The sequence below is a fragment of the Lolium perenne genome, chromosome 7, assembly GCF_019359855.2.
Source record: "Lolium perenne isolate Kyuss_39 chromosome 7, Kyuss_2.0, whole genome shotgun sequence".
NCBI lineage: Eukaryota > Viridiplantae > Streptophyta > Magnoliopsida > Poales > Poaceae > Lolium > Lolium perenne.
Window position 1 is genome coordinate 76,378,132 of NC_067250.2, and position 72,089 is coordinate 76,450,220.

Below are 72,089 nucleotides of genomic sequence, written 5' to 3' on the forward strand. Positions count from 1 at the left end.
GACAAAGTACATAGACCGCCATCCAACTGCATCTATGCCTAAAAAGTCCACTTTCAGGTTATCATCCGAACCCCCTCCAGTATTAAGTTGCAAAGCAACAGACAATTGCATTAAGTATGGTGCGTAATGTAATCAACAACTACATCCTTAGACATAGCATCAATGTTTTATCCCTAGTGGCAACAGCACAACACAACCTTAGAACTTTCTCACATGTCCCGGTGTCAATGCGAGCATGAACCCACTATCGAGCATAAGTACTCCCTCTTGGAGTTACAAGCATCTACTTGGCCAGAGCATCTACTAGTAACGGAAAGCATGCAAGATCATAAACAACACGTAGATATAACTTTGATAATCAACATAACAAGTATTCTCTATTCATTGGATCCCAACAAACGCAACATATAGAATTACAGATAGATGATCTTGATCATGTTAGGCAGCTCACAAGATCCGACAATGATAGCACAATGGGGAGAAGACAACCATCTAGCTACTGCTATGGACCCATAGTCCAGGGGTAGACTACTCACACATCACACCGGAGGCGACCATGGCGGCGTAGAGTCCTCCGGGAGATGATTCCCCTCTCCGGCAGGTGGTGCGGAGGCGATCTCCTGGATCCCCCGAGATGGGATCGGCGTTGGCGGCATCTCTGGAAGGTTTTCCGTATCGTGGCTCTCGGTACTGGGGGTTTCGTCACGGAGGCTTTAAGTAGGCGGAAGGGCAAGTCAAGAGGCGGCACGGGGGCCCCACACCACAGGCCGGCGCGGCCAAGGGGGGGGCCGCGCCGCCCTAGGGTTTGGGCACCCTGTGGCCCCACTTCGTTTCGTCTTCGGACTTCTGGAAGCTTCGTGGAAAAATAGGCCCCTGGGCTTTGATTTCGTCCAATTCCGAGAATATTTCCTTACTAGGATTTACGAAACCAAAAACAATGACAAGAATCGGCACTTCGGCATCTTGTTAATAGGTTAGTTCAGAAAATGCACGAATATGACATAAAGTGTGCATAAAACATGTAGATAACATCAATAATGTGGCATGGAACATAAGAAATTATCGATACGTTGGAGACGTATCAGCATCCCCAAGCTTAGTTCTGCTCGTCCCGAAGCGGGTAAAACGATAACACGAGATAATTTCTGGAGTGACATGCCATCATAATCTTGATCATACTATTTGTAAAGCATATGTAGTGAATGCAGCGATCAAAACAATGTATATGACATGAGTAAACAAGTGAATCATAAAGCAAAGACTTTTCATGAATAGCACTTCAAGACAAGCATCAATAAGTCTTGCATAAGAGTTAACTCATAAAGCAATAATTCATAGTAAAAGCATTGAAGCAACACAAAAGAAGATTAAGTTTCAGCGGTTGCTTTCAACTTGTAACATGTATATCTCATGGATATTGTCAACATAGAGTAATATAGTAAGTGCAATAAGCAAGTATGTAGGAATCAATGCACAGTTCACACAAGTGTTTGCTTCTTGAGGTGGAGAGAAATAGGTGAACTGACTCAACATTGAAAGTAAAAGAATGGTCCTCCATAGAGGAAAAGCATCGATTGCTATATTTGTGCTAGAGCTTTGATTTTGAAAACATGAAACAATTTTGTCAACGGTAGTAATAAAGCATATGCATCATGTAAATTATATCTTATAAGTTGCAAGCCTCATGCATAGTGTACTAATAGTGCCCGCACCTTGTCCTAATTAGCTTGGACTACCTGGATTATCACCGCAATACATATGCTTTAACCAAGTATCACAAAGGGGTACCTCTATGTCGCCTGTACAAAGGTCTAAGGAGAAAGCTCGCATTTGGATTTCTCGCTTTTGATTATTCTCAACTTAGACATCCATACCGGGACAACATAGACAACAGATAATGGACTCCTCTTTTAATGCTTTAAGCATTCAACAACAATTAATTCTTTTCTCATTAGAGATTTGAGGATGTTTGTCCAAAACTGAAACTTCCACCATGGATCATGGCTTTAGTTAGCGGCCCAATGTTCTTCTCTAACAATATGCATGCTCAAACCATTCAACTCAGTGTAGATCGCCCTTACTTCAGACAAGACGAACATGCATAGCAACTCACATGAAATTCAACAATGAAAGTTGATGGCGTCCCCAGTAAACATGGTTATCGCACAACAAGCAACTTAATAAGAAATAAAGTGCATAATTACATATTCAATACCACAATAGTTTTTAAGCTATTTGTCCCATGAGCTATATATTGCAAAGGTGAATGATGGAATTTTAAAGGTAGCACTCAAGCAATTTACTTTGGAATGGCGGAAAATACCATGTAGTAGGTAGGTATAGTGGACACAAATGGCATAGTGGTTGGCTCAAGTATTTTGGATGCATGAGAAGTATTCCCTCTCGATACAAGGTTTAGGCTAGCAAGGCTTATTTGAAACAAACACAAGGATGAACCGATGCAGCAAAACTCACATAAAAGACATATTGAAAACATTATAAGACTCTACACCGTCTTCCTTGTTGTTCAAACTCAATACTAGAAATTATCTAGACCTTAGAGAAACCAAATATGCAAACCAAATTTTAGCATGCTCTATGTATTTCTTCATTAATGGGTGCAAAGCATATGATGCAAGAGCTTAATCATGAGTACAACAATTGCCAAGTATCACATTACCTAAAACATTTATAGCAATTACTACATGTATCATTTTCCAATTCCAACCATATAACAATTTAACGAAGAAGAAACTTCGCCATGAATACTATGAGTAGAAACCAAGGACATACTTGTCCATATGCTACAGCGGAGCGTGTCTCTCTCCCATAAAGTGAATGCTAGGATCCATTTTATTCAAACAAAACAAAAACAAAAACAAACCGACGCTCCAAGAAAAAGCACATAAGATGTGATGGAATAAAAATATAGTTTCAGGGGAGGAACCTGATAATGTTGTCGATGAAGAAGGGGATGCCTTGGGCATCCCCAAGCTTAGACGCTTGAGTCTTCTTAATATATGCAGGGGTGAACCACCGGGGCATCCCCAAGCTTAGAGCTTTCACTCTCCTTGATCATGTTGCATCATACTCCTCTCTTGATCCTTGAAAACTTCCTCCACACCAAACTCGAAACAACTCATTAGAGGGTTAGTGCACAATATAAATTAACATATTCAGAGGTGACACAATCATTCTTAACACTTCTGGACATTGCATAATGCTACTGGACATTAGTGGATCAAAGAAATTCATCCAACATAGCAAAAGAGGCAATGCGAAATAAAAGGCAGAATCTGTCAAAACAGAACAGTTCGTATTGACGAATTTTAAAATTGCACCAGACTTGCTCAAATGAAAATGCTCAAATTGAATGAAAGTTGCGTACATATCTGAGGATCATGCACGTAAATTGGCTTAATTTTCTGAGCTACCTACAGAGAGGTGGACTCAGATTCGTGACAGCAAAGAAATCTGGAACTGCGCAGTAATCCAAATCTAGTACTTACTTTTCTATCAACGGCTTAACTTGGCACAATAAAACACAAAACTAAGATAAGGAGAGGTTGCTACAGTAGTAAACAACTTCCAAGACACAAAATAAAAATAAAGTACTGTAGCAAAATAACACATGGGTTATCTCCCAAGAAGTTCTTTTCTTTATAGCCATTAAGATGGGCTCAGCAGTTTTAATGATGCACTCGCAAGAAATAGTATTTGAAGCAAAAGAGAGCATCAAGAGGCAAATACAAAATACATTTAAGTCTAACATGCTTCCTATGCATAGGAATCTTGTAAATAAACAAGTTCATGAAGAGCAAAGTAACAAGCATAGGAAGATAAAACAAGTGTAGCTTCAAAAATTTCAGCACATAGAGAGGTGTTTTAGTAACATGAAAATTTCTACAACCATATTTTCCTCTCTCATAATAACTTTCAGTAGCAACATGAGCAAACTCAACAATATAAGTATCCCATAAGGCATTCTTATTCACATGCATAAAAGTATCATTACTCTCCACATAAGCATAATCAATTTTATTAGTTGTAGTGGGAGCAAATTCAACAAAGTAGCTATCATTATTATTCTCATTATCAAATATAGGAGGCATATTGTAATCATAATCAAATTTATCCTCCATAACAAAGTGTACTAAAATACCAATATCATTATCATAAATAGGAGGCAAAGTATCATCAAAGTAAATTTTCTCCTCAATGCTTGGGGGAATAAAAAGATCATGAAAACCAGCTTCCCCAAGCTTAGAACTTTCTATATTATTATCAACAATGGTGTTCAAAGCGTTCATACTAATATTACTACCAGCATGCAAATAAGATTCCATAGGTTTTTTAATTTTCGCATCAAACAATCCATGTTTTAAATCAGGAAATAGAATAAGAAGATCATTCTTGTCCATTATGCCAAACTAGTGTAATAAAAACATGCATGATATTATAAAGTAAAACAAGTAACTAATTTTTTTTGTGTTTTTGATATAGCAAACAAGATAACAAATAAAGTAAAACTAGCAACTAATTTTTTTGTATTTTGATTTAGTGCAGCAAACAAAGTAGTAAATAAAACTAAGCAAGACAAAAACAAAGTAAAGAGATTGAGAAGTGGAGACTCCCCTTGCAGCGTGTCTTGATCTCCCCGGCAACGGCGCCAGAAATTTAGCTTGATGACGCGTAAAGCACACGCTCGTTGGGAACCCCAAGTGGAAGGTGTGATGCGTACAGCAGCAAGTTTCCCTCAGTAAGAAACCAAGGTTTATCGAACCAGTAGGAGTCAAGAAGCACGTTGAAGGTTGATGGCGGCGAGATGTAGTGCGGCGCAACACCAGGGATTCCGGCGCCAACGTGGAACCTGCACAACACAACCAAAGTACTTTGCCCCAACGAAACAGTGAGGTTGTCAATCTCACCGGCTTGCTGTAACAAAGGATTAACCGTATTGTGTGGAAGATGATTGTTTGCAGAAACAAGAGAACAAGTATTGCAGTAGATTGTATTTCAAGAAAGAGAATTGGACCGGGGTCCACAGTTCACTAGAGGTGTCTCTCCCATAAGACAAACAGCATGTTGGGTGAACAAATTACAGTTGGGCAATTGACAAATAAAGAGAGCATGACCATGCACATACATATCATGATGAGTATAGTGAGATTTAATTGGGCATTACGACAAAGTACATAGACCGCCATCCAACTGCATCTATGCCTAAAAAGTCCACTTTCAGGTTATCATCCGAACCCCCTCCAGTATTAAGTTGCAAAGCAACAGACAATTGCATTAAGTATGGTGCGTAATGTAATCAACAACTACATCCTTAGACATAGCATCAATGTTTTATCCCTAGTGGCAACAGCACAACACAACCTTAGAACTTTCTCACATCGTCCTGTGTCAATGCGGCATGAACCCACTATCGAGCATAAGTACTCCCTCTTGGAGTTACAAGCATCTACTTGGCCAGAGCATCTACTAGTAACGGAAAGCATGCAAGATCATAAACAACACGTAGATATAACTTTGATAATCAACATAACAAGTATTCTCTATTCATTGGATCCCAACAAACGCAACATATAGAATTACAGATAGATGATCTTGATCATGTTAGGCAGCTCACAAGATCCGACAATGATAGCACAATGGGGAGAAGACAACCATCTAGCTACTGCTATGGACCCATAGTCCAGGGGTAGACTACTCACACATCACACCGGAGGCGACCATGGCGGCGTAGAGTCCTCCGGGAGATGATTCCCCTCTCCGGCAGGGTGCCGGAGGCGATCTCCTGGATCCCCCGAGATGGGATCAGCGTTGGCGGCGTCTCTGGAAGGTTTTCCGTATCGTGGCTCTCGGTACTGGGGGTTTCGTCATGGAGGCTTTAAGTAGGCGGAAGGGCAAGTCAAGAGGCGGCACGGGGGCCCCACACCACAGGCCGGCGCGGCCAAGGGGGGGGGGGGGGCGCGCCGCCCTAGGGTTTGGGCACCCTGTGGCCCCACTTCGTTTCGTCTTCGGACTTCTGGAAGCTTCGTGGAAAAATAGGCCCCTGGGCTTTGATTTCGTCCAATTCCGAGAATATTTCCTTACTAGGATTTCTGAAACCAAAAACAGCAGAAAACAGCAACTGGCACTTCGGCATCTTATTAATAGGTTAGTTCCAGAAAATGCACGAATATGACATAAAGTGTGCATAAAACATGTAGATAACATCAATAATGTGGCATGGAACATAAGAAATTATCGATACGTTGGAGACGTATCACCCTCCTGGAGGGAGCCGGCGACTCAGCCGGCGCCTTGTCGGCTTCTTCAGCCATCGCGTACTTGTCGGCGATGGCCATGAGGGAAGCCATGGTCTTGGGCTCGCTGCGACGCAGCTTGTGCCACAGCATGGTGTTGGGCCGCCAGCCGCCCATGAAGAAGCTGATGGCCTGGATCTCGTGCACGCCCTCGCAGGAGTTGCGCATTTCGCACCAGCGCGTCAGGTACGCGCGATCCGTCTCGTCCGGGCCCTGCTTGCACATCTCTAGCTGCTGGGGGCGACCCGGCCGGCGGTAGGTGCCGGTGAAGTTGCTGATGAAAGCTTCCTCAAAATCAAGCCAGTCGTTGATGCTGCCGGCTGGCAGGTTGTTGAGCCAGGTGCGGGCGGAGCCGACCAGCATGAGGGGGGAGTAGCGCACCGCCCAGCGCTTGTTGCCCCTGGCGATGCCGACTGCGGTGGAGTAGTCCAGCAACCAGTCTTCCGGCTTGGCGGTGCAGTCGTACTTGGGAGTGTCGCGCGGGAGCTGGAAGCCGTCTATCATGGGCTCGTTGGCGATGCGGGGCCCGAAGCACTTTGGGCCGGCTGGCCCCTCTTCCTCCGCAATGCGGGATTCGACCAGCCCGTCGAGGCGGTCTCTGGCGTCGGTGGGCTCGATGCGTGGGCCCAGCCGGGAACGTGCCGGCTGGCTCTGGAGCCGGACGGTGCTGGCGCCTTGGCGCCGCCTGCTCGGAGTCGTGCTCCTGGTTCCGACTTGGTGGTGGCCGGCTGCGGCCGCTGTGGCCGCTGTCCAGCCGGCTTGTCCGGCTTGAACCTGCGTGGGTGGCGCGGGAGTCTTTGCGCCGGCTTGGCGCTGGCGAGGAGGACTCGGCCGTGTCCCTGTGGGCGTCCTTGCTGTTGCCTGCAGCAGCGCGAACGTGAGGAGCTCGGGGCGCACTGTACCTGGGGTCCTTGGTCAAGGCGGCTGCAGCATGGCACAGATCAGCCACCCGCTTCTTTTGGCGGCGCAGCTCTTCTCCCTCGAGGAGGCCCAGCTCTTCCGCAGCGGCTTCGGCTGCGAGGATGTTCTTGTCGGGGGTGTTGTAGACGGGTAGCTCCATGGATGGAGCCGGCTCTTCCGTGTCGTCGCGGTCGATCTCGGCGCCTAGGCCGCCTCCTCGCTGGTGGATCATGCCGGCTCGGCTGGGGTTGTTGCCTCCTGGCGTGAAGCCGTGGGCACGGTCGAGCTCGCGCCGGGTGATTTCCAGCTAGCGTTTGGCAGTGGCCAGCTCGTCAGCCTGCTTGAGGAGGAGCTGGCGATGCGCCTCCAGGTCTGCCTCGACGACGGTGGCGTCGCCGCCTGCTGTGAGCGGAGAGCTCAGCTTCGCCCGGACTTCGTCCAGCCGGGACGGTGGCGGGGGCTCCTTTGGGCCCAAGCCGGATGCGTGGGGGTCGACGTTGCGCTCCAGGTTGGGGCCGCGAACGCGAGTGGACTTGGTGGGGAGCTCTTTGCCAGCCATCATGACTTGCACGACGGCGGGGCTGGCGGGAGCGCTGCTGGCGCCGGCTCCTGGAGGAGGGCTTGCGCAGTGCAGCACCTGCCGCGGGTAGCGCGGCGGTGCGACGGTGGCGACGTAGACGTCGTGGCCGCCGAAGGAGATGACATTGTCGCCGGCAGGGAAGGGCCGGTCGGCGAAGCAGCCAGCTTTGTCGCTGACACAGTCGAGGGAGCCAAATCTCCAGATCAAGCCTGAAGCGACTCGCTCGCCGGTGGTGGTGGTGAGGCCCGTCCGGATGAAGACACCGGCCGAGGACGCTGAAGGCCCCACGGTGGGCGCCAAATGTCGCAGTATCGTCACGGCATATGCCATAGGATGGCTAAAGAAGGTGGTTCCTAGTGGTCTCACGGCGGTATCCGGATGCGGGTATGAGGACGAAAGACACAGTCGACGTACCCAGGTTCGAGGCCCTCCTGTGGAGGTAACACCTCTACTCCTGCTATGAGTGTATATGGTGATCACACAGTACAATGGTGCTCCTAGAGCTGTATCCGGCTTGCCCTGGGAGGCTAAGGTAGACGAAGGTCTCTCTCTCAGGGCAGCGCTAAGACTAGAATGAAGTGAGAATGATTGATCCCCTACACGAGAGGGGGTAGTGCAGCTTATATAGGCGCTGACACTTTACATAGAAGTCCCTATGGTCTACTGGCCGGCTTGGCCGGCTCCGGCTTCCGCTCCTTCCCGAGGCGTTGACGTCAGTAGCCGTTGAGGCCTCATGGCCTGTCCCATCCGACTGCCTGAGTCAGCGGTATGGAGACGAAGTGTCTCAGTCGCCATCATGCCCTGTAGCCGGTACGGACCGACGTGCGCCATGATGGCATGTCCTCCGCGTGGCACTATTGCTCCACAGTGCCCCGTACTTTACGGGAGATGAGGTCAGCGTGGACCTCTGAACCCGGACCACCTACCCTGTTCCTTCTCATGCAAGACTCGCCAGCCTCGAGTCGGTCTAGAGGATAAAACCCCAGTCGGATATGGCTTGTAGAAGTCGGCCCAGCCACAGCGCAGCCGGCCGTAGCCAGGCCGACTAGGACTTAGAGCCAGCCGGCTTCCGAGGCAGCCGGCCACGGCTCCAGCCGGCTGCTTCTCAGCCGGCCTTTGCCGCGAGCCGGCCGACCTCAAGCCGGCTGCTCCGCATCCATTGCCCTACCCGGGGTCTTCCCCCCGACAATAAGTGCTGAGGCTTTCAGCTTTTGCCATGAACATTAAAAATAAAACGAAGAACACCAGTGTTCAAATGAAAAAGCGGAGCGTGTCTCTCTCCCACACAAGTATGTTAGGATCTGATTTATTCAGAGAATGAAAATAACAAAACGAAAATAAAAGCACACAAACGCTCCAAGTAAAGTACATAAGATGTGACCGAATAAAAATATAGTTTCACTAGAGGTGACCTGATAAGTTGTTGATGAAGAAGGGGATGCCTTGGGCATCCCCAAGCTTAGACGCTTGCGTCTTCTTGAAATATGCAGGGATGAACCACGGGGGCATCCCCAAGCTTAGACTTTGCACTCTTCTTGATCATATTATATCATCCTCCTCTCTTGAACCTTGAAAACTTCCTTGACACCAAACTCAAAGCAATCTCATTAGAGGGTTAGTGCATAATCAAAAATTCACATGTTCAGCAAGGACACAATCATTCCCAACACTTCTGTACATTACCCAAGGTTACTGAAATTTAATGGAGCAAACAAATCTACTCAAACACAGTAAAAGAGGCAATCGGAAATAAAAGGCAGAATCTGTCAAAACAGAACAGTCCATAAAGACGAATTTTTTAGAGGCACTTAACATGCTCAGATGGAAAAGCTCCAGTTGAATGAAAGTTGCGTACATATCTGAGGATTACTCATGAATGTTTTCAAGATTTTTAGATTTTTCTACAGAGATAAAAAACGCAAAACCGTGACAGCTAGAAATCTGTTTCTGCGCAGAAATCCAAATCAAGTATCAACTTTCTATCAAAGACTTTACTTGGCACAACAATGCAATAAAATAAAGATACAAAGGTATTGCTACAGTAGTAACAAGCACATTGACTCAAAACAAAAATAAAAGCAAAAATAACAGAAAATAAAAACGATGGGTTGTCTCCCATAAGAGCTTTTCTTTAACGCCTTTTAGCTAGGCATAGTGATTTTATGATGCTCACATAAAGATGAGAGTTGAAAAGAGAGCATCAAGAAGCATATATAAAACATGTTTAAATCTAACACTCTTCCTATGCATAGGAGCCTTGTAAGAAAACAAGTCAATGAAGAGCAAAGTGAGTAGCATAGGAAGACAAAACAAGTGTAACTTCAAAAATTTCAACACAAGGAGACGAGACTTAATATTATTGTGATATATGAAATCGTGTCTCCCTCTCTCATAAGGACCAGTAGGTCTTAAAGTACCCAACAAATAAAAGCAAATCAAGAGAAAGCTCAAAACATTCATCATAAAGAGAAGAAATTTAGTAACATGAAGATTTCTATACCCATACTTTCCTCTCTCAAAATAATTTTTAGTGGCATCATGAATAAACTCAACAATATAGATATCACATAAAGCATTCTTATCATGATCCACATGCATAAAAGTATCATTACTCTCCACATAAGCATAATCAATTTTATTAGTAATAGTGGGAGTAAAACTATCACAACTATCATTGTAATCATCATAAATTGCAGGCATGGTATAATCATAATAAAATTTATCCTCCATAGTAGGTGGCACCAAAATACCACTATCATTATAATTATCATAAATTGGAGGCAAAGTATCATCAAAGAAAATTTTCTCCTCAAAACTTGGGGGACTAAAAATATCACAACCAGCTTCCCCAAGCTTAGACTTTTCCATAGCATTAAAAATAATAGTGTTCAAAGAATTCATGCTAAAAACATTGCTACAACTATTTTGCAAACAAAGTTCCATTGGTTTTTAAATTCTCTCTTCAAACACCTCATGTACTAACTCAAGATAAATATTATAAAGCTTTCTAATTTTGTTGTTGTTTTCCATTAAGCCTAACTAGTGAAATAAAAACAAGAAACAAAAAGATATAATTGCAGAATCTAAAGGAAATAGCTTCGAGCACTCACACACCGGCAACAGTGCTAGGAAATAGCTTAGTAGTCGGAGGATGTGAATACCTTTTACCTTACCTCCCTGCAAGAACGGCGCCAGAAAATAGCTTGATGTCTACACACGCTTCTATTCCTGTAGACAGTGTTGGGCCTCCAAGAGCAGAGGTTTGTAGAATAGCAGCAAGTTTCCCTTAAGTGAATCACCCAAGGTTTATCGAACTCAGGGAGGTAGAGGTCAAATATATCCCTCTCAAGCAACCCTGCAATTAAGATACAAGAAGTCTCTTGTGTCCCCAACACACCTAATACACTTGTTAGATGTATAGGTGCACTAGTTCGGCGAAGAGATAGTGAAATACAAGTAATATGGATGATTATAAGTAGTAATTGCAATCTGAAATAAAAATGGCAGCAAGCGAACATGTAGCAGAACTTGTTGGAAATGGTGTTTCAATGCTTAGAAACAAGGCCTAGGGATCATACTTTCACTAGTGGACACTCTCAACAATGATCACATAATTGAATAAATAAATGCTACTCTCAACCACTCTCTTGTTGGATAACAAACACCATTCATTGTGTAGGGCTGCAAAAGCACACCTCAAGCCGGAGTAAACAAGCTCCACAACGTCATAAAGGAATCACACACGATGCGCACACTGTCACCATCACACCGTGGAGAGTAACTCCGGAGTTCATATTAAAGTAACCTCTAGAGTGCATAATAGACAAGAGCAACATCTACATATTCAACTAGATTACAAAGCTCATGATCACATAAAGATCACACCATGGGGGAGAGAGATGAACCACATAGCTAACGGTAGACCCTCAGCCTCGGGGGAGAACTACTCCCTCCTCATCATGGGAGACAGCAACGGCGATGAAGATGGTGATGTCGTCGATGGAGATGGCTCCGGGGGCAATTCCCCGTCCCGGCGGCGTGCCGGAACAGAGATTCTGTCCCCCGAAACTTGTCGTCGATGGCGGCGGCGCTGCGGAACCCTTGGTGGAATATGACTTGATTTTTTAGGGTTTTCGCATCTGGGGCAATATATAGGCGAAGGGGCGGCGTCGGTGGAGTCCCGATGGGCCCACCCCACCTGGCGGCGTGGCAGGAGGTGGGGCCGCGCCCCCCTATGGTGTGGCCAACTTGTGGTCCCCCTTCGTCTCTCCTTCGGACTCCGTGAAGCTTCTGGAGAAATAGGGACGTGGCCTTTTGTTTCGCGCAATTCCGAGAATATTCGCAGAAGTAATTTCTGGAACCAAAAACAGCAGAAAACATGAAGTGACACTTCGGCATCTTGTTAATAGGTTAGTCCCGGAAAATGCATAAAAATGATATAAAGTGTATATAAAACATGTAGCAATTGGTATAATATAAGCATGGAACATCAGAAATTATAGATGCGCTGGAGACGTATCAATGATCTTGATCATGATAGGCAACTCACAAGATCTAAACATGAAGCGTAAATTGAAGAAGACAACCATCTAGCTACTGCTATGGACCCGTATTCCAGAGATGAACTACTCACGCATCACTTCGGAGGCGGGCATGGCGATGTAGAGACCTCCGGTGATGATCTCCCTCTCCGGCAGGGTGCCGGGAAGAGCTTTCAGAACCCTCCCGATCTAGGGTCGGCGATGGCGGACGCGACGGAACTTTTCATGGATGGAGGCTCGAGTATTTAGGTTTTTTTCGAGATCGTGAATAAATAGGCGGAATGGAGAGGTCGGTGGACGCATGGGAGGGCCACACCACCCCATGGCGCGGCCAGGGGCTGGGCCGCGCCAAGGGCTGGTATGGCCGCCCTGTGGTGCCTCTTCGTCTCTCCTCTAGACTCCGTCTTTGTTACGGTAAAATAAGAACTTCGGATTTTGTTTCATCCAATTTCGAGAATGTTTCCTGTACAACTTTTTTGAAATACAAAACAGTAGAAAACATGGAACTGGCACCGTGGCATGTTGTCAATAGGTTAGTGCCGGAAAAATGAATAAAAGTGCAACGAAGTGTAAACAAAACATATAGAAATTGGTGTAAAACAAGCATGGCACATCAAAAATTATAGATACGTTTGCAACGTATCAGTTCGTCACGTGACCGTAGTGATGATCTTGTTTGTTCAAGGTAGCATATTTGATATTCGAACTTCATGTCAAAGTACTTATTGCTATGCTCTGCTAATTATTAATACAAGATTGATGAAGTTCCTTTCTTGTGGAGTATAAGAGAGATGTGTTGCATCATCTCTATGTTAGGACGTGATGCCCATATTAATTTTGATCTTACATATACTATTATCTGCACCTTCATATCTCATTGATGAATTGCTATTTGTCCACCACAACTTTAAGAGAGAATTGTAAAGTGAACCCATGAACCCTGGTGCACTTTTTATCATAAAACACATTTATATTGCTTTTATCTTGTTTTCTATTTGTTGCACTATTTAATCCGAAAATACAAAAATATTTACTTTTCTTATTTGCATCCAAAACACCAAAAACAACCAACCTCTTTAATGTTTTTTACTTAGTTATTTTATCTAGTTTAGTTTTTTACTTGTTTTGTTTCTACTTGTCTTATTTACTTACACGAAACCTTGTGCTTGACAACCATACGGTGGAGTTGGGAACACAAGGCATTTACTTTACCTGAAGGATTGCTAGAAGAAGAGAGAGGAGTATACTCTTTTGTCCAGTTCCCTGAGAGTTCGATGTAAACTCTCGAGTCACCCTTGTGGGGAAAATACTTTGCTGACACAACACTCTGCACTTGGAGTCCCAACGTCATCACCCACTAGACTTGGAGGCAAAGTTTAGGGGCGGCTAGGGTTGGGGGCTCCCCTCCCTGTGTGCCAACCCTAGAAGGGGAGGAAAACTCGCCTTCCAAGGCATCATCTCTCCTCCTACAAAAAGGGAGGAGGGCAGTGCGGTGACTCAACACACCACTGCGCGTTGTAGTGCGCAAGTCATTGGCATAACATTCACTAAACATCGTTCCATGAATATTACACCCATTAGAGTGGTACAACAGAAATATCGCAGATCCAAAGGTGTCTGACTATAGCGCACTTCAGTATATATCCTTACAATTGATCTATGGAAATTCCATGGCACAATGAGGTTTGCTTGGTAAGTTCCCAATCAAACCAAAATCCAGATTGAGAAGCTCGTTGAATACTCCACGAATAGATCTATCTCGAATACTACTTGGCTTGTGATCGCTGGTACAACAATACTCTAGGAGATAGGTTCTATGGTGTGGGGATTGATCCTTGATAACCCACAAGTGCAGAGGATCACTGAAATCTATAGAGTAAGTATTAGTATCGATCCCATGAAGAGATGAAGTCTAAGGCCCTGTTTGTTTGGGCTTCTGCTTCTGCTTTTGCTGCTTTTAGACCCTCAAAAGCGAAAGCTCAAACAAACAGCCAACTTCACAAAAACCGATTGTAAAAGCGCTTTGGAAAATTGCACTACGCGCGTGGAAGCAGCCCCGGAGGTGCTTTTGCCTGCTTCCCGGGCTTCCGAAATACGGTAGACGATTGTACCCTCATGACCTCAGATGAATTACGAAAAAACTACCACCGAACGGACCACACAGCCCCCAGCCCGACACCCCGCCTCCTCGAGCTCTTCTCTCCTCCCGCCGCCCTTCACGACGCCTGCGTCCGCCCCCATCCGTCGCCCCCGTCGCCAGCGTCCGCCCCCGTCCGCCGCCCCCGCTGCCAGCTCCCGGCCCCGCCGCCTCGTCGCTGCGTCCGCCCCCGTCCACCGCCAGCACCCGCCCCCGTCCGCCGCCGGAGACAGGAGCAGCTGGAGCCCCCGCCGCCAGCGCCCGCCCCCGTCCGCCGCTCGAATCCCATCGTCTTCCAGCTCGCGCCCGTTGCCCGCATCCTGTCGTCATCCAGCCCGTGAAGGTCGCGCTCGTCGCCGGCGTTGGAAGTTGCTTGAGGCGCCGCTGTCCCCTGAGATTTCCCCCGCCGCCGTCCCCTGCGACTTCCCCGCCCATATCGCCAGACGCTACTGCTCCATCCCCGCGCGGTCAAGGCAGCTCCCGCTCTTTCCCTTGCAATCGCCCATCTCCGGCCACTGGGGCTCTGCGTCGGCCTGCTTGTATGCACGAGCATATGCAGATGTCTCACTGAATTGATTTCCCGGAGTCGATTGGGTGAACTAACTCATCTGCACATGAATCGATTGGGTGAACTAGCTCATCTGCACATGAATCGAGTGGTTGAGCTAGCTCGTTTGACTACTTGCTGAATTTTTGATATAATATGAAGACGGCTTGTAATATGGTTTACAATTATTACAAAAACTGAAAAATTCTGACTTATTATAAGCCAAAAGCTAAAAACTAAAATTATTTTGGTAAAAGTCTTTTTACAAGCATTTTGCCGGGGTAAATGGAGGCAAATCAGCTCTTAAACATGTTAATTATGTAAAAAACAGTCAAAAAGAGGTAATTCGTTGCAAATCAGCATTTATACAATATCTTCAGCACTTAGGGGCATTTCAGACATTTCATTCCTACAACCAACAGCAGCAGTCACAAAAAGCTCTCCTACCAAACAACAAATCTCTGCTTCTTACAGCTGCTTCTCACAGCTGCAACAGCTACAGCTGCTTCTCAAAAGCTGCAGCCCAAACAAACAGACTCTAAGTATTTTATTCTCTCAAATTAGAGTGTAACTTTTATAATTATCTATGCACTAAATAAACCATTTTGATTGCTTTGGAGAGTTTAAAACTGAAATTAGAGATGCAAGAAAGTAAATAACTTAAAAGTAAAGTGTTGTTGTTGTTGAAAAGCAACATGTTTTTCATTACATAAACATATACTTCTGGTGTTCATTACATGCTCTATCTAGCTCTGACTATATCATAAAATGCATTATTTCAAGTTATGATTCATTTTCATGAGAGATTTCACAACTAGTGGTGTTAGTAGGATTTTATCACTTTTCCTTTTCTTTGATATGTGTGTAGGTGCTCTCAAAGTTTATGGACAAAGCACCAGGAAAGGAGCCAAAGAGAGGCAATATGTAGTAGTTACATGCACCAGGACTTTTCCATTTCAAGGGTGAGAAAGTCAATTTTCCATCACAAGATAATAAGTATCCAAGAATATGGTGTACACAGATAACAAGGATACCAAGGATCTAGCAATACTCGAGGATAACAAGGAACCACCAAGTTTAAAGTTTTGATCTAGTTTAACCACCTTAATAGATGCGGTGACCATGGTTTTGGTAACAAGCAATAGGATCATTAGAGAAAGATGAAATCTACCAAGAAGAGTATTTATCTATCTTTGGGTTGCTTGCCTACTTGGATATAAATGAAAAGAATCATATTCACTTATCAAATTTATTTCACAAGACACATACACTATCAACATGAACTGTATCTCCCCGCGCCTAATATTTCTTCTGTAGGAACTCATTACATTTCTCAATAGTTATTTACCTTTATGCACCTTACTTTATTGCACTTTCAATATACAAAACTCATATATTCACATTCATCCTTTTTTTCATTTCAATCCTTGCAGTCAATTCACCTAAGACTCGTGACACCTTGGGTGCGACATAAACACCGTAGATAAACACCCTACCAGGCTCCTCGTTGGGATACGATATAAAACCGGAAATAATACTTCCGCGAAAACATGAATGAATGACCCTGTGTTCTTGCGGGCCATGAATAACCTTTGTCGAGAAGTGATTGTACTTGTTTCTGAATTTCCTTTGCCTCTTCAGGGTTCGTTATGTATGGCGCCCTATTGGGCAGCAAGGCGGCATGGGATCAATTCGATTTGATGCTCAATACCTCGCAGTGGTGGCAATCCTGCAGGTACCTCCTCCGAAAACACGTCGCTGAATTCATGTAAAAAACTAGAAACACCAAGAGAAATAGGGGTCATGTCGTTAGAAACCAAAACCTCTCCCTTGTACACGAGCACAAGCTAGAGGCATGGTTGTAGGATCCTCATGAAATACACTCATATCTTCTTTGATGGCATATATGATTAAGGAATTCACTCTCTCGCTTTCATTATATCTCTCACGGTTGTACAATTCTTTCGAATATCTAGAGGTGCATCCTCCAAGTTTACTTCATTTTTCTGACGAGACTCATTTACAATTTTCTATGGTGACATAGACTACAAGTTAACTTTCTTGCTCTTGTACTCCAAGTGATAGGTGTTGGCGCGACCATTGTGTTGCACAGATCTATCAAAGAGCCATGGCCTGACCAACAATAGATTACACACTGTCATGGGAACCACATATAACTCAACGGAGTCTTTGTATGGTCCTATCTCAAAAACAACGCACACCATGTGGTTTACCTTCATCTCACCATTGTCGCTTAACCACTGAATATAGTATGGATTTAGGTGCGGTAGATACTTCAACTTCAACTTGGCACGTAACTCCTTGCTTGCTAAATTGCGGCAACTTCCACCATCAATAATTACCCTGCAATCTTTATTGGGACAAACTAGTGCCTTCGTTTGGAACAAATTACAGCGCTGACATGATGCGCTTGGCGTCACATTAAGAGCACGTTGTGAGATAACAATGATTTGTGCATGTGAAGCAAATGCATCAACACCATCATTGCCATAGCCATCATCATTCGAAACTTCCAGATCAGCATCATCTCCAGTATCATACTCATTGTCCTCATTAATAATAATGACTTTGCGATTAGGACACTCTCTCTTAAAGTGACCCTTGCCACCACATGTATGGCATGCCATATCTCGATTGCGGGTTGTAGACATGTTAGAACCACTTCCACTAGCTGCAGGTGCGGGCTTCTTTGTGGTAGACACATTGGAGACCGGCTTAATGGATGAAGTAGAACTCTCAGTGGGACGCGTAGATGGAGCTGATGAGGATGGCACCCTAGATGCAAAGAGCCCATCCCGTGTATTGCACCCTTTGAATTGCCCTCTTCAGCCAACTATGCTTACGCTTCCCTTGCATGATGTAGTATCTCGTTCATATAATTGTAGTGGTGGTGCCGAACAATACCTTTGATGGTAAAACGCATTCCATGGAGAAATCGCTGCGTAGTCATCTCAATAGTTTCACGGACACGAGCACGCTGCATAAACATATCCATCTCCATATTGTACGCATCAACATTCATAGCACCTTACCTCAATTGAGTCAACTTATCAAAAACTGAACGCAAAAAATTAGTGAGAACAAAACAAGCTTGCATCATCTCCTTCATGGTGCGCCATGTAATAATAGGGATCACCATCTTCTTCTCGAGCACAAACAATACCATCCCACCAACGCAAAACGTAGCCATCAAATTCAGAGGAAGCAAGTTTCATCTTCCTATGTCCAATATTCTCATGTAGACGCCACAATTTCTCAATATTTAGCTCCCATGTGAGGTACTCTTCAACATCAGAATCACCTTCAAATCTGGATATTGAGAATTTTGGCTTACCCAAACCATCATCTTGTGCTTGTAGAGGAACACGCTGGGTGCCGACGGGGACAAAACCACAACCACGAACGCCATTTCCAAGACCACGACCCACGCCATGCCCATGAGCAGCTGGGGCGGCCTCGTGATCACCATGAACACTTCCTTCATCATCATGGTGCGGTTGTTGTTGTTGCTCCACAAGTATGTGCAAACCTTGGACAGATTGGGTTAATTCTTGAATAGATGCTTGATTATATGTCACTTGTGTTTGGACTGTATTGACAGTCGCTGCCATAGTGTCTATCTCCATGTGGACAGTCTGAATTTCTTCAGCAAGACCATCAACTGCAACGTTAAGTTCACGCCACAAAGTATCACAGAGAGCTTCATACTCCCTCCAAGAAACTATTGAAGCTTCATCATTTTTCTGGTCAACATTAAAATCACTAGAAGATATGATTACTAGGTTAGTGCACGAAACAAAAATCTTTGGTGGTACTCTCACAACTCACTCAAAACTGATAAGAAAGGTAAATCTTACCGCTCCTAAGTGAATTAGTGTATACTATTAACTTGGATTGACGGACTAGTGCATGGATGTGGCGAAGCGAATACCAGAGATACAAGAACGATCACACAACAAAATAGGATATATGGTGCAGCTATAGATCGGCTGCCTATATGCACCAAATCAAGTCCTAGCACTAACCGTATAAAACACCCAAGGAAACTCACACAACGCGATGAATGTGGTAATGCAAACTATGTGGATGAAGCTTGTTGCAATGCACTCGAGAGACACTAGCAAAGCTCAATGTAACAAGCACAAGATTGCTCAACTACAGGTGCAGAAAGTAAACTGAGCCTTCACTTTGATATGCTAGAACAGATCGCCTCTTTTTTTTATATGAACACACGCAACAACTATGTAGCTCTTTTTGTTTTTTTCTATTTTCCTTCTTTTGATTTTATACTACTCCCTGTATCATGGCCAACAGAAAATTCAAAGCACCCAAACCCTAATGAGCAGCCTGTCGAGCGGTAAAACTAGTCTCTTGGGTAAGTTCATAGTCACGCACATCGAAAGGCGGTGTCTACGGCTCGAAGATAATGCAAATTGTACGCTATGTGAATCCGGAGCAACAAAAAATATGAAAATGCACCACGATAGAAAACTGTGTCGCGGAAGAAAAACTCACGAAAATTGTGTCGCGGCAGGCTAGCGAAGCAGAGAATCTGGCAGAAATCGTGTCGCGGTCAAAGTTTAGCAGGAATTTCCTGTCACGACGGAGAAACGAACAAAAACTGTGCCACGACAGAAACCACGATAGACTCTAGATTGAATAAAAACTAAACACGGACAACAACTAAAACTCATTATCGATGCAAACTAAGACTATGACAAATGCTAACCCTAATATTTTTTGCCTTTTTCTTGTATAGGATAACTCTAACAACTAAAATATGGTGGATTTGTGGATGCTTACCGAGAAAACGTTGTAATCTGTTACCAAGATGATAAGGGGTGGCCCGGTCTTATTAGTAAGCGGGGAGGATGGTGATGATAGTCAAAGAGGATAACTTGTATGTCGCTGACGAACTCTCTCGATCGATCCCTGATGCCAATGCAACAACTCTCAAGCCTATAAATATTCGCAAGTCCACACGCTTGCGGATGTAGCCGTCGACCACGAGACGGTAAATTGCAACCTCCCAATTCCCAATGGAACAACAAATCACACAAATTTTCAATAGCAAAACACCATATCGATGCGAATTGGTGTGGTAATTTCAGCTACATTGAAAGTAAACAAGTCTGAAACAAGGGTTTATCTTAAACATGGTCTAAACCTAATGGGGGATGCCCTTGTAGGGGTTCGGGGCGTCCAAGACTCGAAAAGTACGTAATAGACCTGATACAAACTGACCCTGATTGGGTTCGGCCAAAATGATTCACGACAGTAGGCCGACTGTGCTGCTGGGCACATGCCGTCAGTGTCGCCCTACCTGGAGGCCGACAATGCTTATGTGTCAAGGCTGGCAGTGCCGCTCGGCAATACCGCTGGTGATGTCTCGTGCTGACGCGCCTGCCTCTCTCTCCTCCCTCACATCTTTAGATAGCCTTCTCGTCCAGCATCACGTGCAACTACTCCTCTTCTTCCCGTGCGTCGCTTGATCCCCCTTGTAACTGATCATACATAGTTGCAATGACTTAGGTAGTATAAATTTCTCGTTATATAAATCATTGGTTTCGTTTAGGAGTGAATCCACCTATTGTTCTAGTAGCTCCGCACGAGCTCTTGTAATAGGTTCAATCCCGATTTCATTGGACTTGTTCTTCGCAGGAACATCTTGATCATCATAAAGTGGAGAATGTAGTAGTTCAGAGGGGATGTCCTCATCAAGATAAGAAACTAAGGAGTAGACGCTAAGGAGCTTGGCACCGCTATTTCACCTTAACTATGGCGGTAACCTCTTGGCCATGCCCCAATGTCCATGGCCGAGGATATAAAAGGAGTAGCCCATGGAGGAAGAACATGCCTCCATGCACATTCCATTCGCTTTCCATTCACAATTCAAGAAATCCAATCACAACTCATACACACATCCACCCACCAGAAGCCACAAGACTCCGGTGAGCTGCATCCACCCACCAGAAGCCACAATACTCCAGCGAGAAGCTCACCGGAGTTGTAGTAGCGGATATGCAGTTTCTATTTAGGCTCTTGGAGTATACCCACCAGTTTCATTCTACCCGGAATTGTATCCTAGCTGGAACAAACTCGACACGCCGGCTAGACTCCTAGCTGTCGTCCACCATACCCTTCAGCTAGACCTGAGCACCTCACACGCTCCTCGTAATATAACCGACACAAGACGTACGGTTGTTACCGGATCATCATCCGGAGGATGAACGTGTATAAATATTGCGTGGCTTGAGATCGTTAGCCCTTCTAATCATGATCACAAATCCTTACGCCTACAAACATCTTGCTTGGAATCAAAACCCCGAGACATTATGAAATGTACCAATATCTATTGGAACTTTTGCATTTTCCTATGGTTCCACCAAACAACTTACTGATTCCCGATGGTGACGACCGTCCCTGCGCCACCATTCCCAACCTCGATCGAGGAGCATTTTCCGGCGGTGACGGCGGCATCTGCCCCTCGGGTGCTCGTCTCTCCCGCCTCTCCCCAGCCAAGTAGCTCACCTCCAGGCCCCTATGGAGGGAACATCATCGATCCAGGACGGTGGAAGGACTGGATCACCCCACGACGTTCACCGGAGCCGGGGATCCTCGGGACTCCAGCAATCTCGCCAATGGCGGGAGCCCATCCGCGGGGGCAAATGTTGGGCCGGAGCAGCCCATCTGGTGGTTCTGCCATGGCGGATCAGGATCTCCACACGTGTCCCCCTCCTGGTTCTGCACCGACCGATTCCCATGGCGGTCGCCGACAGGTAGGGCCAGGTAACCCTAACTCGACCCCTACTCCTCCTAGCGGCGTCGCCTCCTGGTCAATCCTCGACTCCATTTTTGACCACTTCTGGTCCGAGACTAGGGTTCCATCTCCTAGACCAATCCCCACTGTTGTTTCCTTCGGTTGGTGGCGTGGCAAAGTGGCCGGTGATCCTCGCTCGTTCGCTCAAGTGGCGGCTTCCCCCTCGCGGCCGATGGGTGATGGTGGCGGAAGATACAGAGCAGGGAGGGGGAATCGCGGCCAGCCTCCTGTGAATCGAGGTCGCGGGCGTCATGTCTGGCAGCGCGAGGAGGCTGCTCAAACCTCCTCCAACAACCTCCGCGGTTCCAGCTCACAGCAATCCAATGATCGCTGGGAAGCTGCTACGCGTGGTTCGGATCAGCGACGCCAGGAAGCGAATTCCCATGCTTCTGGTGGTGTGGCGGGTGCTGGTCATGGGGGTGCGGCCAATTTCCCTATGGTAGTTGTTGATCCTCCTTGTCTCAATTGCAACCTTGCAGGACACTATACTGCTCGCTGTCCCACAATCCGCTGCGAGCGATGCAAGCGCATGGGCCACATTTCTCAGATTTGCCAAGTGATCTTTCCTTGGGAATGTATTTCTTCGATGTGCGGCTTTCAGTCTCCTAGTCGTGGTTTCTTCTTCATGCCTGACAAAAGTACTTCTAAGCAAAACAAAGAAAGGGCTAGTAGTGTGGTGATCACTGTGATTGAGGGAAGTGCTACTCATAGGGAAATTGAGCACGAATTTAACATTGCTTTTGGTGAAAGTTGGAGATGCACTCCAAGAACTATTGGTCCCAGTCAATACATCATGAGATTCCCCACGCCGAGGGAGGTGGAGAGAGTTGTATACTATGGTTCGTCGATGCGCCTTAAGACTGTTGAAGCTACTGTACGACTCTCTGCCTGGACAGCGTTTGTGGGTGCTAAGGCTGTTCTTCAAAAGGCCTGGGTGAAAATTAGCAATATCCCTTTGGACAAAAGAATTGAAGAAACTGCCTTCTATGCTGGTTCCATGGTTGGTATCTCCCTGGACTTGGACGCTGCAACTCTTCATAAACCTGAGTATGTTAGGGTTTTGATTGGCTGTCGGGATGTGGAGCTGATCCCTGATTCTGTTGAAGGTTGCCTTGGAGACAATTTCTACGACTTCTTCTATGAGATTGACAAGAACATTGTTGGTGGTCCTCCTAAGAACATCACTACAATCACAGTGGGCGCAAGCTCTGGTGCTCCGTCCCCTAAGAGAGCTAGATTTGAGCAGAGGCGCACGGATACTGAAGAATCCTCAGAAATTCAAGGTGGAGACAGTCAAACCGACTCTGTAAGGCATGGGAGAACTTGTGATACCATTTCTGAGAATTTCGTGGCGACAACTGAAGACACCTGTACTGAGGAGCAAGATTCTGAGGAAGAAAGTGTCGAAGATCGTGAGCTTCTGATTGAAACAATGACAAAGGAACATTAGGCTGCTATGATGGCCGGTACTCCAAGTCCTCCGAACAGCTGGCTGGTGCCCTGTCCTATTCTACAGAATGAGTGTGTCTCCTCTCCCATTATCTCAGTGTCGTCTCTGTTACCCCCTTTTAATCAAAGACTTCCTGCTGATGCTTGGCCTCCCCTGCCATCTATCATTGGCATCACTGATGGTGAAAACTCTCCCCTGATTGGTTCTCCTGCTTATATGGTTCAGTCGCCTGAAACTCCCCCTGAAGATAATAGTGATGCTAACTTCACTGTCCTAGATGTTGTTTTCACAAGGTTCAACGCTAGGATCCAGCCTCATGCGAATGAGAATATCATGGAAAAGGTCTCCAATGTCGCCAAGAAAAGGAACCTGTAAGGTACTGATGCTCCTTCTAATCCCTCCTGTCATAACTCTTTTTCCGCTCTTTCAAATAATGAACTGATGCTTAGAGCTTGTAAGATGGGGGTTAGAATTCCTGATAACAATTTTGCGGCGTTCGATATTCTTAGAGATTTAGAAACTGCTAGAAATGACCTTTCTAGTAAAAATGATAATGTTAAGACCCCTTCTTCTACTCTTTTCATTGAGGACAATACCGGGGAAGCTACTCCTCTTTCATTGGATTGGGTGGAGACCTCGGATAATGAGGAACCTTTTACGGTTGTGGAGAGTAGAAAACGCAAATGTGCTAGGAAAAAATCTGTGGTGGCTATTTCGAGGCCTAATACCAGAAGTCAAAAAAAGAGCTCTTGTTCACCTGATAACAAATCTGCTCATGCTCCTGGCAGGGTTATCATAAACAGAGTCAAACCTTCTCGTTACAAATGAAAGGGGCTTTTTGGAACAGTAGGAGTGTGGGGAAAAAAGGGATAGTTGCTTGTATTAAGGATTTGATGCATGATTACTCTCTAGATTTCATTAGCATTCAGGAAACAATGAAAAAGACTATAAGATGAGTTTTTTCAGCACCTTGGACCCTATGAATAATTACTTTTGGAAATGGATCCCTTCTAGAGGAAAATCTGGTGGCATCCTATGTGGGATTAAAAATGACTCCCTAGATGTGAGTGCTTTCAAAACTGGAAAATACATGCTTCAGTTTGTTCTCTGGGATAAAAATAAGAAATGTAACTGGGCCCTAATAGTTTTTTATGGGGCGGCTCATGAGGAAAATAAAACTGAATTTTTAACTGAACTTGCCTCCTTTTGTCATGGTTTGTTTACGCCCTTTATTGTGGGAGGTGATTTCAACATTCTGAGACATAGTGGAGAGAAGAATACCAATTTTATGAACTCTCATTCCTCTGACTTGTTCAACTCGATTATCCATACCTTGGGGCTCAGAGATATTTTCATGCATGGCGGTAAATATACCTGGTCCAATAAACATGCTACACCTACCCTTGAAAAGCTTGAGAGAGTTCTCATGTCTCCTGATTGGGAGGATTTATTCCCCTTAGTTTCTGTAAGGAAGTTGGTTAGAGATTTGTCGGATCATAATGCCTTATTACTAGACTCTGGATCTTTGCCCAATAATGCTACTAAGTCGAGAGACTTTAGGTTTGACATTTCCTGGTTCCAAAATGAGGAGTTCCTTCCCTCTGTCGCTGATATTTGGAATAAGCCTGCTTATAACACTGATCCGATCGATATTTTCAACATTAAGTTGGAACGTTTTAAAAAGTTTTTTAAGGGTTGGGGTTCAAATCTCTACGGTCATACTAGAAAAAGGAAAATGGAAATTAAAGAAGAGCTTGCTTTTATCGAAACCTTAGAAGAAGCCAATGAGTTGCCCCCTGACCTGAGTGTTAGGAAAACTGAGATTTCAGTGGAGCTTATGAAAATATACGCTGAAGAAGAGTTACTTTGGTACCAGAAGGCTCATGAAAAATGGCTCCTAGAAGGTGATTTGAACACCAGCTATTTCCATTGTGTAGTGAATGGTCGAAAAAGGAAGAATACTATGTTCTCTTTAAATGACAATGGGGTCAATATTGAAGGGACTAATAAGCTCATTGAACATGCCACCTCCTATTATAAAAATTTGTTTGGCCCAGCCCCTGGCAACTTTTTCCCTATCGATCATGATGCTTGGGGTCCTCATGAGAAACTAGATGACATGGACAATGATGTGCTTAGTAAACCTTTTACCATGGAAGAAGTCAAAGAAGCTCTTTTTTCGATGAAGAAAAACAAAGCCCCTGGCCCTGATAACATTCCTATAGAATTTTACCAGCACTGTTGGGAGATTGTTAAAGGCGATATTATGCAGTTATTCCATGCTTTCCATGCTGGAAACCTTGACGTGCAGAGACTCAACTATGGCATTATCACCTTGCTTCCAAAAATTTCCGATTCTAATAAAAACAGCCAATACAGACCCATTTGTCTCATGTGGTGCATTTACAAGCTCCTGACTAAAGTTTTGACAATTAGAGTTGAGCCTTTCCTTGACAAGATTATTAGTATCAACCAAAATGCTTTTATGAAAAGAAGAAACATTGTGGATGGCATTATGTCTCTTCATGAAATAATGTATCACACACATGTTAAGAATCATATTGGTATCATTTTCAAGCTTGACTTCGAAAAAGATTTTGATAAAGTTAATTGGAATTTCCTCCTAAGCTGCCAACGGGCCATGGGGTTTGGTGATTTTTGGTGCAGTAAGATTGAACAAATTCTTAACAATGGCACTGTTTCGGTTAAAATAAATAACGTGATGGGTCCCTATTTCCAAAGTGCAAAAGGCGTGCGACAGGGAGACCCCCTTTATCCTTTTCTTTTCAACTCAGTTGTCCAATGCTTGACCAAGATGGTCGTTGAGGCTCAGTCTAATGGCTTGGTAGTCGGGCTCGCCCCTGATCTGGTTGAAAATGGTGTGGCCATTATGCAATACGTGGATGATACTGTCCTCTGTATCTCGCATGACTTTGAGAAGGCGCTGAACCGAAAGCTTCTCCTGTACCTTTTCGATCTCATGTCTGGGTTAAAAATTAACTTTCAAAAAAGTGAAATTTTCCTTATTGGTGGTGACAATGAGATTGCGAATGAATATTCGTCTATGTTTGGTTGCCAGGTTGGCACCTTGCCTATGAAGTACTTGGGTATGCCTGTCTCCTTTAGATGCCTAAAGAATTCGGACCTTTAGTTCATTGATGAAAAATTTGTGAAAAAACTAGATGCCTTAGAAAGGTGGTGCTTCCTCTTCGGGTGGGAGACTTACCCTTGTTGATTCTTGCTTGTCCAATCTTCCTTCTTATATCATGGCTATGTTTTTGTTAAACAAAACCTTCATTGAACGGTTGGATAAACATAGACGCCGTTTCTTTTGGCACGGTAAGAAGCATAAAAGAGAATACCATATGGTGAAATGGTGTAGAGTTTGTAGATCTAAAGGCAAAGGTGGTCTAGGTGTTAAGGACTTGAGAAAACAAAATATCAGCCTCCTTTGTAAGTGGTGGTGGAAGCTCGAGACTGAGAATGGCCTATGGCAAGATATTGTTAAAGCTAAATACTTGAGAACCAAAATAGTAGCTACTGTTGTAACTAGATTCAACGACTCCCCTTGCTGGAAAGCACTCCTTAAAGTTAAAGATACATATTTTGCTGGTAGGAAAGTCATTTTGGGGAATGGAGACATTACTAGACTTTGGAAAGATCCTTTACTGGATAACCGACCCTATTGCGAACAGTTCCCTGCCTTATATGACCTCTGTCAACTCCAAGATTGCTCTATTAAAACCTTTATTGATGCAAACTTTGTTATCCCTTTCATGGAACAACCGTGGGGGAGTTGCTTGCTCAATGGAATTCCATTATCGAAAATATTGGTATGCTATCGTTATCTAATGAAAATGATAAGATTTCCTGGTCCCTTAATAAAAACTCCATGTTCTCTACCAAATCAGTCTACAAGATGCTTGAAAAAAACCTTGCTGGCTCTAGTAATAGTTGGATTTGGAAAGCAAAATTGCCTCTGAAAAATAAAATTTTCATGTGGCAACTCTGTCAAGATGCTATCCTGACGAGGGAGAACATGAGGAAAAGGAATTGGACAGGATCTCCCTTATGTTCCTTTTGTAACTAGGTTGAAACATGTGACCACCTTTTTTTTCACTTGCAGTACCTCGAAAGTGGTTTGGGTGTCCTTGGTACTACAATGGGTGCCCATTCTGTGCCCAATAATTTCTGGCAGGCTATTGCTTGGTTCCACTCATATATTCCTCACATGGAGAAGTTTTATGTGACCCTTGTTGCTTCTATCTGTTGGGCTATCTGGAACATTATAAACAAAGTTACTTTTGAGAATCATATATTGAGATCACCTAGTGAGATTTCCTTTTTCTCTATTTCTTTGCTGTTGTACTGGGCAGGTCTTCAAGAGGGCAGCGACAAAAGTTGTCTGGCTGATGGCGCCGCGAAGCTGATGCGTACTGCTTCTTCCGTCTTCGCTAGCCGAACTACTGCTGCTGGTCCAAGCTCCATGCGGATGATTACAGGGACATGATGTGCTGAAGACTGACTGCTCAACTTCTTCTCACCTTCCAAGCAAAGAAGCGTAGCTATGTTTCGTTTTGTGTTTTGTCTCCTGGCTTGCTGGTAGTTCTTCCCGGAATCTGTGTAAACCTGTGATATTATACTCTAGATGGTGGTATCAGGTTTTCGCCCCATAGTAGGCATTCGATGGCGAATGTCTACAGGGGGTTTCCTGATACTGCCCCGACTCGCTTCCTTTCTCCTACCCCTTTTTTTTAGTTGCAATTCTCAGAACCTTATATTTCCGTTAATGCAATGGAAAGGGGTGGAAGCCCGGTTGGAAAAAAACTTACTGATTCCAATATTTTGTATATCTATAAGATTTAACATGTCATGACATGTTATGACATTATATTGTTGTTTCCTTTTTAAAAAAATCGTGCAAACCAAACAGAACTAATTGCGGGCCTGTTTTATCTTCCACGCTGGCGAGTCATGACAGATGTCCAGCCCCGTGCCACATGAGCTAGCCCCCGGTTCCAAGAAGAAATAGGGCAGGGGTCAGGCAACACAGGCAGCGGGCAGCGGCACACAGACAAGAGCTCGAGGCCCGTCGAGGCACCGCTGCCTGCCTGAACTGGTAACGTCTCTCTTCTCCACCCTCCACTTCCTCCCGCCTCTCCAGCCAGCGTCCTTCTCCGACGATCTATCCGTCGGATCTTCCCCTCTAACGACGTAGCCGCGGCAGCAACGGTGAAGGAGAGCTTCGGCCGAGACAGGATGGGGCGGCCGCCGAGCACCGGGGGCCCGGCGTTCCGGTTCACGCACGCGGAGGTGGCGGAGATGGAGGAGCGCCTGCGCCATCTCAACAACGCCATCCCGCACCGCGACGTCATCCAGGGCCTCGCCGACAAGTTCACCAACTCCCCCGCCCGCTCCGGCAAGATCCCCGTCCAGCCAAAGCAGGTAGCTTTTCCTGCCCCCCCGCCCCGTCGCGGAAGAAAGATCCGAGTAATTCGTTCGAATTTAATTGCCTTCCATCCTGGGGATACGAGAGGAGATGGGCCCGTCTTATTCCGATCTGTGTGGCTTTGCGGCTGGGCGCAGGTCTGGAACTGGTTCCAGAACCGGAGGTACTCACAGCGCTCCAGGACCACCCGGGGCTCGCCGCTGCCGCTGCCGCAGGGCAAGATGCTGCCCACGGGGGCCGAGGAGCACCACCCGGCTTCCTTCATTAGGGCTCAGCCGTCTTCCTCTGGCCACTCCGGATCCCACCCAGGTGCTTCTTGAATACTGAGATAACTTGATTTTAATATCATCTTTATTTCCTTGCCATGTAATCCCGCTGCTGCTTAGGATGGGGATGATGACGGTAATGCTTTAGTGGTGCAAAATTTGTGCAGGAATCATCAACATCTTATGCTTTGGTGTAGGTGCCCCCCTTAATCTCTAGCGATTCTGCCTGTGCTTGCCGCTCTAGGGTTTAGCGTGTTTTGGGGTACTTCACAGTCTGTAGTTACTTGTGGACCATATCAAAGCTTGTCGACACCCTTATCGCAGTCGTTGAACCTCATTTTAACAGTCACTGTACACGCGATCCGTGCGCCCGCGTCTTTTCTTGACAACTGCAGGCCACATATGATGATTGTTCAGTGTCTTGTAGATGGAAGATTTTAGTTTTCCCACAGTCCAGCCAGGAAACTTGATATCCATTTATCTTGTTGCTTTTTCTTCCTCTGGTTATTGATGGAGTTGTTAACAATCAGGTAAAAATCCTTCGGATGCTGGCCAAGTCGAGTTTGAAGCAAAGTCAGCTAGAGATGGTGCATGGTATGTAGATCTACCTATTTTCCCCCTTTCTCATTTGATCTCACATATCGTGTGTTTACGTGTATGCGCTTTCTTCTTTTGTGGAAACATGGGTGGGGAGTGGGCGCTCCACTTTCTGCCAAATTTGTATGCCTTCCCCTTAATAATGCACCCAAATGAGCTAAATAGTGCGCATTGGCATGTGTCCAGTTGCTTACCAGAAGGCCAGGTTGTCAACTTATCAACCTTGTAGGCTATACTATGAACGTTGGTTCACAATGGGAGGATTGGGTAGGGTAAATGTCCAAACAAAAGATCCGTGTGGTGAAGTCAAAGCCTGCCACATGGTGTTGCTCACTAACTAAGCATCATAACACCCTGTTTGCGTCTGTTATGAAATGATATGAAGCTTAGTCCACAGTGGAATAATTGGTAGGGTAATGGCCCAAATATCGGGACACTATACTAGTGCACTCGCCCTCTTCAACCAGCACCTGGGCTTCTCCTTCACATGGAAGCGACCCCTGATGCTTCAAGAATTCTTAAGTGTTTCATTGCTTGATTTCAAAGGTCACACATGGTCCTTCGTATATAGGATTACTGATCCACAAGTTAGATCTCAATTCAAACTCAAGATCAAACCATGGCTGCAGTTTTCTTGTTCAATTGGGCACTAACAAATACATCCAATCGTATCCATTAAATAATACTATTGGTATTTATTTGGTAATTGCATCTGACCAATTAGTGGCTGGATGATGTGACAGACATCCCTGTTCATTCAACATGATTTCGAATTTTAACCATGGAGTGTTCTATGCTGTATACTGATGTAATTGAGCCATCTATTTACCTTTTATTTTCTAAAAAGCCTTGTTGATTTGCATGCATGATCAATCTTTCTTATTACAGGTATGATGTTGCTGCCTTCCTGTCACACAGGTTGTTTGAAACAGGAGACCCGGTAATGACTGTAAAACTTTTGTTAAATATGGATAATGTTGCTTCATACATTTCTGGCAGTTTTATTCAAGGCAGTTTGCTAGAACTGAAGCTATAGATAGCTGCGTTCCTCATTTATCTGTAGTTGATTTTGTTAACTTCACAAACACCAAAGGAAGGTCATGGCCTTTTTTTTTTTCAAAAGCTTCACAGCCGTAGCATGAAAATTGCTTTGCATCCAAATGAGTTCGCTTCTGGCCAAATTGTACAGTGCATCACCTTTGGGGAACTGTGTGTGGTCAGTGTGCAATGCACTTCAGAGTTCAGACATATGAGCAGGCAAACTTGTTTGGGGGCAAGTTGCACGACAGACACTCAAGGGTTGGTGATACAGAGTACCTCTGCATGGCACTTGAACTTGTGGTGCTTTACATGGGAATGCTTGTGGTACCCACTGAATCAGTTGGTGTGGTGTTACCTAAGCACTAAGTGATAGGTGTGCCTGGTGTTGTTCAAGTGGCGGCTGGTGTACTGTCAGCTGACTTGAGTAGCGGAAAAAGGAACAAAGAGAAGCATTTCTTGATGTGGCTAGTTAAGTCAGAACTTCCATTGGGAAAGATCGATTATTTGACTTCAAACTAGCAGATTACTGCCCAGACCAATCTTAAGGATTATTTGCACAGCTTTAAATAGTCGATGTGAAAAACTAGACTCCTTTCTTTTTCAAGCATTATGTTATGTATGTCTATGTACAGCGTGTTTACTATCTATGCCTTACACCAACTGTTTTTGCACCAGTTTATTTTCTGTGGTTGTCGTCCTCCACAGCGTGTTTACTACCTATGCCTCACACCAACTGTGTTTGCACCTGTTTATTTTCTGTGTTTCAGGAAGTAAGAGTTCGTTTTTCTGGATTTGGGGCAGAAGAGGATGAATGGATTAATGTTCGTAAATGTGTGCGACAGCGCTCACTTCCATGTGAAGCTACAGAATGTGTTGCTGTGCTTCCTGGGGACCTCATTCTTTGTTTTCAGGTATTGTCATCTTAAACCATTATTTTCATCTGATTTTGCAAGCTAGCATTGTCACAATTTGAGAATTGTTGTCTACGTGAGTTCTTTGAAATGTCAAGCCAGCTTGTTAGCTATGCAACATGTGTCCTATCCTTGGCAACTTTTCCAGCTATGGTTTTATATTGTACACTTAATAGCTCTGCTTGTTGACTTCCAAGCTATTTCCTTTCTGTCACTTCCTGCCATCTGATAGAGTGATGGGCCTGTCAGATTTCAGCTCCCAAAAATGTTGGGTCCTTCGAAGTTTCTGTTCTGACTGCAGTGCGCATGGCAGACAGATTGCAACTGCTTCTTGTGCCAAGTTATTGATTGTGTCCCTTTTTAAGAGACGTGATCAATTTAAATATTTTCACCTTGTCTTTTTTTATGACGCTCAAGGATCTGCAGTACATAGAATAAACTGCCTTATTTCTTCTTTGTCTAGACTTCTAAAAGTTATAATTCTATTTTGTGAGTTCTCAAAATTTTGTGGTTGGCAACATTTGTTGGCTGGCTTTACTCTATCATTTAAGAATTAAGATGCAGTTCTGCATTTGTTTTATACTATAATAAAGTAATGCTGTAGTTGCAACAATAAACAGGATATTATGTCCAGCATCACTTTCCTGTTGCTTTCTGTATTCATGATAATCATGTTTCAAAACGGAATTTCACTTTGATGCCACAAGGACTAACCAGCAGCATTGCTTTTTACATTTATTTCTAAATTAGTGGTAACCATATTTCAAAACGGAATTTCACTTCGATGCCACAAGGACTAACTGGCAGCATTCCTTTTACATATATTAGTGAAGGTGTAAATGGCCTGATCATCAGGAGTGTTGTACACATTGGATTTGGTCATTGGGAACGTTACCTATTCAGACTTCCTTTCTTTCATTTTACAGTATTGTAGAGCAAGATTTATATATTTCTTACTTAAAAGCGCTGCATGTTTTGATTTATATCATATTGTTTTGAGTGCTAAAGTTGAGTTTTATCTAAGATTGGATGTGAATTTATCCAATACTTTTCTTTTTTTCTTTTCAAAGTGTGAATATTTTTTTTTTGCAAAATGGAAGTCTTCAACCACCAACTGTCAAATAGGGCTGACGAAGAAAGCTGTTTCTTGGTTGTCGGTGCACAAACATCGAGAGCATAACTAGAGTATTGAGATAAAATATGCATGCAGTTCACTGCTAGTTGAAGACATAATTATATTGAAATTAGAGTATTCTTGAGGGTCTGAATAAGGAATGCTGTCATTTGGTTATTTCTGTTTATGCTTTGGTCATTGGATGTAAAGTTGAACAAATGACCAATCTATTGTCATGCGAGTTAGCTGTCCTATAATGTAGTGCTATTATTTACTCGAGCTGATGTCTCACATGAATAAATATTTCTGCATTGAATTGATCAGGAAGGCAAAGAGCAGGCCCTCTATTTTGATGCTCGTGTTCTTGATGCTCAAAGACGCAGGCATGATGTAAGGGGATGCCGCTGTAGGTTTCTTGTTCGCTATGATCACGATTACTCTGAGGTAATTCTCCTTCTGTCTAACAGTACAGTATTCATGCATTCACTCGGATTGCAGTGTTAAACCTTGTTTGGATGTCAGAATTTGGATGGAATCCTGGAATTCTAGTTATAATTCCACAGCTGTTTGCCTGTACAAAGAACTGTTCATTGGCATTCACTCTGATTGCATGAATTGGGGACAACTACAACCCGGGCTGCCCAAACCAGACCGCCGTCCATCTGACCTGTATGGAATTTACTGCAGTTCTTCCTAACATGTGTCCACATGAATAGATTGAAAGCTCACCATGGTCCTTTGCTAACCCAGTGAGAGCCCTTCCAGCTATGATCTCCTGACCGCAACCAGCACCACTGTCAGCAATATCTGACTACAGCAGCCACCCCTGGCAGATTACCTCTCCCAGGACCTCACCATCAACCGCTGCCTGCCCCCTCTATTCTCCAGCCCCACTACTCGGAATGGTAGCACTGGTGATGCCACGGATGAGCTTGGGCTCTAGATCATCCATATTCTATTTCCTTTGTTGGCTACAGTGGCTGCATCCATCTTTGATTCTGGCCGCTGCCACCTCTACTCCAGCTTTCATTATCAAACCGGTCTGCTGCCATAACTAACATGTCCATGGATGATGAGGGACAGTAGAGAAAAAAAATTAACATAAAACAGAAGTAAGGTTTAGTACTAGCTTCTACACACTTCTATATTCTAGGAAATAGAATCCTTCAGTCACATGTGTTGTAGTAGTTTCTAGCATGTTCTAGCTATATGTTGTAACTAGAATATTTGTATCTCTTTTCCTAGCTTATCTAGTGTTCACTAGAACACTCTAGTTGTGAGTAGAGCTAAGGAGTGAAGGCTCATGCAACCTATAAATAGAGGTCCAGCCTCTACATATGTACTCAGACTATGTACGATCTACTTATTAATAAAGAGAACTTTCTGTTCTTGTTTTAAGATCTTGGATTAGATCTTGTGTTGAGAGTTTGGATTGAACTCTTACAACCCCGCCCCTAGAGCGATATCTAGCTTACGCCCCTAGAGCGATATCTAGCGCAACACGTTGAAGCGGTTCCTTCGACATTTATGCTGTTCACATTGTAGCAACACGGTGGAGCTGTTCCTACACAACTTTATGCTGCTTGCTGATCCGTTCAAGTTGTGGTTCCCTCATTGAGAGCGAGTTGCAACAAGCAATGGAGGAGTTGGGAAAGAGAATGGATGCTGCAGAACAACAAATCCAAGCGTTGCGTGAAGACCTTAACCGAAGATTTGATCAGCTAGTTGAGATGATCAGAAAGGGTGTTCCTCCTACTGCCAATGATGAAGAATCATCAAAGGATGGTGAAGATGCTTAGCGGAGAAGAAAGGGAGGTCATCTTGGAGCAAAAACATCTCAACCACATGTTGGCGTACCTCAAGAAGGCCAACTTATGATGAAATTTCTGAAGATGAAGAAAATGATGAGGGCTTTGAAGAACCTGACCTCTATGCACATCCAAGAGTACCCAACACTACGTATGCGAAGGATACATACAAGGTGAAAGATGAGATCCCTACTTTCAATAGAAATATTGATATTGAAGGGTGCCTTGATTGGTTGTACGAGGTCGAGACTTTCTTTGAAGTCATGAATATTCCAGAAGACCGTAGAGTCTCTTTGGTCACATACAAGCTGAAAGGAGGAGCTTGTGCATGGTGGCATCGCCTTCAAGAAGACCACAGACTCAGAGGAGAACCTCGTGTGCGATCTTGGCGGTAAATGAAGAATCTTTTAAAGGGGAGATTTTTGCCTGCAGATTATGATCATATCCTATTAATTCAGTTCCAGAATTGTGCCCAAAGAAATAGGACTGTTTCAGAATATACAGATGAGTTTCTAAGGCTACAAGTAAGGTGCAACCTTGCTGAAACAGAAGATCAACAAGTTGCAAGGTACATCAATGGTCTCAGTGATGCTATCCAGGATCGTTTAATGATGCAGCAAATTTGGTCCCTTGATCAAGCACAAGCTCTAGCCTTAAAGGCCGAGAGGTGGGTAAAAACAAGAAAGGCAAGTAAGGTTCCATATTCTGATACGGAAGCCTCACCTAGGAGTAACTCCCATAATGTGGAAGAAAAGACCACTCAACTCAAGGAAAAACAACCTGCCCCAAACCAAGTTGGTGGTAAGAGCAGGACTAAGCCTGTGATAAAGTGTTATAAATGTGGTGAAGAGGGACATGCATCTAGCAAATGCCCATTGAGGAAATTTGTCAACACCACAATCCATGATGGTGAAGATGATGAAGAATATGAATCTGAAGATGTAGAAGGACAAGTTGTGAAGAAGAGGGAGAAGAGGTGGTATGTGTGATTCAACGCCTCTTGTGCTCAACACCGCAGCCCGACAACACACAAAGAAAGAAAATATTTGAGAGCAAATGCACGGTGAATGGCAAGGTATGCAAATTAGTAATTGATAGTTGCAGCTGCGAAAAATCTCATCTCCCAAAATTTGGTGAACCATTTAAAACTTGAGACTCGTGATCACCCAAACCCATACACTATTGGATGGATCAAGAAAGGGGTGAATATGAGGGTCACCAAACAATGTAACCTGCCACTCTCTTTGGGCAAGTACTACCGCTCAAATGTACTATGTGATGTGGTTGATATGGATGCCAACCATGTTCTTCTTGGGAGACCTTGGCAATTTGATGTGGATACCACACATATAGGGAAAGACAATTCATACTCCTTCACTTGGAACAAGAGAAAGATCATCATTCTACCCAACCAATCAGATTGTAATAGCTCTAAAGAGGAGGGGAAAAGTATGTTAACTATTTCTCCCACCTCTAATGAGTTTATGGGAGACTTGAAGGAGGCAAATTTGTGTGCTGCACTTGTTGTGAAAGGAGAAGTGCAATCGGAGGTTGAGATTCCAGGAAATGTACATGACCTACTAGCTGAATTTCAGAGCATACTTGGAGAGCCACAAGGCCTACCGCCAATGAGAGGAATTCAACATCGAATTGACTTCATTCCGGGAGTAAGTCTTCCTAATCTGCCAGACTACCGAATGAGCCCAAAAGAGCATGATATACTCAAGGAAAAGGTGGAGGAGTTGCTACATAAAGGGCACATTCGAGAGAGTATTAGTCCATGCGCCGTACCAGCTTTGATCACACCAAAAAAGATGGATCTATGCGCATGTGTACAGATAGTAGAGCCATCAACAAGATCACCATAAGGTACAGATTTCCTATTCCCCGTTTGGATGATATGATAGATCAGCTTAGTGGTGCAAGAGTATTCACAAAGCTTGATTTAAAGAGCGGATATCATCAAATTCACATTAGACCCGAGGAAGAATGGAAAACAGCTTTTAAGACAAAGGAAGGGTTGTTTGAGTGGATGGTGATGCCATTTGGACTCTAATGCACCAAGTACCTTTATGCACTTGACGAACCAGGTACTTCGACCCTTCTTATCCCACTTTATTGTGGTTTATTTTGATGACATCTTGATATATAGCAAGGATGAAGATGAACACTTGCATCCACATCCGTAAGGTACTATGTGTACTAAAGGAAAACGAACTCTATGTCAACATGAAGAAGTGTGTTTTCCTTCAAACAAAACTTATTTTCTTGGGCTTTGTCATAACAAGTGAGGGCATTCACGTTGATGACTCTAAAGTTAAAGCAATTAGAGAATGGCCAACTCCAAAGACTATTTCCGAGGTGAGAAGTTTCCATGGCCTTGCAACTTTCTATAGATGGTTTGTGAAAAATTTCAGTACCATCATGGCACCAATTACTGAATGCCTAAAGAAAGGAAAGTTCCAATGGAACGAATCTGCTGAAACTAGTTTCAAGGAGATAAAGGAAAAACTCTCACAAACTCCTGTCTTAGTACTACCAACTTTCACTAAAACTTTTGAGCCAGAGTGCGATGCAAGCGGAGTAGGCATTGGGGCTGTTCTATCTCAAGAACGAAAACCAATTGCATTCTTTAGTGAGAAGCTAAGCGAAGCAAGACAGAAGTGGAGTACCTATCAGCAAGAACTGTATGCTGTTTTCCGATCTTTAAAGACCTGGGAAGTCTATTTGTTGCCTAAGGAGTTCATTGTTTACAGTGATCATCAATCCTTGAAGCATTTTAGAAATCAAAAGCATGTGGATCGTATGCTAGCAAGATGGGCAGCATATTTGGAGAGGTTTAACTACCTTATTGTGCATAAATCTGGAACAACCAACAAAGTCGCCAATGCTTTGAGTCGTCGTGCATGCCTCTTGACTTCTTTCGAGGCTGAACTTCCAGGCATGGATCAAATAAAGGAGTTGTATGAAGAGGACGAAGACTTTGGCCATGTTTGGGTAAAGCACCTAAGAGACCAACCATTAGGCGACGACTATCTAGTGCAAGATGGTTATCTCTTCAAGGGTGATCGGTTATGCATCCCAAGAAGTTCTCTACGTGACAAGTTGATTAGAGAGCTCCATTCAAGTGATCTTAGTGGCCATGTGGGACGTGACAAGACTATCGCTAATCTAGAGGCTCGTTACTATTGGCCACAATTGAAGAGGGATGCTGGAAAGTTTGTTCAGCGATGCCCCACATGTCAAACATGCAAAGGTCAGGTCCAAAACTCAGGGTTATACATGCCTTTGCCTATTCCTGATACTCCATGGGAGGATATCTCTATGGACTTCCTCTTGGGTTTGCCAAGAACAAGGCGTGGGAATGATGTTGTGTTTGTGGTAGTGGACAGATTCTCCAAAATGGCTCATTTCATCCCATGCCGCAAGACAACAGATGCTCGTCATGTTGCAAATTTATTCTTCCGAGAAGTGGTTAGACTTCATGGGGTTCCACGGTCCATTGTTTCAGACCGTGATAGCAAGTTCCTTGCTGCATTTTGGCAAACTTTGTGGAAGCAATTCAACACCGAGTTAAAATTTCTACTACAGCTCATCCACAAACAGATGGCCAAACAGAAATGGTGAACAAGTCTTTGGGTAATCTGATTCGTTGCATTTGCGGTGATAAAAAGGGACAATGGGATTTAGCTTTATCTCTTGCTGAATTCTCCTACAACAACTCCAACCATAGATCAACAGGAAGGAGTCCTTTCTCTATTGTCTACACTAAAGTTCCAACACATGTGGTGGATCTGCTGAAGCTACCATCAAAAGGAACCTCAAAAGCAGCCTTGTCCTTTGCTGAGAACTACACAAAACTATTTGAAGAAATTTGCGGCGTCTTGGAGGCATAAAATCAGAAGTATAAACAGTTGGCTGATTGCAAACGGAGGCTGAAATCATTCCAAGTTGGTGATAAAGTGATGGTATACCTCCGAAAAGAAAGACTTCCTTTAGGCGTTAAAGGAAAGCTTAGGCAACGAAAATATGGACCCTTCTCTATTCTAAGGAAGATAAATGATAACGCTTATGTGATAGATCTTCCCCGGAGATGGGAATATCTCACACATTCAATGTGGCAGACTTGGCCTTTTATCATCCAGAACAAGCACTTTATGAAGATAACTCGAGGTCGAGTTCTAAACAACCAGTGGAGGATGATGAGGGACAGTAGAGAAAAAAAATTAACATAAAACAGAAGTAAGGTCTAGTACTAGCTTCTACACACTTCTACTATATTCTAGGAAATAGAATCCTTGAGTCACATGTGCTGTAGTAGTTTCTAGCATGTTCTAGCTATATGTTGTAACTAGAATATTTGTATCTTTTTTCCTAGCTTATATAGTGTTCTCTAGAACACTCTAGTTGTGAGTAGAGCTAAGGAGTGAAGGCTCATGCAACCTATAAATAGAGGTCCAGCCTCTACATATGTACCCAGACTAAGACTACGTACGATCTACCTATCAATAAAGAGAACTTTCTGTTCTTGTTTTAATATCTTGGATTAGATCTTGTGTTGAGAGTTTGGATTGAACTCTTGACAACCCCGCCCTTAGAGCGATATCTAGCTTACGCCCCTAGAGCGATATCTAGCGCATCACGTTGAAGCGGTTCCTTCGACATTTGTGCTGTCCACGTTGTAGCAACACGGTGTAGCTGTTCCTCCACAACTTTGTGCTGCTTCAATGGAGGCTGCTTTCTCTAGTCTGACTAGTTCTGACTCCCCTTCATCAGTATGATTTCTTTTGCAGCATAGCTGCCCCACGAAGAGCTGTATGAGCAGTTCCGATGGGAACGGCGGATCTTGCCTTCACTTAGATCTGCTCCCGTGCTTACAAGGGGTTTGGCGAGAATGGTGGGCCGGCGGGGAGAGCATCAAGCCCGTGAAGAGCGGCAGTCTGGCTAGGGTGAGGAAGACTTTGGTGAGCACCGGTGGTCCACGGCTAGGGTGAGGAAGACTTCGGTGAGCACCGGCGGTCCACGGCCTTGTAGTTGGCGGAGGAGGGCCAGTGGATAGACTCGTGGGAGGAGGCTGGTGGTGGGGCTTGGAATTTGCTTTGATTTGGATGGGATGGTAGTGGGGACGGGATGCTTCTTCGATCTGGACGGGGTTGAACGATACAGATATAGAATCAATCAAATCTATAGGTTGAATTGGAGACAGATTTTTTTTCGAGAAAACGCAAAAAGCCTTTGCATTTCATTTCATTGAAAAGATAGAAGGTTTACAGTTACATGCCCCCTAAGAGGTGATACAACACGGGTGGAAATGAAAATACAGGGTGAACTAGTGGACATCCCAGGTGGTAAGATCATGCGAAGACCCCTTGCCCAAAGGGCTGCCTCCTCCTTGATGTTGTTGACGACAGTGCTGATGGAGGGTTGAGCTCCATTGAACACGCAGTCGTTGCGATGTTTCCAAAGCATTCAGGGTATGAGCAGGGTGATAGAAGCCAGGCCCTTATGGCTGGGGGTTGGGGAGCTCCGCCGTGCTCGGTGCCACCATGTCTGGAGTGAGTTGTCGTGTTCAAGAGGGTTGCAAGTAGTGTGCATCTAGGCAAGGACCTCAAACCAGACCTGCTGAGAGAAGCATCAACCTGTCAAGAGGTGTTGCATAGTCTCCATCTCCTGATCGCAAAGGAGGCAACGAGGGTGGTGCTGGAGCCCTAGGCGTTGCATGCGCGCGGCCGTCCAACATCTGTCCAGGTTGGCGAGCCAGTGGAAGAATTTGATGCGGTGTGGAGCCCAGGTGCGCCAGGTAAGCTTCCATGCGCTGAAGTGGGTCGATCCCTAGAACATGGTGTTGTAGCAAGATTTGGCGGAGTAGACTCCGCTGTCGCTCCACTTCCAGGTAAGGGTGTCGGCCTGGTTAGACAGCTGCACGGGCTCTAGCTGATGCCAAAGGAGGAGATATTCGCCAATCTCCGGGATCCCGATAGTGCCATGGATGTTGCGCGCCCAGGAGTGGTTGAGCAGGCTGTCAACGATCTCGTTGTGATGTGCCGTCTGTTCTTGGGGACGCACGCATACAGGTGGGGTGCGATCTCGCTGATGGAGCGCCCGTCTAGCCATTGATCTTCCCAGAACAGCGCCGTGTCGCCAAGGACCGTGTCGTGGAGGCGAAGAACAGCGCGCGTTCCACAACTGAGAACTGCAGGTTGAGACCTTGCTAGGCTCTGCTCGGGTCCGTTCGACTCAACCATAGCCAGTGAAGGTGTAGAGCGACACCGGCTTTCTCTAGGTTTAGGCCGCCGCGGTTGATGGACGGGAGCGGTGCTTCCTGGGTTGTAGCGCGCGGCCTGATGCGGTGGAGCGTGATCGGTGGCGAGGCGAATCGGCCGGGGCGGGGGAGGGGGGAGGGAAGATGGTGGGCGAGGTGGGACCGCACCATCCTGGGCCATGCATGCAGCATCCGCTGTGTTGGGCTGTGGGCCTGATGGTGGCACCTCAAAGGTGGCCTATGAGAGCGAGCGGGAAACTGGCGAGGTTTGAATCGTGCGTGTCAGCGTCCTCCAGAACCGCATCTTGGGTGGGTCCCGCGGCAGCCATGGAGGGTGGTGGGGACGAGACTTGCCCTGACAAGGGATCCTCCTCGGGCGCCTCACATGGGTGAGAATCAGGCACTTCGCTGTCTGCAAAGTCGCTTTGCTCCATTGCAGGGATGGGCTCTCGATGCAGCGCTTGGACAGGGGTGACAGGCTCTCGATGCCTCGCTGTCTGCAAAGTGGCCCGTGAGAGCGAACGGGAAACTAGACCAAAGCGCCAGCATACATACACGAAGTGCTTCAGCAGGTAGAGCTCGTTGGCGGCTAGGCTAGGCTACGTCGGAGACAGATTTTGGAAATGGTTTCTATGGGGCATGAGTTGTGCATCGTTGGGGTAGGTAGAGCCAAGCGCCAGCATACATACACGACGGGCTTCAGCAGTCGGCCTGGATGGGATGCCAGGTCAGGTAGGCTAGGTCTGCTTGATGGCACTGATGGCTTGATGGTCCAAAGAGCAGCAGTGACGACCTAGACCAAAGCTGCCCCTGATGTTGAGATGATGGCAATAGCTTGAAGGCAATGCAGAGAGGCGGGTGGGTCCAACAGATGATGCTTCACAGGTCCACACGACGAAGCCCAGCAAGCGGGGCGCCTCTCTGCGAAAAATAGATGGCCGGGACGCACAGGTTAGAGCATCTCTAGCGGATCCCTAAAATGCTGCACCCTTAATACATGTATAAAGGGCACTGAAAAACTGTTTTACCTAAAATGTTGCACCCTTGGCGGCGCTGGGCGCTGAAAAACTGTTTTAGAGTGCCCTTCCAGAATATATACCGGAAAAAGCCCTTAAATATTGTTTTTTTCCTATCCCTCCCTTTCCTCTTCCTCCTCCCGCACGACTCCCTCCGCTCGTGTGCGTCGATCCTGGTTGCCCGCACTGACCCCCCATCACCGGCCTCGCATTCTGTGGCCAGCGCTGCCCCCAGCCCGCATCAGCCCGCATCAGCCACCATCCTGCCCTCTACTACCGGCGCGACCCCTGGGTCGGCCCGCGTGGAGGCTCCCCGCACCAGCCTTCCTCCTCGACCAGGTCCTCGCGACTGTAGAGGTGGTGGTTACCCATGGGCCTCCACCGCCCTGCCCCCTGCTACTAGCGGGCCTGGCCACTGTCCCTCGCGGCCCCACCACCCCTTAATTTGTGCCCTTTATCAGTAGTGTAAAATAATATGATTTGTTCATTTATAGTCACAATTGTCTTACTACCTTGTCAAATTAAATTGCGCTGTTTAACTCACTTTATAATTTCTCACATTTCTTTTGGTGTGATAGGAGATTGTTCCGCTGAGGAAGGTGTGTCGTCGACCAGAAACTGATTACAGGTTCCAGATCTTGCATGCCGCTAGAGCGGCAGCTTCGGCAGAGGTTCAAAATGCTATTGTGCTTGATAAGAGCCCTGTTGAGCAGAAACCCCCAAAGCCGCACAAGATGATGGATGTGAACACTGCCGAGGTGACTATGGTTCCCATCCCAGATCAAGGAGAGCCAACGGACAAGCCGGCTGCAACCGTACCAGCCGCCCCAACTAGCACCCACAGTGATTCAGTTTCAGATGTGCAGATGGGGGATGCTGAGGCTGCTCCAAAAGTTGAAGCTGCAAATGAAGCACAGGACGACAAGATGAACATGGGAGCTTAGTCGTTTCAGTTCCTTGTGCATTTCGTTCTGAAAAATTAACCAGTACTACTATCTAGGAACTTTCTCTTGGGGGCTTGCGCATACAACATGTTTGTTTAGGAACTTCAGGTGGAAGAATGGTTGACTGGGAACATATAGTAATGTGGTGATGTTGACTTTGCTGCTGTTGTACAAAGTGTTGGATTTGCTATCTATATAGCGACGTCGTGAGAGAAGATAATTAAGATTTTCTTCCTCAGGAAAATATCTCGCATGTTAAAGATGGTAAACTGCCCTGGTTCAGCAGCTATTCATTTCTATTCACTGTTGAATTTTTGGCAGGGCCGTTCAAGTTGTACTACACCGAGGAAAAGATTTAAGTGTTTCAACAGACTCCGTAACTGACATGTTTGGTTCGCTGGACGTTAGCTGCCCTTGCCTAGTCTTGCAGAAAGGGCAAAAATTTAAAATATATTCGCAAAATTTTTAAGCACTAAATACCTAATATTTAATTAAAATTATATTACATGTATACCTTCTTGACATTTCAAAACACCATCTAAGGGAACATTTAATTGCCTCAGCTTCTACAATGCCCATGATGTTTGCACAACATAAACGATTTATCCATTTTACCATTATACAATAAATAAAGCCACTTTACCCTTGCAAAAAAAAAGGCCAGCAAAGATACACACTTCAGGTGGAATCGAAGATAGTACATGAAGATCACACAGTCGCATGAAAACCATAGAAAGATTGTATCCAAAATTCTAATCCTGAACACATCTGGACAAGCATTCCTTCATCATATAAAAAAAATGGTATTCATATCCAAAAGTTAAATTTCTTTTGGAAGTAATGCCAATTATGCCCCAAATTACTGAACCATCAGTTGCTGTGTACATAAAAAATGTATCGTAGAAACAAGAAGTCTTCATCTTGATCCTGCCCATGACCTAGTCTTGGTGTACAACAGTTTAAAAGCATTCCAAATTCGATTTATGCCATATGGATTTTGTCGATTACTTGTTGCCGGCTGCCTCGCCTGGTGTCTTGGTGGTCATTTGGTCCACGGCATGGACAGTGCTTTGAAGCTCTTCCCATATAACCTTGTAAACCATTCTTTGCCTGTTCACAGCAGTTTTTCCCTCAAATGCCTTCGAAACAACGTCTATGCTGAGGCCAAGAAAAGGGACAAAACTAACTTCAGAATTACAACAGAAGAAAAATAGCGGGATCGGTTAAGCATCAATCTAAGCAAACAATCTAAAAAAGTTGCCTATAATATAATTAGAAAATGCATAAGCACCCTACTGATCCAAACATACTGTTATTTGCCAACTCAGGAACAGATAACTGATATTACTTCCAAGAAAGGGTAGCGGAAAGAAAAGAAGAGTCAAGAATCCTCACTATCATTTTCTATCTACACACTGCCTTATAATCCATATTCTTTTTCTTGCATGTTCTCTTTGTACATGCGCTCTAGTGTATTGGATCTACTACTGTCTAACAGTTCGGTTCTATGGCATTGATATCCACAGGAGAAAAAAACTGTGGCAGAGATAGAGATAAGCATTCACTCAGAGATAGTACAACTTGGCTGATTATACACAATAAACAGATCTACACCTCGCACTGTTGTTGATAACAAGCTTTCCTGGACAACTCATGGTTTAGCCATTTAGGTACACATACCAAGGTAGCTAAAGTAATCTTATGCCAGTCCAATTATCATGAATGCAAGTCACTACAAAGTAAGTTTGGACTAATCCAATTACAACATACTAGGCATATTCAAGATTTCAACTTCACAAACTTAATCATAAGAAGAGCACTAGTCCTCTTCCGGACTTCAACCTCACAAACTTAATACTAGTAGTAAGCTGAATGAAAGGGATCATGATTAAGCAAACATACTGGCAGTAGACTATCTGGCATTCTGTAATTGTAGAGTTACTACTTAGTTAAACACTATTGGAGGGTAGAGGATTTACGCAAAAGTATTAACAAGGCATGCTGACAAAAAAGGCAGGGTATGAAGTTGAGTAGGATCTTCAATTTTCTTGAATTAGATGAAAAATGATAACATGCCTCTACACGGAATGGACGTATGGGAAATGCTCGATAACATTTAACCAGATCCATAAGAGAAGGTTTGATGCAGAAAATGAAGGTCGATAACCTGGCATCAATCTTGGAGCATTAAATTGGATTGTCATCTCTATCTCCCCTTTAGTGCTCAATTTTCGCAATTGTTTTAATTCATGATCATGGATAGCTCGAGGACCTATATTACCCTAATCAAATAGCAAGGAGTATTCTTGGCATATGAAGATGGAGCTGCAATCAGGGTAAAAGCACGACAAATTACCAGACGTGGCGCCCATCCCCTGAAGCATCGATGACGGTGACAGTGTCCGCCTCCAGCTGCTCCTTGATCTGCCAAGAATGGATAACAAGAGCAACAGAAACATGTAAGAGCAACTCTAGATTATAAGCAATAGGTCGGGGTGGTAAGAAGTACCTTGGTCTCCATAGACTGCGTGATGGGGGACTCAGTGGGTCCCGCCGGTCCCGGCGCCGACGCCCAGGACGCGAATCCCCTGGTCCGGGTGCTGCCGGAAAGAGGGGGAGGCGACCAGGTGGTGAATCTAGCAGAGGAGGAGGAGGATAGGGAAGAGAGCGCTACGGCGGCGTGACGGCGGATAGCATAGGAAGCGGAGGAGGAGGTGGTAAAGCGGCGGAGGAGCATGGAGGTGAGGGAGCAGGGTGCGGCGGCGGCGGCGGCGGACCTCATCAGAAGCATCGTCGGAGAGGAGAGAGGACAGGAGAAGATTTTTTCTTTTAGAGAAAATGTGTTTTTTTGGAGGAGAGAAAATGTGGTCTGTGTTCTCTTTCTTCAGCGGCCATTTGCTTCCGGCCCAATCCAAGATCCAGTTCGGAGTGTTGCAACAGTATAGCATGCCCGTGGACCATCATCTTCTGTGCAAAAGCTCTAAAAAAACCTTCGATGCAAAATACCCTAATAACACAACAAATTCCATGCAATTGTTGTAAAAAAAACAATTTTCATTCTGTTAACTAAGTGCAACAATAGCTTACTCAATCTCTCGGAGGTTCTCATAGAGATAGGGTGTGTGCGCGTACGTTCATAGGGGTACGCGTATGTACGTCTGTGTGAGCGTCTATGTCTCTACTGTGTTTCGTAAAAAAAATAGTGTGACATCTCTGAAAGAAGATGATTGGGGGAAATCATTTCGGCTCATAAACACCCATTATTCAAAAAACTATTTTAAAATGATTTAAAAAATTGAAAAATTCTAACCGTACACTTGCACATTCTATGTCCGCACACAAATTTCACAAAAGAGTGACATTTTTTGTAACTTGTATAAAGAAGACCATTTTCAGTGCTCTAAAATGGTTTCTCACGAGACATTTATTTGTCATTTTTACACAACCCATACAAAATGTCTTTTCCTCACAAAATTTTATGTACGAACGTAGTATGTTCGGATATACATCCAGAATTTTTATCAGATTTAACATATTAAAATATGTTTAAAATACATTTTTAGGTGTATTTAGACCTATGAGTAAAAATACCATGTCCGATGGTGGGCACACTTTGTTTGTGACGATCAATATAAGTCAATGAAAGATGCGTCATGTTGCAATGGCGAAGCTTAAATGGCTTGTATGGTTGTACAGGCCATGATAAGTTGGAGCGGCAATGCACATGCTTTATCACCGTCTAGGATGGGCAATGATGTTTTGATGCATACATATTAGTCCCTCTATTCTATTTAAATTGAAGTTCTAACTTGGTACTAAGCCGAACTTCTTTAAATTTAATCAAATTTATAGAAAAACTGTATTAACATCTACAATGCTAAATTAGTTACAACATTGGATTCATCATAGGAAACATTTCCGTAATATACATATTCAAAATTGCAGATATTAACATACTTTTTTTTATAGAATTAAAAGAATTTTTACATAAGACAATGCTACAACTTTAATTAATCTGGAAATATGGAGTATAATGTACTTCCTCAGTTCCCAAATTTAAGTCGTTTTGGGAGTTCAATTTGTACTCTCAATTAGGTATACCAAAATGTCTTACTAAAGTGAAAAAGGATGTACTTCAGAGCATCCTTTAATAAGTACTCCTTCCATACTTACTTTCTCGGATCCATGAAATACATCTGAGATTTATCTAATGTTGGGTGTATCTCGTCAAATAATATCAAGAATTCAAGATACATCTAAATTTTGACAAACGTCTAACATGTTTTATGGACGGAGTGAGTAGATATAAAGGAAGAGTAAAATAAATGCAGGGCCGGATGTTCACTCAGCCCCTTTCAGAAAATATGCAGTATTTCAGAGATTTATAAACAACACTTATTCTCGTTCAGTCATATCCATGACCGAGGTGTACTGAAATGTAAGTACTTGAAAAACGAAAGCTAGTTACACAAGCGTTGAAGAATTACTACGGGACACCATACCGGTAATATATTGAGTGAAACATCTGTAATAATCGTGTGTATTCCTCATCTACTTTGGTTCTTCATCGGAGGCCTGCACGGCTCTCCTCAGCACCCCTCACCTGGGGATGCGACGCCTGTCTCGGGACACCAGCAACGTTTGCAGGAGCACACCTGAAACCTGGTGGCGGCGCATACTGTCGCGGCAGGCCGAGCTGAAGCGGAGGCAGCAGCGCCTGCACCCTGCCGCCGCCGCAGCCGGTGCCGTCTCTCTGATCTCGTCCCATTTCCGGCGGCTTCACCTGCGCGAACTTGATCTCGAAAACGTCGTCGTCGACCATGTCGTGGACCGTGGCGCGGGAGCTCGGCAGGGGCCTCATGGGCACCACAGGATGCGGATGCTTCTGTCCCAACCCCTTCTCCGCGTCTGCAGAGGAGGACTTTCCTCTGGACGCCGAGGACGACCTCCGGCCGCACAGCCGGCCGGAGATGCATGCGGCGGTCGCAAGGAAGGTGATGACCGCGAGCACCACGAACACCGGCCCGAAGGAGCCTCTGCCCTCGTCGGGCGCTGCCTTGCCGGCGTGGTGGACGGAGCCGGTGGAAGGGTAGTAGCTGTATGGCATTGGCTGCGGCAGAGATGCCATTGATCTTGTTTCTCCTTCTCCACCGCCACCGAGAAATCTCAGGTCTCTGCGATGCGACGCGAGCTAGTCTTGCTCAGTTGCTCACTACTCACAGTCTGCGTCTTGGTACTACTAATGGTTTTTATGTAGTGTGCTGCTAAAGGTGGCCATGTGACATTGCTGCTTTCAGTTGCCTGCCTTACGAGAGATTGTTCCTGGGTAAGTAGTATCTTTGAACGCCTCGGAACGCGAGAAAGGTAAAGGGGACCGTGTTCTTCCATGGATCTCGTCTAGAATCTCTTTGGGAGCAGTTTTGTGTACGCACGAGGTAAAGTTGTGTAATCACTCGATTCGATCAGCCTGTGTTCCGCGATTGTGCTCCGAGCTAGGCGCTAGCTTTTGCTTTCGGGCGGGCGTTGCGCACTTGCAGCTAGCGGAACAAAGAAGCAGAGGATGCTGGCCGTCATGACTAAATTAACTTGATCCACCCTCCTATCGTTGCTTTCGTTCCATTCTCTCTTCTTTGGTCTGGCTTTCGAAGTGCAAAGACGTGAAAAAAGAAGAAAAAGCTAGCCTACTGCCACCAGTGTGCCTGATTTCGCTGGGCACATATAGCGAGGGTACAGTATATATTGCTTGTGCGTTTTTTTTTCTTCAAAATGGAGGCCTAGCCCTAGCCTCTTATGCATGCAGCTTTTATTGATTTATTAAAAAAATCCAAGTCTTAGAGTATATTGCATCACGGATCACACTTGGTCGATAATGTATCAACCATCTAAAGAAACTAGAAAATATGATATGACACTGCATTAACATGTTATTCTAAGATCAAAACGTCAGCTGCACTGGCTGCATAAATCCCGAGCAACCGTCTCCATTCGGTTTCACCCAGCAACCAAATCCTCTCGCTTCTACGTTGGTTGCAGGAAGGACCACATACGGATCCAATGAGTAGCCAACGGTATTACCTGCATAAAAGAAGTAGATTTTGCATTGTTAAAGATATAATCGTTCCGTATGTTCAAATGGCCCAAAGTAAAGCACATACACCAACTCGGATCTATACTTTATCTTTCTTCTCAATACCCGCTAACCAGTTTCCAAACAGATTTGTAATGTTGGCAGGTGGAATAATATTAAAGGCCATGTAAACAATTCTCCACACAATTTTTGCAAGCGGGCAAGATATAAAAAGGTGTTGTATTGATTCATCTTGTGCACAAAAACAACACTTTTTACTACCTTGCTAATTCCTCTTAGCTAAATTATCTTTGATAAGTAACACCTTACGATGCAAGAACCACATGAATATCCTAATCTTTAGAGGCACTTTCATCTTCCAAATGTATCTACGCAAAAATCTAGTGTGGTCATTCATAAGATCAAGATATAAAGATTTAACAGTGAACGAACTAGACGTTGTTAGCTTCCAAACAAAATCATCTGGTTGTGATGTTAGATTGACATCCATCAAACGGCAGGCTAGATGAAGCCATCTTTCTGCTCTTGTTTCTGTAAGCGCACACCTAAAACCTATGTTCAACGGCACTTGAGGCATAATATGAGCAACAGAAACTTGTTTATGATGAACTATGTTATACAAGGTTTGATATTGTTGCCCTAACGGTTTGTCCCCCAACCATGAATCTTCCCAAAAACGAGTATCTTCACCGTTCCCTACCCTGAAGGACCCTCTATCGAAGAACTCATCTTTTACTTTTATTATCCCTCGCCAGAAAGGGGAATCTGTAGGCTTTGACTTTATTTGAGACAACACTTTATAATGTAGATACTTATTTTGCATGAGCTCTTGCCATACGGCTTGTTCTATTAAGAGTTTAAAAAGCTACTTGCTTAATAGACACTTATTTTTAATATCAAGTACCTCTACTCCTAATTCTCCCTGTTCATTTGGGCGACAAATGATGTTCCATCGAGTCAGTCTATACTTCCTCTTATGACCATCACTTTGCCAAAAAAATCTTGATCAAAAGTAATCCAGTCTTTTTCTAACCCCTTTAGGTATTTCAAAAAAAGGATAGCATGAACATCGGAAGACTAGTTAAAACTGAATTAATTATTACCAACCGATCCCCATAGGAAAGCAACTTACCCACCCAACTTGCAAGCTTTCTCTAAAAACGATCTTCTATTGGCTTCCGCTCTCCATTTTTTAACTTGCGGTAATGAATTGGAATTCCCAAATATCTAAAAGGGAATACTCCAGCTGCACAACCAAAGAGATTTATATATTGATGTTGAACATCTTTTGCTTTTCCGAAACAAAAAACTTCGCTCTTGTGGAAGTTGATTTTCAACCCGGAAATTTGTTCGAAAATACAAAGAATGAGCTTCATATTCATTGCCTTTTCCAAATTATGTTCCATAAAAAGAATAGTGTCATCCACATATTGGAGAATTAAAATCCCACCTCTACTAGATGAGGTATGAGACCATTGACTTGTCTATCTGCTTTTGCATTTTCAATTAAGATGGATAACATCTTCGAGAAGCTCCGGCACAGGAGATTTCCCAACCCTTTCCCCAACACTGTTAGAGGAGATGGAGTCTTTCACGGGCTTGCAGGAAAAAAAATTCCGAGGCGGAACTTCCGAAGATGCCGTAGGGCGTGTGCACAACCGACATCTTCGAGAAGTTCCTCCATGGGAGATTTCCCAACCCTTTCCTCCATCCATGGGATGGAACTCTCCCTACCTGCTAGGTTGGCTTGTTGAGCTGCTTGCCATGGCGTATCGATGCTCCTTTTATAGGCACGACGCCGCTTTTACTTTGTCTTGTTCTTTCGACAGGGCGTCGTGCGCTACATGCTTTATCTCGTCGAGCAGTACGTCCACCCACGCGTCCTTATCCTGCCGAGTGCTTTAGTCCCGGTTGCACCCACCAGCTGGGACTAAAGGTTACCCTCACGTCCTTATCCCACCGAACATTTTGTTAGATGACACAAAAACCATCTTTAGTCCTGGTTATACCCACCAGCCGTGACTAATGGTTGCCCGCACGTCCTTATCCCGCCGACAGTTTGGTACATGGCTTCTAAAACCACCTTAGTCTGGGTTGCACCCACCAGCTGGGACTAAAGGTTACATGGTCAGCTATGGCTTCCTCTTCTTCCTTCATATGCTCACCACCAGCTCTGGGTTCCTCTTCTTCCTCCCCCTCATCATCAGCATCAGCCACGATGACGGCACCAGCTCTGGGTTCCTCTTCTTCCTTCTCCAGATTAAGCCCCCATCTTTTGACCCAGTTTGAGCCCCCACCCGGGATAAAAGGGGTATATAAACTAAATTTAAACTAAAACAAGCGACAACAACTTTATTGAAATTTAATTAGATACGTTAACTAAATTTAAACCAAAGTAACGACTACGACTTTATTAGAATTTAACTAGATACGTTAACTAAATTTAAACTAAAATAACGACTTCGACTAGTTCTTCCGCGCATCCGCTGTTGTCCTCCTGGATGTCGCCTCTTGCCGCAGCTGCTGATGCAGCTTCTCCTCACGACGACGCCTATGCATCTCCTCACTATCTAGATCTGCCACACGCCGCCGCTTATGCAGCTCCTGGAGACAATGCCTCTCAAATGCTTCTATGGTAGCCTCTAGCGCCGCCTCCTCCCACTCCTCTATCTTCGCGAGCTGCGGGTCCACCTCATCCGATGCTGTCCTCCTAGCTGCCGCCTCCTGCCGCTGCAGCTCCTCCCACTCCTCTATCTCGGTGAGCTGCGGGTCCACCTCCATCGGCGGCGGGTGCGGCTTTGGGGGCATTGTGAAATGGGCTAGAGTTCGGTGAGTGAAGTGGGAGATGGGGACGTAGGAGCTATTTATAGAGGCGTCGTGGCGGGAAACTTTCCCGCGCGGCGTCTTGGCGGGAAATTTACCAACCATATGTTGTTTTTTGATTTGAAATAAGGCGGGAAACGAAATTATTTGAAAAATTCACTTCATATTCAAATTCATAAGTTATTAAAATTCATATTCTTAAGGAATGTAAATATTTAAATGTTCAAAATTAATAAATTATACTTTTATTACATAGAGATTTATTTTCTGAATATTTTGATATATCATATGTCATTTTTTGATTTGAAATAAGGCGAAAAACAAAAATAATTTAAAAGGGCACATACAAAATTGCCTTTGGTCCCGGTTCATGCCACAAACCGGGACCAAAGGGTCATTTTGCGCGTGCAGTGAACAACACATCGAAAAATGGCCTTTGGTCCTAATACGTCTCAAACGTATCTATAATTTCTTGTGTTCCATGCTACTTTTATGATGATACTCACATGTTTTATACACACTTTATGTCATTATTATGCATTTTCCGGCACTAACCTATTAACAAGATGCCGAAGCTCCAGTTGCTGTTTTCTGCTGTTTTTGGTTTTAGAAATCATACAAAGGAAATATTCTCGGAATTGGACGAAATTAACGCCCAGGGTCTTATTTTTCCACGGAGCTTCCAGAAGACCGAAGAGCATACGAAGTGGGGCCACAAGGGCCTGTAACCATAGGGCGGCGCGGCCAGCATGGGGCCCGCGCCGGCCTATGGTGTGGGGCCCCTGCGCCGCCTCCAACTCTGCCCTTCCGCCTATTTATTCCCTCCGTCGTGAAAACCCTATTACCGAGAGCCACGATACGGAAATAGTTCCAGAGATGCCGCCGCTGCCAATCCCATCTCGCGGGATTCAGGAGATCGCCTCCGGCACCCTGCCGGAGAGGGGAATCATCTCGCGGAGGACTCTTCATCACCATGATCGCCTCCGGATTGATGTGTGAGTAGTTCATCCTTGGACTATGGGTCCATAGCAGTAGCTAGATGGTTGTCTTCTCCTCATTGCGCTATCATGTTAGATCTTGTGAGCTGCCTATCATGATCAAGATCGTCTATTTGTAATGCTACATATTGTGTTTGTTGGGATCCGATGAATATGGAATACTATGTCAAGTTGATTATCAATCTATCATATATGTGTTGTTTATGATCTTGCATGCTCTCCGTTGCTAGTAGAGGCTCTGGCCAAGTTGATACTTGTGACTCCAAGAGGGAGTATTTATGCTCGATAGTGGGTTCATGCCTCCATTGAATCTGGGACAGTGACAGAGAGTTCTAAGGTTGTGGGAAAGAATGAAATCTTTGGTAAAGAATTGCCCTACCCATGGACTGACTACTTGGATGATCATCCAAACCTTTTATGCAGGATTAAAATTTTCTTCGAGGAACCTATTCGATTCAGCTGCTAGAGGTACTTTTATGTCCATCACCTTGGGTGCCGCAACAAAGCTTCTTGATAATATTATGATCAACTACTCTGAATGGCACACTGAAAGGACTCCACAAGGTAAGAAGGTAAATTCTGTTGAAGAAAGCTCCTCCTTGAGTGATAAGATTGATGTTATTATGTCTATGCTTGTTAATGGTAGATCTAATGTTGATCCTAATAATGTTCCTTTAGCTTCATTGGTTGCTCAAGAAGAGCATGTTGATGTGAACTTCATTAAAAATAGTAATTTCAACAACAATGCTTATAGGAATAATTTTGGTAACAACTATAGGCCATATCCTTCTAATAATGGTAATGGTAATGGTAATTCTTATGATAATTCTTACAACAATAGTAGGAGTGTACCCTCTGGTCTTGAAGCCATGCTTAAAGAATTTATTAGTACACAAACTGCTTTTAACAAATCTGTTGAAGAAAAGCTTGGTAAAATTGATGTTCTTGCTTCTAAGGTTGATAGTCTTGCTGCTGATGTTGATCTTTTAAAATTGAAAGTTATGCCTAATGAAGATAAAGATATTAAGTCATTTGCTACAGCAAACGCTATACAAGTTCGAATTAATGAAAATATTAGATTGATGGCTGAATTGCATGCTAGGTGGGAAAGATAAGAAAAACTTGCTAAAGAAAATAATGTAGTTAAAGTTTGGACTATTACCACAACTAGTAATGTTGATGCTTCACATGTCGCTAAACCTCCTACTATCAATGGTAAAATAATTGGTGTTGGCAATGTTTCTACTCCTAATACAAAGCGTGCAAAATTGCCTGAAACTGCTGAAACTGTTTGTGATAAGAGTACTGAAATTTTTCAGAATATTGGGGACAATGATGCCATTGCTTTAGATCATAATGGTTTAGATTTTGATAATTGTCATATCTCTGAAGTTATTAAGTTCTTGCAAAAACTTGCTAGAAGTCCTAATGCTAGTGCTATAAATTTGGTCTTTACAAAACATATTACAAATGCTCACATATAAGTTAGAGAAGAGAAATTAAAACTTGAAACTTCTATTCCTAGGAAGTTGGAAGATGGTTGGGAGCCCATCATTAAAATGAAGGTCAATGATTTTGATTGTAATGCTTTATGTGATCTTGGTGCAAGTATTTCTGTTATGCCTAAGAAACTCTATGATATGCTTGACTTGCCGCCGTTGAAATATTGTTATTTGGATGTTAATATTGCTGATAATTCTATAAAGAAACCTTTGGGGAGGATTGATAATGTTCACATTACAGTTAAGAATAACCTTGTCCCCGTTGATTTTGTTGTCTTGGATATTGAATGCAATGCATCTTGTCCTATTATTTTGGGAAGACCCTTTCTTCGAACTGTTGGTGCTATTATTGATATGAAGGAAGGAAATATTAAATATCAATTCCCTCTTAAGAAAGGTATGGAACACTTCCCTCTAAAGAGAATGAAGTTACCTTTTGATTCTATTATTAGAACAAATTATGATGTTGATGTTTCATCTCTTGATAATACTTGATTTACACCTTCTGCGCCTAGCTGAAAGGCGTTAAAGAAAAGCGCTTATGGGAGACAACCCATTATTTTATTTCTGCAATTTTTGTTTTACATTTGTGTCTTAGAAGTTGTTACTACTGTAGCAACCTCTCCTTATATTTATTTTATTGCATTGTTGTGCCAAGTAAAGTCTTTGATAGTAAGGTTGATACTAGATTTGGATTTCTGCGCAGAAACAGATTTCTAGCTGTCACAAATTTGAGTAGATCTATCTGTAGGACACTCAGAAAAATCTGCGAAAAATCATGAGTAATCCTTATATATGTACGCAACTTTCATTAAATTTGAGCTTCTTCATCTGAGCATGTTAATTGCCTCGAAAAAATTCTTCTTTACGGACTGTTCTGTTTTGACAGATTCTGCCTTTTATTTCACATTGCCTCTTTTACTGTGTTGAGTGGATTTCGTTGCTCCATTAACTTTCAGTAGCTTTGGGTAATGTCCAGAAGTGTTAGGAATGATTGTGTCCTCTCTGAACATGTGAAATTTTGATTATGCACTAACCCTCTAATAAGATTGTTTTGAGTTTGGTGTGGAGGAAGTTTTTAAGGGTCAAGAGAGGAGGATGATATAATATGATCAAGAAGAGTGAAAAGTATAAGCTTGGGGATGCCCCCGTGGTTCATCCCTGCATATTTCAAGAAGACTCAAGCATCTAGGCTTGGGGATGCCTGGGCATCCCCTTCTTCATCGACAACTTATCAGGTCACCTCTAGTGAAACTATATTTTTTATTCCGTCACATCTTATGTGCTTACTTGGAGCGTCCGTATGTTTTTATTTTTGTTTGTGTTTGAATAAAATCGGATCCTAGCATTCCTTGTGTGGGAGAAAGACACGCTTCGCTTGTTCATATGAACACTGGTGTTCTTAGCTTTACTTTTAATGTTCATGGCGAAGGGTGAAAACCGCTTCGTTTATTGCTATTTGGTTGGAAATAGAAAATGCTTCATGTGGTAATTGGTATATGGTCTTGACTAATTTGATACTTGGCAATTGTTTTGAGCTCTCAAATAGATCATGTTTAAGCTCTTGCATCATGTAGTTTGAACCTATTAGTGGAGAATTACTGTAGAGCTTTTTGAAATTTGGTTTGCATGATTGGTCCCTCTAAAGTCTAGATATTTTCTGGTAAAAGTGTTTGAACAACAAGGAAGACAGTCTAGAGTCTTATAATGCTTGCAATATGTTCTTATGTAAGTTTTGCTGTACCGGTTCATACTTGTGTTTGCTTCAAACAACCTTGCTAGCCCAAACCTTGTACTGAGAGGGAATGCTTCTCGTGCATCCAAAACCTTGAGCCAAAACCTATGCCATTTGTGTCCACCATAACTACCTACTATGTGGTATTTCTCTGCCATTCCAAAGTAAATTGCTTGCGTGCTACCTTTAAAAATTTCATTCCTTTTCTTTGCAATATATAGCTCATGGGAAAGTAGCTTAAAACTATTGTGGTAAAGAGTATGTCGCTTATGTATCTTATTTCTTATAAGTTGCTTGTTGAGCGGTAACCATGTTTCTGGGGACGCCATCAACTGTTACACTTTTGGTGAATATCATGTGAGTTGCTATGCATGTTCGTCTTGTCTGAAGTAAGGGTGATTTTTCATGATTAAATGGTTTGAGTATGCATATTGTTAGAGAAGAACATTGGGCCGCCAACCAAAGCCATGTATCATGGTGGAAGTTTCAGTTTGGACATTAATCCTCAATCTCTTATGAGGATATTATCTGTTGTTGAATGCTTAAGCATTAAAGAGGAGTCCATTATCTGTTTTCTGTGTTGTCCCGGTATGGATGTCCTTAAGTTGAGATTTAGCATAAACGAGAAATCAAATGCGATCTATCTCCTTGGACCTTTGTACAGGCGGCATAGAGGTACCCCTTTGTGACACTTGGTTGAAACATATGTAATGCAATGATAATCCATGGAAATCCGAGCTAATTAGGACAAGGTGCGAGCACTATTGGTATTCGATGCATGAGGCTTGCAACTTATAGCATGTTTTATGCATAACACATATGAATTATTACTACCGTTGACAAAATTGTTTCCATGTTTTCAAAATAAAAAGCTCTAGCACATAAGTAATCCCTGCTTCCCTCTGCGAAGGGCCTTTCTTTTATTTTATGTTGAGTCAGTTTACCTACTTCTTTCTATCTTAGAAGCAAACACTTGTGTCAATTGTGTGCATTGATTCCTACATACTTGCTTATTAGCACTCGTCATATTACTTTGTGTTGACAATTATCCATGAGATATACATGTTGAAGTTGAAAGCAACTGCTGAAACTTATATCTTCCTTTGTATTGCTTCAAAACCTTCTATTAAGAATTTATTGCTTTATGAGTTAACTCTTATGCAAGACTTATTGATGCTTGTCTTGAAAGTACTATTCATGAAGAGTCTTTGCTATATGATTCAGTTGTTTAGTCATTGTCTTTACCATTGCTTTGAATCACTTCATTCATCTCATATGCTTTACAATAGTATTGATCAAGATTATGATAGTAGCATGTCACTTCAGAAATTATCCTTGTTATCGTTTACCTACTCGAGGGCGAGTAGGAACTAAGCTTGGGAATGCTTGATACGTCTCAAACGTATCTATAATTTCTTATGTTCCATGCTAGTTTTATGATAATACTCACATGTTTTATATACACTATATATCATTTTTATGCATTTTCCGGCACTAACCTATTAACAAGATGCCGAAGCGCCAGTTCCTGTTTTCTGCTGTTTTTGGTTTCATAAATCCTACACAGGAAATATTCTCGGAATTGGACGAAACAAAAGCCCACGGTCTTATTTTCCACGGAGCCTTCCAGAAGTCCGAAGAGGAGACGAAGAGGGGCGTCGAGGCGGCCACACCCTAGGGGGGCGCGGCCCCACCCCTGGTCGCGCCGCCCTATGGGGTGGGCCCCTCGAGCGTCCCCCGACTCTGCCCCTTCGCCTATATATTCTCTCCGTCGCGAAAACCCTATTACCGAGAGCCACGATACGAGAAAAGTTCCAGAGACGCCGCCGCCGCCAATCCCATCTCGGGGGATTCAGGAGATCGCCTCCGGCACCCTGCCGGAGAGGGGAATCATCACCCGGAGGACTCTACATCACCATGCCCGCCTCCGGACTGATGCGTGAGTAGTTCATCCTTGGACTATGGGTCCATAGCAGTAGCTAGATGGTTGTCTTCTCCTCTTGTGCTATCATGTTTAGATCTTGTGAGCTGCCTATCATGATCAAGATCATCTATTTGTAATGCTACATGTTGTGTTTGTTGGGATCCGATGAATATGGAATACTATGTCAAGTTGATTATTGATCTATCATATATGTGTTGTTTATGATCTTGCATGCTCTCCGTTGCTAGTAGAGGCTCTGGCCAAGTTGATACTTGTGACTCCAAGAGGGAGTATTTATGCTCGATAGTGGGTTCATGCCTCCATTGAATCTGGGACAGTGACAGAAAGTTCTAAGGTTATGGATGTGCTGTTGCCACTAGGGATAAAACAACAACGCTTTGTCTAAGGATATTTGTATTGTTTACATTACGCACAGTACTTAATGCAATTGTCTGTTGTTTGCAACTTAATACTGGAAGGGGTGCGGATGCTAACCCGAAGGTGGACTTTTTAGGCATAGATGCATGCTGGATAGCGGTCTATGTTCTTTGTCGTAATGCCCTAAGTAAATCTCATATTAGTCATCATGATATGTATGTGCATTGTTATGCCCTCTCTATTTGTCAATTGCCCAACTGTAATTTGTTCACCCAACATGCTATTTATCTTATTGGAGAGACACCACTAGTGAACTGTGGACCCTGGTCCATTCTTTTACATCTGAAATATAATCTACTGCAATCATTGTTCTCTGCTGTTCTTTGCAAACAAACATCGTTCTCCACACCATACGTTTAATCCTTTGTTTACAGCAAGCCGGTGAGATTGACAACCTCACTGTTAAGTTGGGGCAAAGTATTTTGATTGTGTTGTGCAGGTTCCACGTTGGCGCCGGAATCCCTGGTGTTGCGCCACACTACACTCCTTCACCAACAACCTTCACGTGGCCTTCATCTCCTACTGGTTCGATAACCTTGGTTTCTTACTGAGGGAAAACTTGCTGCTGTACGCATCACACCTTCCTCTTGGGGTTCCCAACGGACGTGTGCTTCACGCGTTATCACCTGTCTAGCCAAGCCCAACACCGCAGCCCAACACACAACCCAGTTTCAGCCCAACACCAACCCGGGCAAGACCACAAGTCGGTCCAGCCCGATAACTACTCAACGTTACGTGGGCGTCGTCTTCAACCTCTGTCACGCATGGACGCCACCGTGATGCCGTGCTCGATTTCGCTTGCCACCGTTCTTGACCTTCCACGGACGCGACTATCGGATGTAAGCCACTTCGGAGAATCTCGCGCTCATCCATATCCTCGTCCCGCCAAGATTCGTGCATAGAAACAACACCAACATCGCCGACGTATCCCGGCCCTCGTGTTGCGGTCAAAACCCACCGGCGGGCAGCAACGGGCAACACAGTAGAGCCGGGAACAACCTAGGGCTGCGGCTGGCCCAGGTCCCTCCGAGCGACGGCCCGCAAAGCCTCTGGTACACACGTCCGATGCTGATGCAAGGGCGTGCCACCTGACCTATACCTGGTCAGGAAGGTGATGGAGATGCCTCGCTTAGTTTCCTGCATGGCATACACGTAAACATTAAATACGAGCCTCGATCGGCTCTCAGGTTATCCTGTGAATCGGCTCAAGGAGCTGATCCACCCATGATTCGTACGGGGTGCACGAATATATGGTGGTCCTGCTTGATCAAGATAAAGCTAATTCAATCTACGACGATTTAGGGTTTTCACCGCATAATTGGATCATCCTACTCACGATTGGGCCTCGCGGCCACGCACGGTGATCGTAAGCCGATCCTAGATAGGGCCTAAAAACCAACACGAGGTTGATCCCCGGAACATCCTGTCTAGGACTAGCAAACGACACCCTACGTGCCGCTGGATCCTCCAACCCTTTGTAAGGCCTAACTATTGCAGATATTAAACTAATCCTTGATGAACAAGGAGCAACCGTAACAGATCGGATATACTAAATAATGATCAAGCGGGGTGCCGCCCCTACACCTAAGATAGGTGTAAGGGCGGCTAGATATGCAAGGGTTGCACTACGATAGCATATTACGCGAAGAACTATGCTAACCCTAACACATCTATGATAACTACGTTGCTCGCCATCAAAAAGGCTTCAGTACGAGCAACGCATGAACAACATAAAGCTTCTGCTGCCTAGATCGCAAGATGCGATCTAGGCAGCATGATGCTTACCGGTAGAAACCCTCGAGACGAAGGAGTTGGCGATGCGCGGAGATTGATTTGTTGGTTGAACGTTGGTTGTTGTTTATTCCATAAACCCTAGATACATATTTATAGTCCAGGGGACTTTCTAACTTAGGCGTGCACCTAACCGTGCACGGGTAAAACTCTATCTAAGATACGATCTACTATATTACAGATATATGGGCAATCTAGCCCAACTTTGCATATAAGGCCGATCCACGTATTTCTTCCGTATATAATCTTCAAGCCCATCTTGATCGTGGCCCACCTCTGACTTGGTCAAATTCTGGTGATAACACCTCGTCGCCGATGACTCGGGGGCTACTCCCATCGGGAGCGCTGACGCGCACCCGACAGAAGAAGATGATGCTGATTCAAGATGAACAAGATCAATCAAGGAGAAGAACATTAGAAGGAGACATGTTTCAGTCTCTACCGTGAAGATGACGCGCACCCGACAGAAGAAGATGATGCGTGATTTGACCGTTGTCTTTGGGCACCGCCTCCTCGGAAACTGCTGTGGCATTGAATTTCTACTATAGCCCCTTTATTTAACCGCTCTGAGCAGTTTGCCGCTTCATCATCTTGCTCTGTTCTGGCCATCGGCACCCAAAAAACCCCCAATCTCCCATAGCCATGTCTTCCTCTTCTTCCTCTTCCACCTCGTCGGTCTTCTCCGACTCCTCCTCCTCCCGCGAGCCGACGCCGGAGTGGGGCTCGTTGGCGGCGCACGACATTCTCGCCCCGATGACGTGGGACAAGGAGGAACACGATTCCTCCATCTGGTCTGAGGATGACAAATCCCTGACCGACGGAGAGGGCGACCTTCAATTCCTCGTCGAAGGGGAAGAGGAGGCGGAGAGCGAGGACGACCGCTTCTCCTGGGACGATTTCACCTCTTCCGAGGAAGAGGCGGAGGAAGACGACGACGACGACGACTCCCTTGAAGGTTACCCACCAGCGAAGCGCCTCCGCACCTGGTGGGACGACGACAGCGATGACGACGATGAGGAAGATGAGGCTCCCGTAGAAGGCTACGGAAGCTCCGATGAGGAGCCTCTCAGCAGCTGCGCCGGAGGCAGCGACGACGAGGGCAGCAACGGCCCCTAGATTAGGGATCAGTAGTAGTAGTTGGCTTTTGCCCTCTTCTCCCCTGAGCAATCGGCTCTTTCTTTGTAAGGAATCCCCCTATTAATGAAGAAAAATCCCTTAATTAATTTCGCTTCCTTGTCAACCTTGCCGATCGTCGAATGGGGCTGCCGAACAGAGAGCCGATAGCAGAACATCGGCTCGTATTGCGATCCGAGGCCAAGCTGTTGCCTAAAGACGCAGTCTAACAGGCCTCAATAGGCCTAATTCTCGTCCAAACCATCAGAATGAATTCCTCAGCAACAACTAAGAGATTCGTCTCACACATCATGATTTCTGGTCTGAACCGATTCTGTTAACTTGCTAGTTTGAGCTTATTCCTCTAGAGTCGATATCAGCGTATCGGCTTTGTTATTCTGAAGTCGATGCTCGTGCATCGGCTGTATTTGCATACTGTTATCTCCATATGTTTTCTCAAGTCGATGTCTGCGCATCGGCTGTGATTTTTTTTTTACTGGCCGATTTTAAATCGGCCCTCACATCTTACTGCCCGTCATCCCACATGCTTGGGAAATACTTCTTGAGATGTTGACCATTTACAGCTACTGGGAATTTCTCGCCGTCCAACTCTTCCAACATGTATGCATTACCCTTCAAGGCCTGGACAACTTTGTACGGACCGTGCCAATTAGGAGACCATTTGCCATATGCCTTGTCCCTGGTTCCTAACGGCAACACAGCTTCCCATACTAGATCACCAACTTGAAACTCCTTTGGTCTAACCTTTTTATTGTAGGCACGAGCCACCCTGGCTTTGTTCTCCTTAATCTTCTCCAACGACCAAAGCCTAAGCTCTGTTGCGTCCTCAATAGTGTCACTCATCAAGGCTGCATATTCTTCAGCTGTCAGATCATTCTGAAACGTGACACGTCTTGATCCAGCCGTAATTTCCCAAGGCAATACGGCTTCCTGTCCATAGACAAGCTGGTACGGCGAAGTCTTTATAGCTCCATGGCACGACATGCGGTAGGCCCATAACGCTTCTGACAACTTCTCATGCCAATCCCTAGGGTTCTCGTCAATTTTCCTCTTGATCAGCTTGATTAGACTCTGATTGGACGCTTCAGCCTGCCCATTAGCTTGAGCATAGTACGGGGATGATCGGATTAGTTTAATCCCCATGTCATCACAGAACTTCCTGAATTCTTTAGAAACAAAGACCGAACCTCCATCGGTCGTGATAGTTTGGGGAATCCCGAACCTATGAATGACGTGCTCTTTCACAAATTTGATCACATCTTCTGATTTCACCTTTTTCATAGGGACGGCTTCCACCCACTTGGTGAAGTAATCTGTGATAACCAAAATCCATTCATGTTTTTTGCTCGATGCCGGATGGATTTTGCCGATCATATCCATGCCCCACCCCCGAAACGGCCAAGGCTTGATGATAGGGTTCATCGCTGATGCTGGTACCATCTGAATCTTCCCGAACATCTGGCACGCTTGGCACCCCTTGTAATAATTGAAGCAATCTTCAAGCATGGTGGGCCAATAAAACCCTGATCGCCTGATTAACCACTTCATCTTATGAGCCGACTAATGAGTTCCACAGGCGCCTTCATGCACCTCATGTAAGAGCCGATTAGACTCAGTTGGCCCCAGGCACTTGAGTAGTAACCCTTCCAACGTCCTGTAGAACATATCGTCTCCTATGAGGACATACTTCATGGCTTTGTACCTTATTCGTTTAGGTGCCCCCCGAGCCGAATCTTTTAAATAATTGAAGATTTCGGCTCTCCAATCGTCCTGTTCCAGGAATTGTACCTGAACCTCCGACCCGTCAGATATATCTATATAGCCTGACGCCATTTGTGCGAGATTGTTGGCCTCGGCATTTTGGGATCTTGGGACCCAATTAAAGTTGATGTACCGAAACTGCGTCATCAACTCACGACATTCCACCCAATATGGGAAAAGCGATTCACTTTCGCACTTATATTCATCCGTGAGCTGGTTAATCACCAACTTGGAGTCTCCAAAAAGCTCTACCGCTTCTGCTCCAGCTTCCAGTAGCAACTCCATTCCCTTACGTATTGCCTCATATTCTGCTACGTTGTTGGTGCAAGGGGTAGATAATCTGATGGAGAAGGAGTATTCTGCCCCCCGAGGCGACACGAGCAGAATGCCGATGCCACAACCATCGTCACAAACCGATCCATCGAAGAACATAGCCCATGCACGTATAGATAGTGCTGCTATATTGGTACTGATCCGTTCAGCGATAAGATCGGCCAACGCTTGTCCCTTGACTGCTTTCGCAGGCTGATACCGGAGATCGAACTCTGACAACGCAAACATCCACTTACCAAGTCGGCCTTTCAAAACAGGGGCTGACAACATGTGCTTGACAACATCTGACTTGCATATGACGATGATCTCTGCCGTCAAAAGGATGTGATGAAGCTTGGTGCAGGTAAAGAACAGGCAGAGGCAAAGTTTCTCGACCTCAGGATATCTTGTCTCCGCGTCCAGCATCCTTCTGCTGAGGTAGAAAACGACCTTTTCAACGCCCTCGTAGAGTTGCACTACTACCGAAGCGATGGATGTGTCAGCTACTGACAAGTAGATGTAGAACGGCCTGTCTTGCTGGGGCGGAACTAGCACAGGCGGCGTCGTCAGATACCGCTTAATCTCATCAAACGCCTGTTGCTGTTCTGCCCCCCAGTGAAACTCGTCATCAGATTTAGTCTTCACCAGCGCCATGAACGACTCGATTCGCCCTGACAGATTAGAGATGAATCGTCGGACAAAATTGATCTTGCTGATGAGACGTTGGAGCTCCTTCTTCGTGGTTGGCGGCTGCATGGTACGCACCGCCTCCTGACTTTTCAGGCCGATCTCAATTCCTCGTTCATGAACCAGAAAACCTAGGAATTGACCAGCCGTCACGCCAAAAGCACACTTCTTCGGATTCATTCTCAGTCCGAATTTCCGAGTTCGGTCTAGGACGCGCCGTAAATCATCCAAGTGTCCCCCATGGAGACAGATTTGACTACCACGTCGTCGATATAGATCTCCACCAACTTACCGATCAGATCATGAAATATATAATTCATGGCTCGTTGGTACGTTGCACCAGCATTCTTTAACCCAAAGGTCATGACCACATATTCAAACAAACCTACTGCTCCTGGTACTCTGAATGCGGTCTTGTGTATATCTTCTGGAGCCATGAAGATCTGGTTATAGCCGGCGTTGCCATCCATGAAGCTCAACACCTTGTGGCCAGCAGCGGCATTTATCAACGTTTCTGCCACCGGCATCGGATATTCGTCCTTTGGAGTGGCTCTATTGACATCTCGGAAATCGATGGCCACACGCCATCGGCCGTCCTTCTTCTCTACAGGAACGATACTGGAGATCCACTCAGCATACCTGCATGGCCTGATGAACCCGGCGGCCAACATCTTCTCGATCTCCTTCTTGACTTCTTCCAGGATTTCGGCCCTCATCTGACGTGCTCGTTGTTGGAACGGCCGAAATCCTTTCTTAAGGGGGAGCCGGTGTTCAATGATGCTCCTGTCCAACCCAGGCATCTCCGTGTAATCCCATGCAAAGCAATCTGGGTATTCCTTCAACAGAGCTATCATCTGTCCCCTGAGCTGTGGATCCAACTTCTTGCTGATAAAAGTCGGTCGCGGCTTATCCCCAGGACCAATGTCGACTTCCTCTAGCTCATCAGCCGATGTAAACCCATACCCTAGCTTTCCGTCACCTGTGAGGTCGACGCCACATACTGGGAGAGCAGGTGGTATGGATATAACGGGCCGATCGCTAGAATCGGCTTCCATCTTGATCATCACCAGGATCTTTTGGCAGTGTCGGGGCCGATCGCGTGGAGCAGCTTCTTCCTTATCTTCGCTATGAGAGCAGCTGCCCTCGTCTCCACCCTCATCAGGGAGGTGCCCCAGTTCTACCATGTTGATGTTGAACGAGTATCTTGGCTGGCACCTCCTGGGGCAAGTGTCTTCAACCGTGTCAGCGGCGCATGACGGTGGATTAGGCACTTTTGGTGCCGCCAATGCGAATGACGACGGTGGGCGGGGCTGAAGTGGCACTTCTCCTTGGTAGGTCCCGAGAGCTGGTCCTAATAGAAAGTGCTGATGCTTCATGACCTCCTGGATCATCCGAAAAGCAACATGCTCCAAAGTATTCACCAGGCTCTCAGAATGGCGATGCAGCGAGTGAGTCACCATGCAGCTAATCTCCTGGCGCAGGGACCTGGTACGTTCTTCTGACGGGCCGGATAGGTCCACTTCATCGAGCGCGCCTTCAGGTGAGAACCCCTTCCACCGGATGCCATGTGACCGGGTTCTGTGAAAAGAGCCGATGAGGTCGGCTTCGAGGATGGCTTTGACCTCGTCATACTTCTTCTTGAGCTCGTCGGTCAGATCCTCGTACGTGACTGGAGTGCCGTCCGCCATCTCAGATGTAGATGGCGATGTGGTTGATGTAGAAGCTTGTCCCACCGGGCGTGCCAGAATGTGTTGCGGTCAAAACCCACCGGCGGGCAGCGACGGGCAACACAGTAGAGCCGGGAACAACCTAGGGCTGCGGCTGGCCCAGGTCCCTCCGAGCGACGGCCCGCAAAGCCTCTGGTACACACGTCCGATGCTGATGCAAGGGCGTGCCACCTGACCTATACCTGGTCAGGAAGGTGATGGAGATGCCTCGCTTAGTTTCCTGCATGGCATACACGTAAACATTAAATACGAGCCTCGATCGGCTCTCAGGTTATCCTGTGAATCGGCTCAAGGAGCCGATCCACCCATGATTCGTACGGGGTGCACGAATATATGGTGGTCCTGCTTGATCAAGATAAAGCTAATTCAATCTACGACGATTTAGGGTTTTCACCGCATAATCGGATCATCCTACTCACGATTGGGCCTCGCGGCCACGCACGGTGATCGTAAGCCGATCCTAGATAGGGCCTAAAAACCAACACGAGGTTGATCCCCGGAACATCCTGTCTAGGACTAGCAAACGACACCCTACGTGCCGCTGGATCCTCCAACCCTTTGTAAGGCCTAACTATTGCAGATATTAAACTAATCCTTGATGAACAAGGAGCAACCGTAATGGATCGGATCTACTAAATAATGATCAAGCGGGGTGCCGCCCCTACACCTAAGATAGGTGTAAGGGCGGCTAGATATGCAAGGGTTGCACTACGATAGCATATTACGCGAAGAACTATGCTAACCCTAACACATCTATGATAACTACGTTGCTCGCCATCAAAAAGGCTTCAGTACGAGCAACGCATGAACAACATAAAGCTTCTGCTGCCTAGATCGCAAGATGCGATCTAGGCAGCATGATGCTTACCGGTAGAAACCCTCGAGACGAAGGAGTTGGCGATGCGCCGAGATTGATTTGTGGGTTGAACGTTGGTTGTTGTTTATTCCATAAACCCTAGATACATATTTATAGTCCAGGGGACTTTCTAACTTAGGCGTGCACCTAACCGTGCACGGGTAAAACTCTATCTAAGATACGATCTACTATATTACAGATATATGGGCAATCTAGCCCAACTTTGCATATAAGGCCGATCCACGTATTTCTTCCGTATATAATCTTCAAGCCCATCTTGATCGTGGCCCACCTCTGACTTGGTCAAATTCTGGTGATAACACCTCGTCGCCGATGACTCGGGGGCTACTCCCATCGGGAGCGCTGACGCGCACCCGACAGAAGAAGATGATGCTGATTCAAGATGAACAAGATCAATCAAGGAGAAGAACATTAGAAGGAGACATGTTTCAGTCTCTACCCGAACTATGTTCGGCTAGACACTCGGGGGCTACTGACGTGGGCATTACCCTTCGGGTAACCGACATTGCCCTATCCTGTATTGTATAGTTGGAGGCCCATGAAGGCACTTGGAGGCAAGACGGGCCACCTGGACGGCGCACCAGAAGATTCCTTGACGGGTAAGACAAGGAAGCAGCCGAACAAGGGAAGATTAGATTTAAAACTACTGTAAACCCAGTCGTACTCGGTTAGACCTTTTGAGACCTGGCCCCCTATATAAAGGCCAGGAGAGGGGCTGCCGAGGGACATAATCAATCTTAGCAGCCTTAGCCACAAAAAGTCTAGAGCTAGGTCGCCGCAACGCTAAGCCTCTCGACGAGATCTCAGCCGAACTATTCGGCACCCCATTGTAACCCATTATCTTCATAATCAAGAACAGACAGGCAGGACGTAAGGGTTTTACCTCATCGAGGGCCCCGAACCTGGGTAAATCGCTCTCCCTGCTTGTCTATGAACCGATGTCTCGTGTCAGCTTGCAGGATTCCATCAACCCTAAGCCCCAATCGGAGGGCATTGCCGAGGAGTACCCTCGACAGCCGATGAAGTGACGATTCCGTCCTTCCCTCCCTCTATAAATCCACTCAAGGATCCGCCAGGAAACCCTAAACCTCCATCACCCTCTCAATCCTTCTCTATCTCTCTCATTCCTCCGCAACTCACGGTGGGAGTTTGCCGGTGACCTTTTTGTCACCGTCGATTAAAGCTACCCCGGCGCATCCTCAATCAAGCGAATCGACGATTTCCCTTCCGCTGGAGATCGTCGGAAGCAGCAAAACTGTGCTCGCCTCTGCCGTCAATCAGCACCGGCAACCATCTACGGAGCATCCCGGTGAGCTAACGCATCGCTGGCGCTCATCATTTCGAGTTATTGATGCACATAGCTAGCAGTAGCAAGATGGCCGGAGTGCGCCACCGCGGAAACTCATCGCCGCCCAAGTTCCGGTGGCAATTGGGAAGCAGAGCCACCACCTTTAGGTTTGCCGTATTACGCTGCTTCGACTGAGCATCCTTGCGCGCCTGCGGGAGGCCCAGAACCTCGACGTCGTTGCTCGCCGGCGTGCCCTCCGGCGTGTTGACGTGGTGGTGAGACTGGTGGCTGGTTTGACCTGGTCAACTGCCAACGAGGCAGCTGACCTAGACCAGACCCCACCTGTCTGTGAGTGGGGGTAGGTTTAAGGCGGTAGGTTTAGTATTTCCACTTATTTCAAATTACAGAAAATACATGAAACTTTGCAAATATATAGAAAATTCATCTAAACTCAGAAAAATAAAAATAAGATATCAAAATTCTTATAAAAATAAAATGTATCCAATAAAAATATAATATGAAAATTTTATTTTTTTATAAAAATTTAATTATTTAATACTTGTTATTTAAGCCTTTTATTATAATTCTAACTTCAATTCAAATTCAATAATTAAGAAAAAGTTCTAAAATAAATAAAAACCAGTAAGTAAATAAGGAAAATCTTAAAACTAATTTTCCTTTACTAATAACTTATTAAATCCTTGTTAAAAGGATTTAAACCCTAATTAATAATTTTCTTAATTATTAATTAGAAAAATCTAAGTCCAATATTATTTTTAACTTATTAACAACTTCAACCTTATATTGAAGTTATTAACCTAAGAACTATATGGTAATTAGAAAACCCTAGTTCCACAAGGAAGAAAACTTGAACCCCCTCATTTCATGGGAAACCCTAAAACCCTAACTCCATTAGGAACCCTAGCTCAATTATTCTATGTGAACCTTAAATTGCTTATAAACCTAAACCCTAGGTTATAACATGTGATCAGGTGATTTCTTTTGACTTATAGATCATAATTAGCAACTTAGTACTTGTTCTTGTTTCCATAAAATAATAGAAGCCATTGTACTTATAAGTTGCTATTCCATGAACTCATCCAAATAAGACCTGGATGATCAAATAGAGTCACCCAAGTATAAACCCTAGTTCCTATCATTCAAATTATCAACCTTAATAATTCCTATTTATCATCACACCATTGTGATGAACTCCAAATAGCAACTATGCCAAATATTATACCTATCCATACTCCATGAAACTCTGTGATACGTCACCGACGTATCGATAATTTCTTATGTTCCATGCCACATTATTGATGTTATCTACATGTTTTATGCACACTTTATGTCATATTCGTGCATTTTCTGGAACTAACCTATTAACAAGATGCCGAAGTGCCAGTTGCTGTTTTCTGCTGTTTTTGGTTTCAGAAATCCTAGTAAGGAAATATTCTCAGAATTGGACGAAATCAAAGCCCAGGGGCCTATTTTTCCACGAAGCTTCCAGAAGTCCGAAGGAGAGACGAAGAGGGGCGACGAGGGGGCCACACCCTAGGGCGGCGCGGCCCCCCCCCTTGGCCGCGCGGCCCTGTGGTGTGGGGCCCCCGTGCCGCCTCTTGACCTGCCCTTCCGCCTACAAATAGCCTCCGTGACGAAACCCCCAGTACCGAGAGCCACGACACGGAAAACCTTCCAGAGACGCCGCCAACGCCGATCCCATCTCGGGGGATCCAGGAGATCGCCTCCGGCACCCTGCCGGAGAGGGGAATCATCTCCCGGAGGACTCTACGCCGCCATGGTCGCCTCCGGTGTGATGTGTGAGTAGTATACCCCTGGACTATGGGTCCATAGCAGTAGCTAGATGGTTGTCTTCTCCCCATTGTGCTATCATTGTCGGATCTTGTGAGCTGCCTAACATGATCAAGATCATCTATCTGTAATTCTATATGTTGCGCTTGTTGGGATCCGATGAATAGAGAATACTTGTTATGTTGATTATCAAAGTTATATCTATGTGTTGTTTATGATCTTGCATGCTCTCCGTTATTAGTAGATGCTCTGGCCAAGTTGATGCTAGTAACTCCAAGAGGGAGTATTTATGCTCGATAGTGGGTTCATGTCTCCGTGAATCTGGAGGGGTGACAAGAACCTCTAAGGTTATGGATGTGCTGTTGCCACTAGGGATAAAACATTAGTGCTATGTTCAAGGATGTAGTCACTAGTTACATTACGCGCAATACTTAATGCAATTGTCTGTTGTTAGCAACTTAATACTGGAGGGGGTTCGGATGATAACCTGAAGGTGGACTTTTTAGGCATAGATGCATGCTGGATGGCGGTCTATGTACTTTGTCGTAATGCCCAATTAAATCTCACTATACTCATCATGATATGTATGTGCATGGTCATGCTCTCTTTATTTGTCAATTGCCCAACTGTAATTTGTTCACCCAACATGCTATTCGTCTTATGGGAGAGACACCTCTAGTGAACTGTGGACCCCGGTCCAATTCTCTTTACTGAAATACAATCTACTGCAATACTTGTTCTACTGTTTTCTGCAAACAATCATCTTCCACACAATACGGTTAATCCTTTGTTACAGCAAGCCGGTGAGATTGACAACCTCACTGTTTCGTTGGGGCAAAGTACTTTGGTTGTGTTGTGCAGGTTCCACGTTGGCGCCGGAATCCCTGGTGTTGCGCCGCACTACATCTCGCCGCCATCAACCTTCAACGTGCTTCTTGACTCCTACTGGTCCGATTAAACCTTGGTTTCTTACTGAGGGAAACTTGCCGCTGTGCGCATCACACCTTCCTCTTGGGGTTCCCAACGGACGTGCCAACCACACGCATCACTCTGCAAATGCTAAAGAATGAGGAACCATCCTATTCTAGGAACCAATCATTCTTTACTTAGGGGATTCAATAGAAAACCTAGACAACCTCAACATTAATTGAAATACTTCTTAGTACTTAAGAAGTATGTTCTTCAAAAGTTATTCTTTTGAAGTAAATAAGGAGTAGCCATCAAACCAGCTTAATAGGATCTATAAACCCTAGCCAGCTATCACCAGCAAGGTATACCAACCTTGATAGAAACTATTTATAATAAATTGCTCGAGATGCTTAGGCTTAACTTAACCCTACAAGTTCTAGCTATTGATGAATCCAACATGGTTGGGATCCATCTAATCCTTACCCTAGAAACTAGTTGGAACCCATAGTAAACCATAGAACTCCACAACCCTAATAATCATACTTATTCTTTATTAAAGAACATGTTCTTCAAAAGTTATTCTTTTGAAGAATATAACAAGTAATCATTAATCATGCCATAAAGAACTAAGACCAACCACTGTTCATTACATGTTAGGAGTATACCAAATCGTATTGTTGTGTGATACGTCTCCGACGTATCGATAATTTCTTATGTTCCATGCCACTTTATTGATGATACCTACATGTTTTATGCATACTTTATGTCATATTTATGCATTTTCCGGCACTAACCTATTAACGAGATGCCGAAGAGCCATTTGCTGTTTTCTGCTGTTTTTGGTTTCAGAAATCCTATTAAGGAAATATTCTCGGAATTGGACGAAATCAACGCCCAGGGGCCTATTTTCACACGAAGCTTTCAGAAGACCGAAGGAGTCACGAAGTGGGGCCACGAGGTGGCCAAAAACTAGGGCGACGCGGCCTGGCCCTTGGCCGCGCCGGCCTGTTGTGTGGGGCCCTCGTGTGGCCCCCTGACCTATCTCCTCCGCCTACTTATAGCCTTCGCCGCGAAACCCCCAGTACCGAGAGCCACGATACGGAAAACCTTCCAGAGACGCCGCCGCCGCCAATCCCATCTCGGGGGATTCAGGAGATCGCCTCCGGCACCCTGCCGGAGAGGGGAATCATCTCCCGGAGGACTCTTCACCGCCATGGTCGCCTCCGGAGTGATGAGTGAGTAGTTCACCCCTGGACTATGGGTCCATAGCAGTAGCTAGATGGTCGTCTTCTCCTAATTGTGCTATCATTGTCGGATCTTGTGAGCTGCCTAACATGATCAAGATCATCTATCTGTAATGCTATATGTTGTGTTTGTTGGGATCCGATGGATAGAGAATACTATGCTATGTTGATTATCAATCTATTATCTATGTGTTGTTTATGATCTTGCATGCTCTCCGTTACTAGTAGAGGCTCTGGCCAAGTTGATACTTGTAACTCCAAGAGGGAGTATTTATGCTCGATAGTGGGTTCATGTCTCCATAAAATTTGGGGGAGTGACAG

The 72,089-nt window shown here is 44.8% G+C and overlaps 3 protein-coding genes across 4 annotated transcripts; 1 reads left to right on the forward strand and 2 right to left on the reverse strand.

The window, feature by feature from the left end:
* Positions 1 to 28,301: 28,301 nt before the first annotated feature.
* On the forward strand, positions 28,302 to 42,962 carry LOC127316998 (protein SAWADEE HOMEODOMAIN HOMOLOG 2). 2 transcript variants are annotated; one of them, XM_051347513.2, is made up of 8 exons: positions 28,302 to 28,429; positions 28,538 to 28,755; positions 28,897 to 29,068; positions 29,556 to 29,619; positions 30,511 to 30,562; positions 31,431 to 31,574; positions 33,013 to 33,132; positions 42,353 to 42,962. In XM_051347513.2, the coding sequence occupies exons 2-8, from the start codon at positions 28,570 to 28,572 to the stop codon at positions 42,716 to 42,718; spliced, it is 1,104 nt and encodes a 367-aa protein (XP_051203473.1). In that variant the 5' UTR covers positions 28,302 to 28,429; positions 28,538 to 28,569; the 3' UTR covers positions 42,719 to 42,962. The 2 variants fall into 2 exon arrangements, with proteins under 2 accessions (XP_051203473.1, XP_051203474.1); XM_051347514.2 differs by having other exon boundaries at positions 42,356 to 42,962.
* A 477-nt stretch (positions 42,963 to 43,439) lies between these two features.
* LOC127317000 (protein BOLA4, chloroplastic/mitochondrial) lies at positions 43,440 to 45,582 on the reverse strand. Its single transcript, XM_051347515.2, has 3 exons — positions 45,228 to 45,582; positions 45,075 to 45,142; positions 43,440 to 43,876 (listed from the first exon to the last, which is right to left on the reverse strand). Exons 1-3 carry the CDS (start codon positions 45,507 to 45,509, stop codon positions 43,723 to 43,725), a joined length of 504 nt encoding a protein of 167 aa, XP_051203475.1. The 5' UTR covers positions 45,510 to 45,582; the 3' UTR covers positions 43,440 to 43,722.
* Positions 45,583 to 47,099: 1,517 nt separating this feature from the next.
* Positions 47,100 to 47,959, reverse strand: LOC127312972 (uncharacterized). Its single transcript, XM_051343521.2, has one exon. The coding sequence runs from the start codon at positions 47,844 to 47,846 to the stop codon at positions 47,283 to 47,285; it is 564 nt and encodes a 187-aa protein (XP_051199481.1). The 5' UTR covers positions 47,847 to 47,959; the 3' UTR covers positions 47,100 to 47,282.
* Positions 47,960 to 72,089: the final 24,130 nt, after the last annotated feature.

Bases quoted from the DNA above. Each gene is read 5' to 3' on its own strand.
- LOC127316998 (XM_051347513.2), top strand. From the start codon at position 28,570: ATGGGGCGGCCGCCGAGCACCGGGGGCCCGGCGTTCCGGTTCACGCAC. The intron at 29,620-30,510 runs GTATGTAGATCT...TTCTTATTACAG, and splicing joins TCAGCTAGAGATGGTGCATG to GTATGATGTTGCTGCCTTCC. The intron at 33,133-42,352 runs GTAATTCTCCTT...TTGGTGTGATAG, and splicing joins ATGATCACGATTACTCTGAG to GAGATTGTTCCGCTGAGGAA.
- LOC127317000 (XM_051347515.2), bottom strand. From the start codon at position 45,509: ATGCTTCTGATGAGGTCCGCCGCCGCCGCCGCCGCACCCTGCTCCCTC. The intron at 45,143-45,227 runs GTACTTCTTACC...CATTCTTGGCAG, and splicing joins CGCAGTCTATGGAGACCAAG to ATCAAGGAGCAGCTGGAGGC. The intron at 43,877-45,074 runs GTAATTTGTCGT...TCTTGGCCTCAG, and splicing joins GGGGATGGGCGCCACGTCTG to CATAGACGTTGTTTCGAAGG.
- LOC127312972 (XM_051343521.2), bottom strand. From the start codon at position 47,846: ATGGCATCTCTGCCGCAGCCAATGCCATACAGCTACTACCCTTCCACC.